Genomic DNA, 60,016 nt, shown 5'->3' on the forward strand with positions numbered 1-60,016 from the left:
ATGATAGAATAGGATGGGAAGAAATAAGATTCAGACAAACAAGGTATGAAAAAACATGCTTTGAAAGAAAATAGTTCCAGAGTCAAGTTGCCAGCATGACAGCAATCTATGCAAATACTAGAAAGGAGGCACTACCAGTAAGATTAAACAATGATTTAGATATAATTTGTAAGGTTATCATCTTTTACCTGAGGTCTGAATTGAGCATGTGAGGTACTCACAATTTGAGTAGAATTATAAGAAAAATGTAGGAATTAAAATTTGGAGGCTACCAAAGAGTAGTGGAAATAACTCAGGAATTGGAATTAAAAAACCTGGATTTAAACAATCCCAGCTCTTCAATTTATTATGTGTGTGACCTTGGGCAAATCACTTCACCTCTCTCAATCGTAGTCAGCCCCACCCGAAAATGGGGGAAATAATATGGCGGGGGGGACCGTAAGCAGAAAGACAAGAACTACCCTGAGGATTAAATGAGGCGATATATAATAAAGCTCATTGTAAACTCTAACACGCATAAATATAAGGCATTATTAAGTATAGTTAAAACACACACATACACAGCAGCTTCAAGTAATCCCTCATCCATTGTCATCAGCACTACAAACATTGACGTGCATACTTGTGCATAAGATTCTGATTCAAACTTAGTATGTAGAAAGGCAGAAGAAACTGTTCCTCCCCTCTGGTTTATAATCGATACTCCAAATAAGACATACTATAAAAGATATATATAGATAAGTAGGTAAGTAAATAAATAGCAAAGGAAGGTAATACAGGTCACATGCTCAGTAAATGCTAGGAAAGTGGGCATTGTCACAACTCAGAGATGGGAGCAATGATTGTGGATGGAGAAAGTCTAAGGTAACTTCAGGAGGAAGGTGGGGCTTCCCTGAGGCATGTAGGGTGGCGGGGGGCACTTAGGTAAGCACAGAGGAGGAAGGAAGCATTACAGGCGCGAAGCATGGTGTAAGCAAAGGCCCTGAGATTGCCAATGGTTTTTTAGAGGGAGGAAATGGCGTGAACAGAGCGTGGCAGGAGATAAGGTTGGAATATAGGTTGTGCTGTGAAGCAGAATGACATTCAGCCAGTGTGCCCCAGTTGAGCTACACAGGTTGTCTGTAGCCAGGCCCATTCTGATTGGTTGGTACATGAACCACCAATTATTAAATACCATCACCCCTGGGGGTAAGGTTGTGTGGGCACAGAGGCCAAAGCAAGCTCAGGATAGGGAAGGCCAAATTAAGGAGTCCAGATCTTATCTTTTCAACATTAAGAGGACAATTATGGGCTTTTAAACATATGACTAAACTGCAAAAAGTGGTTATAGTGAGATTGATTCAGCAGTGAGGTAAGAATGGGTCAGGGAGAAAGAGATCATAGTGTGGAAAAATAGTTAGAGACTATGATGGTGGTAGTTCTTGGTGAAGTAATGACAATCTAGAAGTAGGTGGTTTCAGTGGGAATGGAAAAGCAGCCCTGAATGTACACAAATCGTCTAACAAAGGGCTCAGGCTTTTCTTTCTCCAAACCCATGCCTAACGCAGTGCCCAACACTGAGTAAATACTCTGTGTATTTATCAATGAAAGGAACTCTGAAAACATTGCCAGGCTTGGAAACCTTATCATGTTGTTGCTTATATAAACCAGGAGGCGTTACTGTCATTGTTTCTCTTCATGAAAATTTGCTATTTTGTTGCCTGATGTTGTGTGGTGCGTGTGTGTTGAGACGGAATAAAAAATGGGTTTCTTCACAGCCAAAAGTCTTTGAAGACCACTACCTCAAAATATTTTTTTCTAAAAGTAAATAAAAACCTTTAAAAATCAGTTTATAAAACACATAATTTCATTAAAGAAGAAAAGACAAAAACATTATGTATATATGTTTAGACAATTTTCTTTCCTCTGCAGCAAATCTACTCACCTAGCCCCTAGAGCCAGTCTCAGCCTCATCTCTGAACCTCCTAAGTATTCTCCAGACTTTCCCTTGGTTTCTCTCTAAACAAATATATATTAGCAAGTCCATGATGTGGCTCACTTGTCACCTTCATGAAGATAACTCTTAAATATAGCATTTATTCAGGGTTGCCAAGAACCAATTTTCTGTGGGAAGGCTGGCCCTATTTGTAACATTTGCTACTATTTGTGGTGTAAATACTCCAATTTTAGCCCATTGCAAGCTATCCACATGACTTTGCTAAACACAGAATCGGAAAGATATGCTCATTTGCGTACATTACACAGTATTTTTGCCATGCAAAAATGATAGAGATAAATAACCTTAAGAGCCTATGTTACAGTATAGTAAAATAGTTAGAAAATGATGAGTTTTAAATATTTCTTACCTTTAAAATATATTTAATTGTAGGCTTACATAATTTCATTTTTAATAATGTCTGTGTCTAACGACTGGCTCACAGAATTCCACTCCAGCAAACACTGCCTCAGCTCGAGCTCTCCAGCAGGCTTCGATCCCACACTCTCTACCACCTGCTGAACAGCTCTACCCAGACCTCTTCCATAAGAAACCACAAACTTAACACACCAAAATCTAAACTCACTTTCCTCTTTGAATCTCCTTAGTGCACACTTCTCTTCCCCTCTTGACTTCCCTATTTCTATTAATGGTGCCTCCAAAAGCCATCTAATCAGTTGGTAAGTCTTGAAGGTTCTGTCTGTGTAATGTCCCTCGAATCTGCCCCCTCGTTTTCATTCTCATGAGGGTTACTGTCCTCGACCAGACCAATGAACTGACCTCTTCCCCTTCACCTTCTTCTCACTCTGATCTCTCCAATGATACTTTTAGATTAATTTTCCCAATGTAGCTCTTCCATTACACACACACACACACACACACACACGCACCCCGGCCTTCAAAGCTCTCCTTGCTCCGAGCAATCTAGACAGCTCCTTGTTCCCAGTGCTTGGGACATGCCTTAGGGCTCCTGATTGTGTGCTTTTGCTCACACTTTCCTCTTCCACTGGAATGTCCTTCCTTCATCATGAAAAAACTCACAGCTTATATTCAAGACTCCATTTATATGGCAATGAAAATATGCAGGTTGCTGTCATAGGAATATATGTTTATGAGAATCAGGAGGGTGAAAACACACAGGAAATGCCAAACCAAGGAACTGTTTATTTGGCCACTATCTCATATGGAGGCTCTAGGAATCATTGCACTTCTCCCATGGTTATTACTAAAAGGTTTACTGTGAGTCAACATGAGGTTTATCTCAAACTTATGGTGTTCAATTATACATGCTCCAGCTCTCTATCTTTCATTAACTGAAACGATCAAGAATTGCCTGTATTTTCAATATTTGCTGTTTACTGTAATTATTTCCCTCTTAATGCTCTGAAAACCAAATTGTGTTGAGGGGATGGGGAAAAGGAGGTTGGAGACATAGAGTCCCTAAAACCTGGTCTGTCACCATCATTGATAAAACTCATTCATTTTTGGTACACTGATCACAGGTATTAAAGATCTACCACATGCCCAGGATTTCCCAGCAATCAGAAGCAAAAATGTGGGAATAAGTATCTTTTATACATCTTTCTTCCATCAACTCTTCCCCAATGTTTAGAGTAAAATAAAATGCTTTAAGTGTTTGCTTTCCCAAGGAGAATCATAATGACAATTAGCAAATGATTCCTTTTTCTTTCAAATTTCATATGACCTAAAGTTTAGTGGTAAAGGAAGAAGGAATAGGCCACCTGAGCCCAGTGGCCACTTGGTATGTACTTTCTTATGGACTTGAGTTCTTTTGGATTTTTGAGAGCCTGAATCCTTAGTCCAAAAGAGGTGAAAAAGAATGAAGTAGGAGAAGGTGGTTAAGAGATGGCTGGCAAAGGTAAACATGTATCGACCATCCTGCCGGCACTCTAATATCAAGACCATAAGTCAGTGGTCTGGAAACCTCTTCTGTCATAGCCATTTACGTGCTTGTCTAGAATGCAGATTCCTGGCCCTGCCTCAGACCTACTGAATCAGAGTCTCCAGGAAGACTACCTGGGACTGTGCGTTTTTTCATGGGCACACCCAGCAATTCTGATACACATGAGAGATCGAGGGTCTCTGTTTCAGTGTTGGCCAACCATGGCCTGCAGGGCTGAGATGGCCTTTGAGCTAAAAATTGTTTTTGATTTTTAAGGGATTGGTTAAAAAGGAGGAAGGACGGACGGACACTGGAGAAGGAGTAGGCAACACAGCCAACCAAGTCGAAAACACATACAGTCTGTCCCTTCACAGGAAAGTTTACTAACCTCTGCCTAATGCATTGCAAATAAAAGCCTGTGTCTAAAGTTGGCCCTATCTTAGTGCTGCCACAACTAAAATAACTGATGCAGCACTTAAAAAAAGAAAAAAACTGAGAGTAATGAAAAATATATAAAATCACCTAAAAATGTGTTTGTAATACATGTGGATAAAGGAAATATAGTTACAGTACACATTCTGCAATGTTTTTGAAAAAATATATTTTATACACATAAGAATTAATGGAAACTCCATCATAGTCTATCCTTCCATATAATTACCAGGTGACAAGGTATTCCAAGTTAGCCTTGCAAGAATTATTGCATGTATATTCTTTATTGGACTAAGCTTGTCCCCATATATATTTTTGTCACCCATATGAAGAAAAACATGAACCAATATCCCAAAATGTCTGAGGAATGAAAATATTATAAATTCTCAAAACAAAGCATAGGAAAATAATGCACAAAGGGAATAAAGGAATTTGGTATCTTTCTACTTAAAAGGAATTCAGGAATCATAGAGCAGTTTTAACTCCTAAGGATCTTGGGAAAGAGGCTATTAACTCGCTTTGGGAGGGGTTCAGATATTCTCATTGTGTCAGAGGCTCAGTGTTCGGGAATCATGCCAGTTAGAATCATAAAGTATTCCCCAAAACAGAATGCGATTCTTTTAGGGATGGTTTCTAGATGTTTGTTCTAGATATTTTTTAAATGTGTTTATTTTTGATATAGAGAAACTTTATTACAGAACCTAGAAATAAATACTGGCTTTGAAAATATATAAACCTAAAAGTGACTTGTCTTTTAGAATTGTGAACTGAAATATATCACAATATATTTCACAATATAACAAAAATAGTTTTGTTTCAGTGTTATTTTTTCTCATGAAGAAAGGAATGTTAAAACCTTACTAGCAACTAACATTTTTTGTTAAGGATTTAGACTATATTTCAATTTTTAAGAAACAAAGTTTAAACACCAAAGTCTTGAAACCTAACACACTTCACCATTTAATAAAATTATGACTCATTTCAGTAAGAAAATGCTTTTTTAGTAAGAAAAATGCTTTCTGAGCTAAGTTTGAACTGCTGGGGCACATGGGACACCCACAAACCCAGTCAGCATAAGTCTCAAACTCCTATAAGATTAAAGGAAAAATAAATTAGTGTGTACAGAGAATGAAAAAAAAAAAAATCCCCAATGGTACAAGTGTATAAACGGAAGTAAAACTAAAACTCCCCTAAAATCCCCCAATCACCAATCCTTATAAATTCAGCACTTATCTTCTCTCTTTACTTCTTAGGGAGCCCCTAGTTAAATGAACATAAACTTTGAGTGATTTTTATCTAGTGAAGCAGTCCTCAAACTACGCTAGGCTTGGGTGCCGACCGCCGTATTACAGATTGTTTAACTTTTAAAACCACGCACGCAAACATGGGGTTTTCTGAGTTCTGCTAGGGGCAGGTCATTTGGACACTGGTGGGTTTTGCAGGTGTGTAATCCAGGGAGTGCGCTCCCAGAGTTGTGCAGAGGCAGAGGCGTGCGGTGGGCGCTGTCTGGGCTGGGCACGGTGGGTGGGGCCGGGCGTGCGCCCCGGTGAGAGTGAAGGGCATGTGACTCTGCGAAGGTGGCGCGTCACCCCCAGGATCTAGGTGAGGAGTCAAAGCCGGAGTGTCCCACAAATGAGCAGTGATCACTCCAGTTCTACCCGAAATTTGGGTCCTTCGTCACTAACGAGTTAAATTAGAGATGTTCTTTATTTTAAAAAAACTTAAAAAGGACCCAATCAAACATCCTATGAAAACACATGGTCCCATCCGCTACTACGATCACCCCCGCCTAATTCCCCCATCTTCAGAGAGCTGAGTTTTAAACCCGGCCTAAAAATCCAATCCCCAACGCGGGAGTCACCCCTAACCCCAACCGCGCACCTATTGCCGCCCCCGCAGCACTGAGTCAGAGCCCAGCTCCGGCTCTGGTGCCCCGGAGCGTGCCGAGAGGGGCGAAAGTGGTGTGGCCGCCGAACGGGAGGAAGGCGGCATCCGCGCGCCGTGGCGCGGGCCCTCCCGGCCGCAGCCGAGGAGCGGGGTTTGCGCTCGAAAAGGCGCCGCCGCGGCCCCCGGTCACCCCTCCCTGGCCCCGGGCTCCCCGCCCGCGCGCTGCCCAGGCCTCGCCGCGCGCCAGGAGTAGCACCGCGGCGCGAGAACCGAAGGGGAGCGGCGGCTGGGCCAGCCAGGCAGCCGGGCCAGCCAGGCAGCCGGGCGGGCGGCAGCCTAGGCGACCGCTGAGGCGGCGGGCAGAGCGCGTGCGCACTGCAGGGGCGCCAGATTTGGCGGGAGGGGGAGTGTCCAAAGCTCTTTGTTTGATGGCATCTGTTTACAGAGTTTACACTTTAATATCAACCTGTTTCCTCCTCCTCCTTCTCCTCCTCCTCCGCGACCTCCTCCTCCTCCTCCTCCTCCTTTTTCTCCTGAGAAACTTCGGCCCGGCAGTGCGGAACGCCGCAGCGCAGCCGGGTAGGGACGCAGGCAGGCGGCGGGCAGCGGGAGGCTGCAGCCCCTTGTGGTCCCCGCAGCTCCCGGCTGAGCCCCGCGCCCGCCGCGCCATGGCCCGGAGACCCCGGCACAGGTAACGGGGAGCCCGGGAGGGCGGCCGCAGGTGGGGGCGCGCGGGGCGTCAGACTCTCGGAGAGCAGGTGGGAATGCGTTCCCGGATCTTGTGCGGGGCTGTCAGATCCTGCGAGGACCTAGAGCCTCTGCCACCGCAGCAGTAGCCGCTGGAAAGACTGATGAATGAAAAAGTCTGTGCAGGAAATATATCAGGACGTCGGGAAGCACGCCCTGCGGCTCGTTTTGCAAGTTGCACGGGGATACATTTCTCTCTCAGAGAGAAAAAGCAGCGCGTTACAGCCGGGGTGCAGAATGGTGCCCACCAGCCCCTGAAAACTGAGTGGGTCCCTGGCTTGATGCCGCGGGTGCCTGCGAGGGATTCGCAGCGTAATTGCTGGGTGCATTACTATTTGTTTGGACTTGGAAATGCAGAGCATATGGCAGATACAGGGAAAATGCCGGATTGTTTAGTAGCTGCAGGTAGTTATTTAGGTTTCATTCATTCTTTATGGAGTCGAAGATGAGCGTCAGCTGACAGACGGCTGGAAAAAAAAAGATTTTAGGGGAGGAAAAGAGTCACTATGTTTGCAACATTGTTTTAAACTCTGGTTTTGAAGGTTGTAATCATTATTCTCCGGGAGGCTATTTCTAATACAAACATTGCACAGGCGCCCGCGCCACACATGTCACCGCACTTGGGATGGGTGGATGAAGTCCCCTTACTTTTTAGGCGGACGGAGGGGAAGGGGAACAGAGAGGAAGGGAAACGCTTGTCCGAACTGTCAGTTGCTGGCGCTCGCGCTTCCAAACCCATCTCTGGACTTCCCCGGCCGGACGCGCCCGGGCTCCCTAAGAGCTGCGGGGTCTGGGGGCTAGCTCCGCGGCGGACACGGTTGCCACTCAACGGAAAGGGACGGAGGCGGGCAGCACCCAAGGCCGCTGCCTCGCAACCGAGACGCAGTCCCCGTGGCCTCTTCCCATGGCTAGAGGTCCGCGCGCGGCGCGCACACGTGGACGCGGCTGAGGTCACGGCTCCTGCCCGCACTCTGCTCGCACCACCTCCGGTCGCCGGAGCAGAGGAGGGGTGATCGGACCGACCCTAGCGAAGAGGTTCTGGGATAAAGTCCCTGGGGACACAGCAAACCCAGCCTCTTTTCTCCTGGGTTGTTGAATTATATCGTACTTATTGTTTTTGAACCGGCGATTGCTGGCACCCGTGCAGCCCTGGGAAGTTGCAATGAGCGTGGGTGCGGGCCCTGCAGCAGCACCCTCGGACCCCATCTGGCGGAGCGGGGCGCAGCGCCGAAGCCTGTCTGCGCGCCAGGGAGAGGCGAATTGGGGGGCCCTGGGTCCCTACGCCTCGCCCTGGGTCCAGCAGAACAGGGCGCGGGTGCTGCTCCTTAAGTGGTTTCACCTTCGCTTTTGGGACTTAACAGTAGAGAGCCGAGGTCGTCTCTTTTTTTCTGAGAGCAGAAACTGGGAGGAGGTGGAGGAGAGCTGAGAAGGGTAGCGGAGAAGAGGCGCGGTGGAGACTCCGCGCCGGAGCGGTAGCCTGTCCCCGCGGGGCGGGGCCTCTCTTTTCCCTGAGGCTCCCAGGTAGCGAAGCGGGGGAGGAGGCCTGGAGGGGCGGGAACCTTGAACCTGCCTCAGGGGGAAGAGAAACCCGGCTGCGAGCCCGGAGCCGTTTCTTGCAGGGCTAGCGTCAACTCGGCAGGGATTATTAACCAGGTCAGCGAAATGAGTCTGAACCCCTTTTCTAGAATCACAGAATCGGCCACAAGGCACTTCCTCCCGCTCCCCTCCCTCTTCCCAACCCCCAACACCTCTTGTCTTTTTCGTTTCTTTGCACGGTTTGTTTCCTTGACAGAATGTAACATTCATAGTTGTACTTGTAACCACACCGGGTCTAGCAGGTGGGGGAGTCGAGTGCATCAAGCCTGAAATCAGCCTTTGAAAGTTCTCTGACTGTTGGGTCTGAGATCTTGTCAGAGCAGATAAAGGAAAAGTTATTTCAGGCCCTTAGTAGAAATTAATCATGCTGCTTAGGCGACCGGGGACAACTTAGAGCAAGGAAATTGCACGCAAATCTCAAAGGCAAGACCCCTTGCCCAGCCCGAGGACGGTCCCAGGCGCGGTGTGAGCAGCCCTTGGCTCCCTCTGCGCCCGTCCCGGCCTCTTCGGGACCAAGACCTGCAGAAGTCCCATCACGTTTCCCCTCAAGACTCTGATTTTGCACATCTCTGCCGCTGTGCTTAAGTCTTAAGAGGCACGGGAGACATGGAATCCTTATTTATTAGCCCTGGAAAGCACCTTAGAAATAGAACCCCAGCCCTTTTTGTGTACGCGAGGAACTGAGGTCCTGAGAGAGAGGAAGTGATTTGTCCGAGTCACGCAGCTAGGTGGAGGCAAAGCGAGGACCGGCATCTTCGCCTCCAGAGCCCTAGTCCTGCTCGGGGCTGCCTCTTCTCTCGCCGCTGATGTTGGCTGCCCCCTATGGGCGGCTGAATATGTTGGTTGTTCCCGGGTTGTGAGCTGTTTCCAAGAGAGAGGAGAGTTCCGAAAATGTGATCTCCAGGTCCCGCCAAACCTAAAAAGTTAAATCGAGTTGAATCCATGGCTCCACTTTCAGTTTATTTTGATTTTCTTGGTCTCCCGGATATTTCACAAGGATGCCCCTTCATTTCGGGGATTTCCAAGGAGTTCCCTGGGAACCTTTCAAAAGATGCTGACCTACAGCTCTGGGCTTCTAACAATCTGTTCACTTAGGATGCTTGTGTTTTTTTTATTAAAGGGAAACTATTGTAATAATTGACCAGAAGTTAAGAGCCTCTTGTTGACACTGCAGAACAGGATTAGTCTCTTGTTTGAAGGGATTGATACTAAATGAAAGAAATGGTTATAGATTATAAATACAGTTTAATGGCCTTTTCTTGTGATGGCATTTTACATTTGGGTCACATCCTAGTTGTCACCATGCATCTTGGACCTTCAGATTATTGCCCAAAATAATAGTTTTGAATTATAAGAACTTCAAATTCAGGATTTTTGGTAAGCACTTTTGCTTGACTTAAAAAGGGTGGATAAGGTAATTTGCAAGTTAGTTTGGAAAGACAAATCTGATATGAATATAAACTCCCTTTTTAAAAATAATAAGTTGCATTATGGTATTGCTTTATAGTATTATTGTATTGGTCTCAGTTTCATGGATTTCTCAATATTACAATGATACATTTTAGTGAGATTTCTAAGTATAATTTTCATGTCTTAATTTTATAAGTACTAGTAAGTTGGGACTGTAAAATTACAGTATATAATTCAGTATATGATTAATAAACATTAAGTATATAGTAACTTCAAAAGTCATCCAAAATCAAAGTTTTGGTCAACTAGGTAAAAGAAAAGTCTCTTTTGAAGACAGTAATGGGTTCTTTTTAAACCCATCTGGGGGACTATCTCAGTTTTGAATTAGGTATATTTTAAGATATTTCAAATACCATTTCATAAGAGGTAGGAAAGAACAAAAGAGTAAATAAGATTCTGACTACCAAGTGGCCTCATTATTCACTTAGTTACTCTGGAAACTGAGTATTGTAAACATGAACACAAGCTGGATCAATCTAGCCTGTAGTTTTGGACTGTATGATATTAATGTTATTTACAAAGCAGATCACTTGATTGTTTTTATCCTTCCTCAGATTTTTAAATCCTTTCCTCTTAGATTCTCTTAATCTTCTAATCTTTAAGGGATGACTATAATTATATTGTGGAGTATATTACTTCCTGATTTTTTTCCTCTTATAAAACACCAGTCCCACTGGAACAATATAGTCAAGTTGCTTATTATATTTGAGAAATATTATTTAAGTGATGTGGCATATCTTGATCTTGAGTGTATACTTATAAAAAGGACATGTGCTCTCATTCCTTTTATTGTCCTTAACATTAAGTTTTAAACTTAAACCTTCATTGGTTGGAGGGTTGCCAAATGTGTAACTTGTCACTGGTCTAACAGTAACAGCAGGTTTAAACATGCAGAGCAATAAGAAAGTGCCAGGTCCTTTGCTGTATCTGTGGAGACCAATAACAGCAGAACCAGTTTACAATACTAGAGCAACAGAATGCAGAAAACAATCTTGTTGTGCAAGTGTTCAAAGTTTTATCGTCATAACCTTTGAAAAGGTTGCTGAGGAGTTTTTTGTGTAAGTTTTGCAGTCCAGTAGTTTAAATCTTCTTGTTTCAGTCCATATCTGCCCTTTGTTTTAAAAATTTCTGCAGCATATACAGTAGTGACGAGGATGATGAAGACATTGAGATGTGTGACCATGACTACGATGGGCTGCTTCCCAAGTCCGGAAAGCGTCACTTGGGGAAAACTAGGTGGACCAGGGAAGAGGTAACTAATCATGTCAATAAAACATGAGAAGAAACTAGAATGTATCCATTTGTGGATGACTATGGAATGTATCCATACTCATACTTACCTCTCACCACTCCCCCATATGTACACTATACCATGAATTTCCAACCCTTTTGTAGTTAAGCGTCCTCTCCTTCTTACTTTATCTGTGTTGCCCACTACTATTCTCTTCTTGTCCTGTTGCTCCACAGCTTCTTACTACTCCTTCATTACCTGCAAAGATACTTCTCCTGTGAAGCCATCCCTCGCTTCCCATACAGGTTAGGTGCATCCTCCAGTCCTTGGATACATGTTCTTACTATTGTTGCTGTAACATATATGCCTCTGCCAGTAGACAACAAGTCTACTGAAGGCAGAACTACACATTTGTTCACTTTTACGTTCCCTGAACCCAAAACTGCTTGACACAAAATGGACTATTAACAAATGTTCCCTGAATAAGCAGATGAATTGCTATTTCCAAAAACAAAACAAACAAAAGAATAAAGCAAAACTCTCATAGAACTTGTCATGTTATAAAGGATTCTTTTAACATTCTTTCCTTTAAATTTTTTTATCTTTATTTTTAGAGAGAGGAGAAGAGAGGGAGGAAGAAAGGGGAAAAAACTTCGATCTGTTGCCCCTCACACTGCCCTAACAGGGGACCTCGCCCATAACCCAGGCATGTGCCCTGAGAGGGACTCGAACCAGTGACCTTTCGATTTGCAGACCAGAACTCAGTCCACTGAACCACACCAACCAGGGCTCATTTAACATTCTTGATATATAATATATAGTATTTCACAGAGCCATATACATGAAGGTCTGTTCTAAAAGCAATAAATAATAAAAGAAGATACATCTGCTTCTTACCTTTTTCTGATAGCTTATCGAAAGCTTAATCTTTATAGGAATGAGTGTTTAAGGAGAAAAATTATTAACATATGTGGAAAGTTGCTTTTTCTTTAACGTTTCAAAAATTTTGCAACTTATCTTAAACAGATTTTGTGTCAGATTTAATGGCATTGACTCTTCTTCAGTTTCATTCCACCCTACTTCACTTAAACCAGAGCTCCCCTTGACAGGCAGGCAGGAGGATTCCTATGGAGGATTCCTATGGTCCATCAACCAGAGAGGTCCATAGATAATGCATATTTTACCTTTGGAGAGTTTGGCCCAGATGGTCCTTAGAGATAGAGAGTTCTGTTGTTAACACTAGTTTCCTAACTCCCACATCTGTGCCACACCAAGGACCCACAATGTGTGTGAAGTTACCTTTGCAGAAAGCGAGGGTCCTCTTTCAATTGATAAAACATGTTTAGAAAGAGTGAACTGAAAGATCCCCCCCCCGATATTTAGTGTCTTCTGTGTTCTAATAAGTTTGCTCTAGTAAGTTCTGTGTTCTAATAAATTTGAATTATGAATACCTTGATTCAAAAACTAAATGATTTTCTTACATCATACATGCCTTCAAGTTTAATTTAGAAAAGTGATCTTTTATTTTCTTATATGAAAGATGTTGAACTAACTAAATGTTAGAATAGTGGTTGAACTATTTCTTACTCAAGATCCTATCTATTGCCATAGTTAAATGTCTTCAATATGACATTGGAGTTCACTTTTTTTCCCACAGAGTAAAACTTTTAACAGTTACCATATAGTAAACATTCAATGGGCCAGGCATTATGCTAAATGTTTTGCATAGTTACTGAATGTTACCCCTAAATAACCCTGTTGACATCATCATTCCTACATAGAGATGACAATACTAAGGCCTAGAAAAGCAAATTTATATACCCAAGCTTATCCAACTACTATAATCAATAACTGAGTCAAGATTCAGACTCTGGTCTTTCTAACTTTAAAATAACCTATGCTCTAAACCAGTATATTATGTTAATTATTAGTGTAATTGTATATTTTGAGAGGGTTTTTTTTCTGAATTAGTTTATTAGATTGATTTCCCTTTACTCAAGTAGAGTTGTACTGTAAATGATTGATATCCTAGGATTGCCTTTAAATGTCTTAGGATGAAAAACTAAAGAAGCTGGTGGAACAGAATGGAACAGATGACTGGAAAGTTATTGCCAATTATCTCCCGGTAAGTCAGTAATTTTTTCTTTTTGTAAAAGGAAATTTTACAAAGATTTTTAAGTAAGGGTAAGGTATTTTGGGAGCATATATTAAGACATTACATACTTGCTTATATATAAGAAGTAGACAGAGTAGTAGAAATTCCTTACCCATAACTTGTAGTGTATATTGTAATACATATAATTAGGGTATTTAAATATTATTATTAAAGCATTTTATAACATTTTAAATTTTTGCTTCTTATTGTATCTTTTTCTTTGTTAGGATAATATAAATAATCACTTTCGTGATTTGTTACAGGGTAGATGACTAACCTTGTGACATTTCCCCCCAAGTCAGCTTCTTTTAAGTTTCCTATCTTTTTTAATAGCCATACTTCTGATACCGCGGTTTAAAATCCCAGAGACCTTCCAGACTCGCCTCACTCCCCGCCCTGCACCTAGGCATTTCTGGAATCCTTCCCTCAGCAGTGCCTTCTTTTCATTCTCCTCGCTGTTCCAGCCCCCTCCCCTCTTCCCTGGATGATTACAATGGCTTCCAAACTGGCTTGCCTGCTTAGAGCTTTCCACTTTTTTATCCCTTAGAGAGGAAGCTTCCTAAAATGCAGCTGTGCCCTGTCTTTTCAAAACCAACACCAATGACCTTGTCTCGCAAATCAAGGGCTCTGCCTGGCCCTGGCCTGCAGGTCCTCCCATGGGGCCCCAGCGTACAGCTCCAGGGCTGTTTCTGACTTCCTCTCCGTTACCACATTTAGTTGAGCTCATGGCTGCTTTCCCTCTGGGCTTTTGTTCTGGGCGATGCCACCACCTAGAATGTTTTGCATAGTCACTTCATGTCCTTCAAAGTCTGTATCAAGAACTTTCCCAGACTCCTCCTAGGGAAGCATTCCTTTTTCCACTCAAATATCATTTTGGTTTAGTTTCTTCTTGCCTATGAATCAAATTCTGCCTTCTTGTATTTGTCTTTTCCTTCTTATAAGATTACAAGCTCCTACAAGGTAGGACCTATCTTTTTTCATCTTTGTTCTAAAATATTAACAGTTGTGGCCTTAAATGGAAGCACATCTCTTAGTTTGAATGGGAGTCGTTTGAGTGGGTTTCCGTAAAAGCTTGACCTTAATATGGAATCTCTAACAAGGCTTAATCTTAGACCTAGATACTTCCACATGCAAAAAACTCAGGTTAAAGTTAGGTTAAATTCACAGCCGTATATGCAATGTGATGGTCCTTTTGTTCATACGGCAGGACTGTTGCCCTCAGGAGGCAGAACTTCTCACTTAAGATGCAACTTTGATATATTATTCATAGGCGCTTTAGCTGTAAGTAATGAGGGATAGATGAGCTCTCCAAACATATTCTAGCATGCTCTGGAACACATTCACTGTATGTTATCTGTGCATGATACCTATTATAACAAAGTCTTCACGTGCACTTATCCCATCATATCTTATGACAACGCATACTCTTTTTTGTCTAGAATCGAACAGATGTGCAGTGCCAGCACCGATGGCAGAAAGTACTAAACCCTGAGCTCATCAAGGGTCCATGGACCAAAGAAGAAGATCAGAGGGTAAGTTCCTTCCTCATTGGCATGTGAGTCACAATCGTGAATATTCCCCAAATGCCCTTGTCGAATGTTTCCTAACTTGAAGAAACAGGTACAGTGTGCAAACAGGAAGCAGAGGACTCTATTCCTATCTTGTCAATGAATGAAAGCAGAGTTTTAGAAATTTTCTAAAGATCTTGTAAAAGAATGATTACACTGACTCATTACATAACATTAAAACATAGGTTATTTTTGTGTGTTTATCTGAAGGTGATAGAGCTTGTACAGAAATACGGTCCGAAACGTTGGTCTGTTATTGCCAAGCACTTAAAGGGGAGAATTGGAAAACAATGTAGGGAGAGGTGGCATAACCACTTGAATCCAGAAGTTAAGAAAACCTCCTGGACAGAAGAGGAAGACAGAATTATTTACCAGGCACACAAGAGACTGGGGAACAGATGGGCAGAAATCGCAAAGCTACTGCCTGGACGGTAATAATATGTCAAAAAATATATTGATTGGGAAGTATAAGGGAATGGGTGTTGAACAGATTGTTTTAAATGTATGGTGAGTGAATTATATTCCATCAATCGTTAAGCGTTTCATTAGTTAAACCAGAGCCATAGCTTTTAGAATCAGAGATCTTAGAGTTTATCTGGTTGAGTGCTTCCAGAGTCCGCCCAACAGTGAGCCTTGGGCCAACTCATTGAACCTTCCTCAGCCTCAGTTTCCTCATTTTTTTTAATGAGTAATAACATAGTTCACAGGGCCACTATTAATATCAAGTAACATAAACGTCAAAGCACTTTGTAAACTACAAAACTCTAAACATATAGAAGGAAGCTGAGAGAGACAGTTTGTCTGTGGCCTGGGTTCATATAGCTGGTTAAGTGAAACAGAGGACCTCGGCCATCATTTCCCTGATACTAGCATTTCATTATACCACTTGGCTTAATTTTTCTTTTATTTTTGAGGAAGAAATAGTGTATTTATTCGATTAACATACTGCTCCCAAATTTTTAAGTAATGTCAGAGTTATGCTTGCTGTCTAGTGAACAAGGCACAAAAATGACCTCATTATGAGGGACATGTATGGAAGCTCATTTTTGTCCACCTTCCCTATTTAAACAACCACAACACACTTTTTTGTAAAAGCTTACATAAAAAATATGTAAGTCAAAATGTTTTAAATATTTTTGTTCTTGAGCTTTATAATCCAAAAGTGGAGGAAGGGTCATTTCAAAGAAGGCCATGGTTCTGACTGGTAGTATTCTCTTGTGATGGTCCAAAGCATTTCCTCCCTGGCGATTCCGTATAAGCTTAGGGAATCCAAGAGATTGATAAAAGGGAGCCTTTTCTCCCATATGGTCTGAGAGGATATGCTGTTGATTCATCTAAAAAATTAAGGGGCGACTGAACTTCCTCTTTCTTTAGCATACATTCCCAACCCCCATCGAAATAGTAAAAAGGAGGCTTAAAACGGTTTTTTTGAATTGAGAAACTGTTTCCCTGAGAATTGAAAGACTTTAGTAAAAAATGCTTTGCAGTTTGAAAATATATTGGAAGTTAGCATCTTTCTCTTCTGGATCTGGTTTTCCGTTCTCACCTCTGTCTGGTTAACAGAACGATTTGAGGTGGTTTTCAAAAGGTGGGAGTTCTTCTCACTCAAAATTTCTAGCTAGTGCTATTGGAGATAAAGAGAGGACAGTGAGGTGGCAGCAGCATCATTATCCTCCACCTGACTTTACTGAGTGCCTGTTGTGCTGTATGTGCCGGCCCCGCTAGGCCAAACTCAAGGGAGTCATTTTCTAGGACAGCTGGGACTTGAAGTTGTATTGGAGTCCTGTACCACAGTCAGAACCAACATGAAGTGTTGTATTGAAAATATCCTCACCAAAGAAAGAAAATGGTTAAAGGATTTCAATATTTATAGAAAACTGCAACTGCATATTATGTAATTAAGAGACATGAATGGATTTTTAATTAGGGAATAGGGGAGGCATGATTTTAGAATGCAGAAACAACTGAAATGCTTAAAAAAAAAAAGAAAGACACTATGGACCAAAGGGAAGGTCTCTCTTAGAAACAGTTTTCTGTCAATTAACTCTAATCTGAATTGAAATTTTTGTTCGTGAAATTTGTATGTGATATATTTCTGTGCAGAACTGATAATGCAATCAAGAACCACTGGAATTCTACCATGCGTCGGAAGGTTGAACAGGAAGGTTATCTGCAGGAGTCTTCCAAAGCCAGCCAGCCAACTGTGGCCACAAGTTTCCAGAAGAACAGTCATTTGATGGGTTTTGCTCATGCTCCACCTTCAGCTCAACTCTCTCCAACCAGTCAGCCCTCGGTGAACAACGACTATTCATATTACCACCTTTCTGAAGCACAAAATGTAAGCCACTCCTGAGAATTTTGTTTAACGAGACAGATGGTTATTTTAGCTCCAGGTAATAACACCCCGCGGTTTCATGCTTTTCAGAGAGCTTTTATAAACAGGGGTGGATACTGTTCTTCCTGATATGTTTCTGGAAACAAGGGTAGTAAGTGATTTGTCCAGTGTTACACAACTCTGTAGGCAGTGCAGACTAGAATCCAAGTTGCTTGATTCTGACTTGGCTTCTAATCTAATTTGATGTTAGTTTTTGAATGTAAACTTACTTAAGGTCCTGCTGAAGAAGAATGAGGGGTTGGGAGTGCAGGCGCCGTCAAATTTTTTTCTCTCCCAAAGTGAAAGTGAGTGTAATATTACATTTGAAGAGGAGATAGTTCAACACTGAAATTCAACAGATAATTTTAAGTTCCGTTCTGGCAGTAATCAAAAAGAAATGTCTTGATTTATTCATGTTGTGTTTACTGTCTTACTCCAAGTCTGGGGCAGTTTTGTGGCACTATTCTCTGGTTTCCCCTTTTGTCCCCCTTGGACCAGTGTGATTCCTTCTTCATTTCCCGATATTTGTATACTTAGGGAAAGAATTGTTCTTAGTGGGTGGAAGGAGAAGAATAAAGAAGAAAAAAATTGAGAACTCTAATCTTAAAATTAATAATAAGAAAAGGTGAAATCTACCCAAGAATATAGAGCTCCTATGCAAATTCTATGCAAAATATGTTTGTAAAGAGTTTTGAGATATATTTGACTACAGGCTTTCCAAAAGATCTCAGGTGAATGAACTATCATAAGTGTTCTGTGCTACTTCCTAAAATTCACATTATTCCCAGAGAAAAAAGTGTTATTTATGTATAGCTAATGCCATCCGTTTTTCCCACCAAAACTCCTTCCATGCATTTATGAATGTATTTTAGATTCATTTTTCATTGTGTTTTTCTCTAGTTAAAGAATACTTCCTGCCAGGGTTGATAAGCACTTCAAATTTCTTTCACTATGCTGCTTTAGCTCTTCAGCTGTTATTAAACGCCTGGCTAAAATTTCAAATTAGAGGTTTTTGTTGGGTTTTTTTTTTTAATGTGAATCTGATCAGTGAAGTTTTTTATTTTTTCTTAGTCCTTGAGCAAATCCTCAGGAAGCCAAGTCCCCTGAAGCATATGTAACCATGAATGACTCGTCCTTTGTTTTGCCTTTCTGTCTAGGTCTCCGGTCATGTCCCATATCCTGTCGCGTTACATGTCAATATAGTCAATGTTCCTCAGCCAGCTGCTGCAGCCATTCAGGTAGGATCATTTTAAGGTCATTTCATAAAGAAACTCGGCTGTTTAAGGTGCCGTTTTTGAGACATGCTTTATTTCTTCTAAACATTTATTGTCACCTGACCAACTGAAATAAAAAGAGAAGGGGTGGGTAGGGAGGAGGTTGGAGCTCCAGCCAGCCACCTACCACTCTACTTCTGATCAAGTTTGCTCAGGGATTCTCAGACTCTCTGATGTGATAAACAACCCATCAGTCCGCATCCACTTTAGCCTCAGATCTCACATCGCCTCCTTACATGGAGAACAGCATTCACAAAGGTTTCTACAGTGGCCACATTCAGTTGGCTCTGGTTTCATGCCAGGCTCTATTACTGTGTTCCTTCATGACTGCGGGGACAGCCATTGTGTTTACAGCTTCTAATCAGGCTCTTGTCTTTTTTTCTCTCTTAACTTTCCATTTCAGAGACACTATAATGATGAAGACCCTGAGAAAGAAAAGCGAATAAAGGAACTAGAGTTGCTCCTAATGTCGACTGAGAATGAACTCAAAGGGCAGCAGGCGCTTCCAGTAAGAATGTCACTGGGTGCTTAAATGGGGGGATAGCAGTTTTATTCCAGTGTTGTTCTGTGTCTTTTCCCTTCTCTTCTACATAATACGTAATCAAGACTCTGTGTATCTATTAACCATGCTTAAACATGGGAAGTTGCTTGTGCCAAAACAGAGTTGGTATCAGGATGTTGACTAAATTGGAAGTGGTCTTTTATGTTACAATAGAAACTCAATAACTATTAGTGATTATCCTCATTGATTTTTTTTCTTTAGAAGGAATATAATCAATTCAAAGACTATCAGATATAAAAAGAATGAAAATATGCATTTTTTACAAAGCATTGTATCTGTATGATGCCTATTCATTTCATTTTTTCTTTATTATTTTTCTTAACCTGGATTTTAATACTTTATAATTTCAAACATGATTTGATGCATGCTTAGTGTCTACCTCTGAAAAAGATACACACACTCTCTCCATCAATAACTTAGCCACTCTCTTTTGTTTGCACACGTGAAAGCCGTGCAGACCATGACTGGATTTTGACATCTTTTTTAGTGATTGGGCAGCAAACTGGGAAAGCAGCTTGTACTTCATAGTATAGGTAGTTAACCAGCCGAGAGAATAAAAGAGATGTGATACAGAGTAAATGTTTTTTGGTTAAATACTAAAATGATTCTGTGGTCATGCTAAAATATGCTAAAATGCATATTTTAGCTTGACCACTTCTTAACTTGAATGTTTTGCAATTTCTCCTGTTGCGTGGTCATGCTGAAAGGAGACTTCTGTTACTTCGCTCTTCTGCTTTCCTAACCACGTTGATTTGGCAGCCCTTCATTGCCTCAGCGCAATCCTTTGCATTAGAAAGGGATAGCAGCAACAAGAATACATCCAGATAAAAGCAACTCAAACCCTTGCATTTTCCAGCCTTTAGGGAGGTTAGAAAGAGAATAGGAGAAATCTTAATTCACAGCAAATATTTTCGATCCTATTGGAAATTACGTAAAAGTAGATTTTTAACTCCATGCGAGGGTTGTGCTTTATATAACACAGTCCCTTTATTTGCATTTTTAACAAAGGGAGGACAATTAAGGTAATTGTGTGGATGATAGACTATACAACTATTAAAAAGCAGGGTCTTGCATTGATAAAAGGAAACATCTTGACAACTGTTTTATAGGCGCAAGTTCTGGATGATGCAACTACTTTTATCTTTCCTCCAACAGCATCTGATACCTTGTGCAACTTCATTGCTAAGTTCCTTCTCCCTTTCTTCTCCCCGCTCTTTCTTTATTCCCCCGCCCCCTCCTTAGACACAGAACCACACATGCAGCTACCCCGGGTGGCACAGCACCACCATTGCCGACCACACCAGACCTCATGGAGACAGTGCACCTGTTTCCTGTTTGGAAGAACACCACTCCACTCCCTCTCTGCCTGTGGATCCTGGCTCCTTACCTGAAGAAAGCGCCTCTCCAGCGAGGTGCATGATCGTCCACCAAGGAGCCATTCTGGATAATGTTAAGAACCTCTTAGAATTTGCAGAAACACTTCAGTTTATAGATTCTGTAAGTAGAATTGTTAAGGCAAGTTAATGTTTTTAGAAGGGGAATGAGGAAACACATTTCTCAAATCATTGCCATTTTCTATAGCAACTATCATGTTGTTAGCATATATTAATGTAAAGGTGAAAGTATGGTTTTAGTCTTTGTGTGTAAGTTTTTTCAAAGGTCTGATTTCATACGCTACCCAGATAAAAGGTAGTTTTTCACACATTTCCTTCAAAATGCATATTTTTTAAAATAGTGAAGTTAATGACCTACAATAGAGCTTGGGTTGTGGGAATGATGTTTTGAGGTATTTTTTTATCTTTTAATTTCTTTACTTCTTTGTGTTTCTCTAGAATTGTGCTTTGCTTTTGGATAGCACATTAACAGTTATATTTACTCAGAGCTTAAAGAAATCTTTCAATATGTTTGACGTGACAATAAGTTCACTGGTGGTGCATGGCTTTCTCCACAAAAAATTGCTTATTGATTGCTGGTCCCAACTGGTTCACTGAGACAAACCACCTTTAGGGAAACGGACTCGAGTCCAGCCCCTCAAAAGCAGACACTCAATCCATTTCCTTTGTTTCCTAGTTGGTCAAAAAGCTTTTATTGCATACCCATCAGACAGGGATGAACACTGCTAAATGTGCCATCTAGAAAAGGCTTTCTTTTTCTTTGGATTGCACACCAATGCTAGAGTAGCCGGAGGTCCCTGCGTCGCTCAGGCAGGACCGGCCTTGGGACAGCATGGCAGGCCTACCATGCAGGGTATCAGAACAATTGTTAATCCTGGAGCTGTTGCCCAGGAAATCAAACAAGGGGGCCAGGCAGGCATTTTCTTTGCATTCAGCATCTCTTTCTCACTGCTGTGTCTCGGGTGATGGCACCATCATGCACACTCAGTGCTGTGTTTCGGGTGATGGCACACATCGTGCACACACTGTCTCAGAGTTCTGTGCCTCCCACATTGTTTCAGGATTCTTCATCATGGTGTGACCTCAGCAGTTTTGAACTCTCTGAAGAAGCAGATTTTTCACCTAGCCAACAGCACACAGACAAAGCCCTACAGCTCCAGCAAAGAGAGGGCAATGTGAATAGACCTGCAAGAGAGCCTAGCAAACGCAAGTTGAGTGAGGGTTCACTTGGCCCGCTCAAGCCAGTACCTCCTGCGAGGCACAGCACAGTTCCACTGGTCATCCTTCGAACAAGGAGGGGCCACGCCAGCCCCTTAGCCACTGGTGACTCTAGGTCTTTCATACTTGCTGATGTCAGTAGTTCAACTCCCAGTCGGTCCCCTGTCAAAAGCCTGCCTTTCTCCCCGTCACAGGTAGAGCACAGTTTCTGCACAGCTGTTACTAATTTTCAACAGACAACTGAGCCTTAACAATCTAGAAACTAATCCTTTGGAACAAATGACTAATTGCTGTTGCCCTCACTGATTTCATTCCATCGTTGAATCTAGCTGTTGCTAAGTCATACTTCCTCCCAAAATTTAGGCTCTCTGTAGGCTGACTGATGATTTTTTCACAATTCTCTCTTTTGGGTGATATGAAAGATGGTTAGTTGCATGAGATGTGCTTTGTTTCCTTCATCACTAGCATTTAACATTTCTATCTCTTTCTTTTTTTTCCCCTCCTTTTAAAAACTTTAACAGGTTTCTGCCTCTTTATTCACTTGTCATGTGGTTCACTGACCCAGGGGAGGAGGGAAACAAACTATGGTTGGGTCACAGCTAGAAATTTTAAAGTTTCCACTCCATCTTTAAGTGGAAAAGTTTGGGAAGAGGACAAGAACAAATGCTTAATGAAAACAATTTGTTTTAATTTCATTTTCTCAACATTGGCTCTTTGGAGTTGTGCCATAATATTTTATTAGTGCATACTTGCATGGATATTATTGTTTCATACAGTACTTTTTAAAGGCATGAAAATTGTAATTCTTATGAGAAACTCATATTTCTTAATTATTAAAATAATTGAAGTTAATAGATAATTTGGCACTTTAAAACATTTCTCCAATTATGTCTTGAGTTTGTGTTAAGAACAGCTTTACGTATGAACAGATGATGCACTTACCAAAACAATCATCTCACTTTTTTGCTTATATCTTCTAAGTTGTGTTCTGGATAATATTCATTCTACAAGATTTTAATAGATGTTCCAGAAAAACATCTACATATATAGGTATATAAGTTTGGGAAACACAGCATCACACTAAGTTAAAAATTGGTTTCTTTACTGCAGGACCTCTCAGAGTTTTTAATACACTGATATACACTGTGAATTTCCAGGAGGAGATTATGATGTGTGTATTTCCCAAACTTATTTTACCTTGGAACTGTTTGAGGAACACCTATTATTTTCCAAGAACATTATTGTTCTGAGACACAGCTTATTATTCAAGAGTTCTTCCATATAATGTAAACCTTCCATAATAGTGTCTCAGATCATTTAAGAGAGAAAAACAGAGTATAAGAGAAAAACAATCATTACTTTCCAAAAAAAATCACTGTAATGCTTTTAATTTTAACAAAGAGTGCATCTCATTTCTTTAATGGCAAATGTCATTTCTTGACAACCTTTTCTTAGGATTTTGCAAGTTTCCCAGCATTGACCCTAGATTTTGTTTCTTGGAAATCACACTCCAAATCTTGGTGCTCAGTTAAAATAAAACAATATCCTGTCCAATACTACATGTCGTCAACATCTTTATTATTTTACATAATGGGTCAGTAAAACATGCTTGCTTGTTATCATGGTGTGGTTTTTAAATTGGGCTGAATAAAGAATGACTGTTGAAGTAATTTTTTTTCTTCCCATATTTAGTTCCTAAACCCTTCCAGTAATCATGAAAACTTAGACTTGGACATGCCTTCTTTAACTTCCACCCCTCTCAGTGGTCACAAATTGACTGTTACAACACCATTTCATAGAGACCAGACTGTGAAAGCTCAAAAGGAAAATACTATGTAAGTCCTTGGTTCAAGAATAAAGTTATTTATCTTCTTTACTTATATTTAATTAATGGAATATAGCCCCCAAATGTCTGTTCCATGTGTATGTATATGGTCATGTGTATCCCACATTGAATAGTTCAGCCCCGGGCCTATCACTACTACCTAGAGGTGGAAGGTGGGAGGACAAACTAGATTAACCTTTGAAGTTCACGTCAAATTTTCCTATATATGCAGAGGCAGTTTTCATATAATTTTTCCATTCAGTTTTTCTGTTTGTTCAATAAGGTCTTTCCTTCTTCATTGAAAATACCTTTTCCCTTTGATTATAAACCTCTGAATAAGAATGAGTATGGTTCTTTTCAGGTCATATCTTTTTAATCTTATTTTTTTCCTTTTGAAATTTACCTGTCAATAGGACCTCTTCTGACATCTCCAGTATTATTATATGATTAGAAGCCTAAGAATGATTAATCATTTACATTCAATAGTCTCAACCAATTCAAAGAAATGTCAGAGAAGATCAATATGAGTTGTAAGAAACCTTCAGTCTTATTATTTCTAAGTACAATAAGTACATCTTAAAAGATTAACATGTTTTCTATTGTGGGTCCTGTTTGAATAAATAGATAAAATTGATTTATAAATGGCATCAGATCTTCACAATGCTTATGAATGCTTTTAAGGACCTGGAGCAGAGCTTATGTCTTCAAAACAAGTGAAAAAAGATGAAAAATATTTTAATACTCTTAGTCTTAGGATAGTATAATACTTTGGTATATTTGAAAATATGTGATGTATATAATAGCTTTTTTTAACAATACATGTATGATTAATCAGCACACCCAATTTCGTAGCAACAGCAGTATATGGTATTCAGTAGAAAAATACTAAATATGTAGGTGGAGCAGTATAAGGACACATGTTCTTATTTGTTGAACCAACACTTGTTTTCTTTTTAAAGTTTTAGAACTCCAGCTATCAAAAGGTCAATCCTAGAAAGCTCTCCGAGAACCCCTACACCATTTAAACATGCACTTGCAGCTCAAGAAATTAAATATGGTCCCCTGAAGATGCTAGTAAGTGTGTGCAAAGTTTCTGGGTTTAGTTGGTATATTAGTTCAGACAGAAATTTTCCTGATGCAAACATGCCTGCTCTTCTCTTCAGCCTCAGACACCGTCTCATCTCGTAGAAGACCTACAGGATGTGATCAAACAGGAAGCTGATGAATCTGGTATTGTTACTGAGTTTCAAGAAAATGGACCACCTTTACTGAAGAAGATCAAACAAGAGGTAAATCTGAGATCCTCTGCAAGGAACAGGCTGTGAATCCTGTTCCCTTTATTCCTTGTGGGCAGCTCGATGTGTCTGGCATCGGTTCTGTGTAACAATATCGCCTTCCATACAAGATGCTGTTTGGAGGTCCTGCCAGACTGCAGGCGTGTGGCCTTCATTTGGGAAGCTGAGCCACTTCTATCTGCTTCATGTTTGAACAGCAAATATGCTAGAGAAGATAAAGGAAAGAGAAGGAAGCAGCTTTTTAACTGTACTTTTGTCACTGCCACATAGATGGACAGACAATTGATACACAGATATTTAACTTTCAAGATGTCATGGAGAATTGAAAATTAAAATAATATTATCTTTAATTCATAATATAAAAGCAAGGGAATCTAACTTTCAAGGATCAAAATTTTACCTTGGTGGCAAGAAATGTTTCTTACAGGTTAGACACAGTGCCACTTGAATTTATTTGCATATAAGGATAAGTGTTAAAGAGACTGGCCAGACATATATTCATTTTTATTCCAGCCTAACTGAGATATCATTGACAAATAAAGTTGTAAAATATTGAAAGGGTACACGTGATGATTTGATATATGTATACATTATGAAAGGATTCTCCCAAGTTGAGTTAGTTAACATATCTATCACCTCATCTATTTTCCCTTTTGTGGTGAGAACATTTAAATACTACTCTCTTAGATTTCAAATATACAATACAGTGCCATCAACTATAGTTACCATGTTAAACATTAGCTCCTTAAACCTTACCTTACAGAAATTTACTCTTGAGTGTAAAACGTTTCATGGGAAATTCTAGTTCTAGAAACAACAAAGCACTTCCTGTTTGCTTTCAGGTGGAATCTCCAACTGATAAAGCAGGAAACTTCTTCTGCTCAAACCACTGGGAAGGGGAGAGTCTGAACACTCAGCTGTTCCCACAGGCATCGCCTGTGGCAGATGTACCCGTAAGTACACACCCATGTTAGGAGATGTTGGTGCCTCACAGAATTCTGTGTGGCATGTGGGCTTCTGTGGTTTCAGCACCCACAGGGGCGTCCAACCTTAGGGTGTCTCTGGGCCATGCTGTAAGAAGAAGAGTTGTCTTGGGCCACACATTAAATACACAAAACACTAACAAAAACTAAATGAGCCAAAAAAAAAGGTTTTAAGTAAATTTACAATTTTGTGCTGGGCCGCATAAGGCCTGTGGGCCGTGGGTCGGACACCCCTGCTCAAGATATTCTCTCACATGATTCTTTTCTTATGATGATTCATGTTGAATATAAAGTTGAGGTTTTGTTTATGTGTTGGAAATAGATTCTGTTGCAGATTTTGTGATTATTTCCTCAGGCTTTGAAAGTCCTTGCCTCTTAAAAAATCTGCTGTGTTAATATATGTATTTTCCATGAAAACAGAATGTTAATTTTTATATTTTCTTTTAATTTACTTATTTGTCTTCTAAATGTAGTATTTCCTCCTTGTCAAGTTGTCACTTGGTTGGTTCTGTGCTGCATGGTGCTAACCACAGTGTCTATAGTAGATGCTCTTTATTGCACCCTGTAGTGGATTGCTCTGGTCACCACCACTTTTTGATAGACTTTATTTTTTATAGTAGTTTTGGGTTCACAGCAGAGCTGAGCGCCAGGCACGGAGATTTTCCCGTGTACACACTCCCCACTCGTGCACAGCCTCCCTTGTTATCAGCATCCCTCTGCCACTAATTTGCAGCTCCAAAATCCTTTTCTACCAATATGTAACATACGTAGTCCTCCTCACCAGGGATTAGCAAATCTTTCATTTTTAAAAGCATATATCTAATAATTCATTTAGCAGATGGTTTCTGAGTACCTATCTCCTGCCTGGCTTTCCCCCGTATTTCTGTTTGCTGCACTGAGATCGGGGGTAGTGCATAGGTGAGTTCTCCTTTTAGCTCAGTGAGGAGAGAATTTCTGGCAGACACCTGCATTTTTGTCCCACTAATGTGTTTCACGTCAGAGCAATCTACTCTCTACAGTGTCAGACTCGTGTCAGCTCTCATACTATCCAACCCCATTTAAATTTCAAACTATTCTCTTTCCCTTTAGAATATTCTTACCAGTTCCGTTTTAATGACTCCAGTATCAGAAGATGAAGACAATGTTCTCAAAGCATTTACAGTACCTAAAAACAGGTCCCTGGCGAGTCCCTTGCAGGTAATTACTATTCCAACATTGGTTTCTTACAAGTCATTCACTGAAAAACTGTCATTTTTGTTTCAATTTTTTAAAAAGATTTTGGACATAGAGGAGTGGTACTCTTAAACAAGTCTGGATATCTGAAAAACTCCTTAAATTCTTTGTTGCCACTCATATGAAACACACTGGAAATTTTTATTGTAGCAGGTTCCCAATGCATGATGACTTGAAGCATTTCTCACTGTGTCTGAGACTAAGATCATGTGTTACAGTGTCAGTATCGCCTTCTGCTTTTAAATATTCTATAAAAAGTTCATTGGCATAGTTTACTTTTTGTCCCCCAAAGTTTTTTATGCCCCATAAAAACTCAGACATTGTTTAGATTTTAAATGAATGTGAAATGAGCTAACTAAAAAATAATTACAATGTATTTGACTATCAGAGTAAGAAAGTCAAGTGTCCATGTCATGTGGTCAACGTGTTGTTGACCATCTGCTGCTGGGTTTTAATATCAAAAGAGATTTCCCTTGTAATGCTGAAGTCAGTGTATGTTGATGAAGTATAACAAATGCCAAATTAAGCCTGCACCAAATGTAAATAAGAATGCAAATTTTCTCCCCTAAATTATTTAAAGCAGTTTCCAAACATTAAATAGCCCAATACCCCACCACCTGCAGAGTGTCCCCTTCCATTGCTCTGAGCTGCACTAAGAGGAACTTCACAAACCCTAGCGCAGATAAAGAACCTAGATTGAGGAGCAGACAGGCATGTTCAGACTGTGAGTTCAGTGCACTGTAATAGCATGTGTGCTTTCAGAGCTTGCCCTTTCTTGAAAGGGGTTTCCTATCTTTGTGGTACGCCTTCTCTCGCCAAATTGTTAGTATCTTAGAACTTCCCCTTTTTAAGTATTTGTGATATTTAGCATGATATTTTAAGTGATACAAATAATGCAATGCAAGTGATAAAGCTGGAAGAGCTGCAGGCACATTTTGATGCTTCGGTCAATCAGATTGTTTTCCTTGTGGCCTCTATGTGATCCAGCTGCTTTGGTGAAAGATGACCGTTAACTGGAGTATGGGTAGGGAAAGTCAGTGCTTGTGGGGAATCTGCAGTGGTTCCTGGGTCAGGCAGGCCTTGGTGGGCCCCATGTGCAGAAGATTCAGAATATCACAAAGAATTGGGAGATGACAAAGGGAACGAACTCGACCAAGGCATAAAATGGACACAAAAGACAAGTTAAAAGGACGTCAAGGCAAAGGCAGCTTTTTCAGAAGTTTACCTAGTGCTGATCCTGGAGCCAGGGAAACGTCTTTTTGTTTTCCTTTCCTTCCTCTTTCCTAAATTAGTTGGCCCTTGGTTTCCACAGCATGGAATTTGACTAGGTGTATTCTTAAGCTAGATTAAGTTTCATGTATATTTTGTAACTTAGCCTGGGACTCAAATTACATTTACAATAGTATATAAAAAGGGCATTCTATATTTCAAAGAGCAAATGTGTAAATATCTGGAGACATTTATCATTAAAACCTTAGTTATTTTTCTAAAATCAAATCCTAAAATTTTTGGCATGATCAAATAGTGTTTAGCCAAAACCATAGAGCTGAATGAATATGGTAGTGATAAAAAATATATAATATATACAATTGGCAAGTTGTTAGTATAGCTGACCCTTGAAAACATGGGTTTAAACTGCTCGAGTCCACTTACACACCGATTTTTTTTTCAATAAATTTATAATTGTAGGACCTTTGTATCCTCAGGTTTCGCACCCACAGATTCAGCCAACTCGGACCAGAAACAGCATTTTCAATTTGCAATTGGCTGAATTTGTGATCGCAAAGGACTGACTATATGCATTGATCTATATCATTTTATATAAAGGGCTTGAGCATCTGTGGATTTTGGTGTCCCTGGGGGTCCTGGAACAGTTCCCCATGGATACTGAGGGACGACTGAGTTTTGGGGGACTCAAAAGCTGTACACCAATTTCCATCTGTGCATGGGTCAGTGCTCCCAACCCCCACATTGTTAGAGGACCAATGGTGCTTAGAAAATATGGGTTGTCCACATTTTTGCATTAAAGTTTTTACTGCTATTGCACTTTTAACAAATCACTATTGAACTTCATTATCAATATATTTATATGTTATTTCATGAAAACATTACTTGTTTTTGAAACTTGGAATTAAGTAATAGCTCTATTTTATTAATCTATATTTCTAGCATATCACTGAGTCCTATTTGGCACTCTACAGATTCTAATATCTGTATTCTGGGATTAACCAACTATGCACATCACATAGTGAAGGTGTATTTGTCAATTCTACTAAACTGAGTAACTGAGACCCAAAAGTTAATTTTAGAGTCTCAATGCTTCTATCTGCACTATATGGTTTACTGATTTACCCTGCTCAAATATATTTTAATAATCTTTTATGATAGATAACTAATTCATTTTAAGAAATATTTATTAAATGAATGGATGTTACACACCAAGTGTCTCCTTTGTTTTGTGTCATGGAGATCTAGCCCTGATACCATAGAAATATGTGATTCCCAAAATGTTTCAAACTTTTATGATAAATATTGGAAAATGCATGAAATAATTTTAAATATTTAAACATATACTGCCTATATTTCCTATAATTCTAGTTCAACAATATTTATATAGGTTTTTATGCAGTTTGGTCATTTTGTTTGTTTAAAACAGTGCTTTATCATGTTTTCCATTAATAATTTGACCTAATTACACAGATTTCTCGTGGATGGTATTATTGAACATGTTGTGCCTTTGTTAAATGACATGGCTATTTGACCTGAGCGTTTCATATAACATATTACTTCTGTAATCTGTACCTATAACAAATCAAACATTAAGTGAGATTTTTAGCCACACAATCTAAATATTTTTATCACAGTGCTTTTAATTAAAACAACTAAATGTGCTTCCTAAATGTTTTAAAATTCTGATACTTCTAAAATATTTGCCACTTGTAATAGTGCAGTTGATTACCTATCCATCTAATTGTCTGAATAACTTCCCTTCGGTAAAAGAGCAGTTTATTGAAGACAACGGCAACCGTAGCCTTGTGTTTCAATCATCCCTGGCTTAACTGTGGCAATAACACTGCAGACAGCACAACCCCTGTCTCTGAGGCCCAGATACTGGGCTTTTATGGTTCAGCTTCGAGTTCATATATAAGTACACATGCTCATACAAAAATATGTGTAAATTACATTTAATATTTTAAAATTAGAAATGCAAGAAGCTATGACTTTTACATTTCATTATGATAAATCTCAAACATACATAGAAGTATAGAGAATATGCTATGACTTAGATTTGACAATTATTAACATTTTGCCATATTTATTTCATCAAATTTTTATGAAGCATTCTAAAATTCCAGACAATATAGCATTTTACTTTTGTGTATCTCTAAAAGTAAGGACATTTTACTATATATATACCCTAATACTGTTCTCACACATTATTATTAACAATATTTCCTTAATATTTTAATTCTTGGGCTATATTTAAATTTCCCCATTAATCTAGAAAAGACTCTCTATTATTTGATCAAAATTGAAACTGTCTCACACATTGCATTTGGTTTTTAAGTCTCTTAACTCTCTCATTAAACCAATGCTGTCCAATAGAACCTATGCAGTGATGGAAATGTTCCAGGTGCTGCAGTCCACTATTATGGCCAATAGTCACATGTGGTCATTGAGCACTTGAAGTGTACCTAGAGCTATTGAGGAACAGAATTTTCCATTTTATTTCATTTAAATGGATTTAATTAAATAGCCTCTTTTCTTTCCTTCCTTCTTGGAAACCAACCATTTCCCCATGGTGCTCTGACCATTTTATGTAGGTAGAGACCAAAATCAGGGTGCTAAATATGCCCATTTGTTATGTGGGTTGCCATTGAAAAGCAATACATTTTAATAAACCAGAACTCTCAATAGATCCCCTAATATATGAACTATAATGCCTCAGTAGAGGCTATTGTTAGCCATTGTGCACAAATAATGTTACGTTTGTTTTTTTAATTATGCTTAATTTTTGTCTAAAAGTAATTTGTGCTGGCTGCATAATCTTCATACGACTTGGGTTTTTTGTTTTTAAGGTGATTTAACATTAATTGTAAAAGCAGACAAGATTCATAACATAAATGTTCTGAGACCTTTTTGATATGTGTGTCTTTTTTGTAGCTCAGAACATTTGAGATTTTCAGGTTGGACCATTGTTCCACATTGTATGGGGTAGGATGGAGTCGAGAAGCTCAAAATTGACCACAAGTGAGGACAAAAACTTTCAGCCAAGAAACTTTGCACTCTTCAAAAGTTACCCTAAGCACTGGCTGGGTGGCTCAGCTGGTTGGAGTGTCGTCCCATACACCAAAAGGCTGTGGGTTTGATTCCTGGTCAGGGCACATACCTAGGTTGCAGATTCGATCCCGGTCAGTGCATGTATGAGAGGCAACCGATCGTTGTTTCCTTCTCACATCGATGTTTCTCTCTCTCTTTCTTCCTACCTCTCTCTCTCTAAAAATCAATGAAAACATATCTTCTGTGTGGATTAAAGAAAAAACCGCTACCCTGAGAGCCCGAGGCGCGCGCGCGCACACACACACACACACACACACACGCACGCGCACACGGGCACACAAGCGCGCACACGAGCTCCCTCCTCAGCAAGGAGAAAAGAGGTGCCTGATTTTCTCAGTATGCTTTCAATTTGCTTTACATTTTGAAATAAATGCATTTTACCACCAAACATTTTTTAAGGTCGACATTTTCATTAGTAGATCCGAAACTACTTAAGTTATAAGCCTTCTGAACTTCTGTATTTTTCTCTTAAATTATAATTTCCTTTTATTCCTATTTAAAACCCAAATGTAAAAGATGTGTTCATATGCTTTCTACTCACTCACTTTCCTCTTTTTGGTAACCACAGAATGACAGCCTTAAATTTTAATTTCCTGACTTGGCTTGTCATAGCCTTACTTTTTTAAAAAGTAAGTTTAAGTAAATTTCTCAAGCCATTATTGTTTAAACACATTTGCACAACATCAGTGAATTTTAAAATATTATCGCAAGCAATTGAAACTCACTTTTTCTTTTTCAGTTCCATGTGTTTTGGATTGCTCCTATTTTTATAGGAATTACTTATTAATTTTTTTAAAAAATAGGACAAACCTTTTTGCTTGATCAACATTGCTGAGGAGTGTAATAAATTAGCGTGCAGGCAATAAGAACCAGGGTTCTACTCTAGACACCACGATTTTCTAATTGCATGTCTTTAATTTACTTCTTCAGGCCAAAATGCTCTTGTCTATAAATTGGGACCATAGTCTATGCTACATTCATCGTACATTCAAGGTTGCTATGAAGTCCAAATGGATATAATGATGCTTTCAGAATGCAGCCCACGTGCCGGTGTACATTGGTGGTATCTGTCACTAGGCAAAGGCCTTGTGCTGCCTTGTTCTTGAAGCACAGGCAAGGGGGCCTCACCAACGGCCAGTCTCCTTGCCCTGTGGTGTCTTATTTCCTCTAGCACACTCTTTCTCATTCCCTGTTCCACTCTTGCAGAACTGTGTCAGTGGGTCACCAAAAGAGATAGCTGATTCAACTGATTCCTGAAATAAAGGTAGTCAGATATCTTTGGTGTTACGGAGATGAAACAACTGATTTACTGGTTTTTCTCTATTTTTCTGCTACTTGTGTTGGTATGTCAACAGATATGGAAACAGTATGTCTACGGGTGACACAGAGCCTTCCAGGCAGTTCTCAGTACAGTGTGCTCTTGGTGACCTGTCCTCCCCTCCCCCCATATGTATATATGCATTTGGTTCTCTCTTTGGGCCACTTGTTTCAACTCATCCTGGCAAAAATTTACATAGCTGTCAGCAGTGTATCGGCAACCTGCTTTTAATATATGTTATAAATTACTCAAGTTTGGTGGGTTGAGGGGAGGTCAAAAAGGGTAAAGAGGGGATAAGTAGTGATGGAAGGAGATTTGGCTTTGGGTGGTGGACACATAATACAATATACAAATGATGTATCATAGAGTTGTATACTTAAAACCTACAGAATTTTATTAACCAATGTTACCCTAATAGATTCAACAAAAATGTTTAAAAATAAATTAATTAAGCAAGTTTACTGGGTATGGTTTTTGAGCTGACCTGAGAAAGGCTGAATGAATGGAAAGATATGTCAGGCTCTCCAATTCATTGTGCCCCGACCTGGACATTACAAGATGTGGTCTTTTGGTCTGGTCTAGTTTGGTTTGGTTTGGTAAACACTATGATGTTGAATCTTCCCCTGGCCAGCAAAGACAGACTTACTTCAGAGCAATTTGGCACTTGTCCTAATCTTAATAGTCTGGAACTAATAGGTGACTAAGGAAAGAACTATTCTTCTAAAAAATTTGTGACACCCTAGGTTATGTGATTTACACTGACAAAAAGTCTATAAACATGTAAGGGAAGAGACCCCTAGAGAGACCTAGGACAAACTCCAAATTTAGGCAAAGTCCCTTCATGTTAGCCATTGTTAGCTTAGGCTTGGATGGGAAGTAGAGGTACTGGTGGACTGGGCAACTTCCTATCGCTGCCTGGGCCTTCTGCCCCCTAACTTCAGGGTTCTTTTCTATGAAAAGTTAACAGCCCTGGAGTTGAGGACATTTAATGATTTTGTGCATTTATGCATTGGGTGGCATTTATGCATGAGAAAGTTTGGTAAACATTAACCTTACCGTAATGACAGTTTATGTCAGGTTCATCCCTGACTTTCAAGATACAAGATTTCTATGTTAGCTCTTATAACTGATAGGTTTTTAAAAGACAGCCCTTTGGGAAGGAATTCTGACTTTTAGAATTTTAGTCTGGAATATTTTTTTCAGATGGGTTAAATAGAATAATCAAGTCATTCTTATTCTTACTCTTTTGGACATTATTCATATCTGTTTATTATTTAAAAAACAAAACAAGAAAAAAACATAATACCATCTCACAAGCTGCTTTGTTGCTACAAAATCATTTTTTGATGATTTATGCAAATTTCTTATTAGACCTGTGAATTATAGAGCACATCCTTTGCAAGGCTTTCAATATCAGCAGCTGTTGTGTGAAGTTGCTATATGAATATAATAATAATAGTAGTTGTTCAGCATTATGAAAAAAACTATTCATATTCTAAGTGAAAAATATGAAGATAATCTGACAGAAAACCACCTGCGGACCTGGTCCTGTCTCCTTTTATTTCTTCTGTTTTCTACAAAGGATCTGAGTATTTATTTAAAGTGCTTTAGCAGGATATCCCAGTTAAAGCTCTGACAGTTTATTTACAGTTCACTTCTGCCCGGGGGCAATTAAAGGCAGATTACAGGATAAGTAAGGTGACTCCCAGGCAAGAGGAGGAGGATGTGCAGTAGGATTATTAATGTTGAAATGAATCTGGGTAGAGTGACATGTCTGCAATAGTACTATGTGTTCATAATTTCACAAGAATTCATGTGCACAAATCTGGAATTCTTATCAATTCTTTATTGTAAATGAAACTAAAATTTAAAGAGAAGGAGTACAGAGGATGCACAAAGATCTACATGACAGTATTAAAAAGTATTCTTCCAGCACAAAGACATCTAATCCTTGTTTGTCAAACTATTCTGTCTGCTTGAAAAATTGGCCCAGGGCCGTAGGGCTTCAGGGTAAGGGAAGAGACGGAAATAGCAGAAGAGGGGGCAGCTGCCATTTGGGCTGTCGGATTTGAGTATTTCTTTTCTTCCCCAAGTACCTGGCCTTCTGCTCTGGCTTTCACGCCAAAGCATGGCTATGCGTCCACTCTGACCAGTGTTACTCATTCATTGTTGTAAGCAGTGCTTGCTTTGTACTTTGCCAGTACAAAGCAAAGGAGGCACCCACATGCTTGTTTGTTGGCTTTTTGTTCAGCCCACAGTGACCCCTGTACACGGTGGCTACTGTGTCCTGGCGTTTGTCTGCACTGGGAGGTTCAGCTCTTTCACTTATCTTGCCCCTCCTAGTCCCTGAGTTTCAGGGCTTATGTGCCCATGAAATGCTCTGCTTTCCAGAATTCAAATATGTTAGTCAATTTGATTGATTTCTTGGTGAGTTCCATTTGACTTAAGAGAAGCTGACTGAAAAGTTTTCTCAAAACCCTAATTAAAAATATATGGTACCATCCGTATAGTGTTCTCGTCTTAAATATCTGGCCCTGGGGAAGAGCCACTCATGAATAGTGATGAGCCATGTGGGAGATGCAACAAGAACACAAATCCCACTTCAAGTTGAAAATATATTAACTGGTAATACTTGGTATTAGATTCTCCTGAACACATTTGGGGAATTCTGAATTGAGCACCACAATGCCAAGAATCAGAACTTGACTTTTACCAAGAGACATGGTAAAAACAAACATAACACTCTTTCAACATAGTATTTTAAGATACTTAGATTACACATTGAAAAAATTAATTCTGTATCAGTTGAAGCACCGCTAAGGAGAAAAATTCTTGGCCAGTGAGAAACAAAAACCTCCTTCCCGCTCCTCCCTTTTATCTCCGCTCTCACTTTCCTTCCCCTTTTCTCTCCAAGTGTTTGCATGGATTCTTTCAAAATATGTATTTTTGGTTTCTGTATGTATCTTCATGTAATTTTAGATTTATATATAGGATATTAGTACATTAAGATGTTTCATTTTGCTGCTTCTTTAGTCATTTGTTTTTGAAAATCCCCATTCCCTTTTCTCTGTGCTCCATTGCTTTAAGCACTGCCCAGTGCTACCTGGCAGTTGTATGCCACATGGGTGTAGTGAGTACAAACACAAGCCCAAGTTTTGAAATGACCACATTCCATTTTGTTTTTTTAAATCGGGTTGCTTGTGTCAATCTGGTGTTTCAGTGCTGTGCTGAAAAATTTTAGCAACAACACATAAGCTATCAACTAAACTAAAATATGAAATTTGTATGGACAGGTACGCACCAGCGAAACCCAGAGAAACATCCCTTATTCAGAACCATTCCATAGAATGCTATAACCACCCTGGGGAATTTTGTTTAGGAAAACATTCAGTGTGACTCAGGGGCAGAAGGCATGCCTGGTGTCATGTTTGACCTGTCATCTTTGTGAGCCACTGTTCCAGGAAAATACTGCGACAATCCACCTTGCTCTATAGTAGTTCAGGTCCCATGATGAGCCTCTGAGCCTGCAGAGTAAACATGCAACTGTGGCCAGTGCCTTTGACGTAGGTGGCGAGGTGGCATGGCCGCTCAGGCAGAAGTGGGGAAACCCCGCCTGAGCCCTGTGAAAGTTTGCAAGTTAGATACATGGCACTATACACCTTATGTCACTGAAATTTTGTTCCAGCCACTCGCTGAGGAAACCCCATCACCATACAAATACCACGTTCACTCAGAATTATCGTACCTCTTTGCTAAAAAGTCTGATAACCTCGACACCCTATCTGAGAGCTTCTTCCTGCATTCCAAGGCCTGGATGACCTGACCCCGCCCTTTCCCACTGATCAGAACTCGAAAGGAAGCAGGGTCTTACGCTCGCTAGGGCCTGGATTCACATTCTTGCTTCATCACTTAGCTGGGTGACCTTGAAGATGTTCCCTAAATCTTCTCTTCCTTTGAAATTGCCTGGTCTACAAACAGGCGCAATGTTTGCTGTGTTTGGTGTGAGAATTAAATGGGATAATAAGTGTAAAACACTTGGAAGCATGGGAGGCACGTGGCAAGCACTTGGTAAATGTTGTCATTTAATCCACTAATATCCTTCCTCTCTTTCCCTCCCAAACCCTCCCACAAACAACGTACAATTGTCAGCTTCTTGACTCTTTGTTATTCGCCACCTGAGTTATACTCCTTTCTCTGCCGTCTGTCTAAATCCCGCCTGTTCTTGCCCTGTCCCTAGAGCAGCGATTTTCAGTCCGTGTGCGGCCGCAGGCACACCGGTGTGTGCCACGAGGATTTTTAAAACATGCAACACCTGACTAATCGGGGCACTGCTCTGTTTCCTTAGATTGTCAAGTAGAAAGATGATAACACAACAATAGCCATCCGATGTCAATGAATCAAAATTATACCCATTTTTTGGTCAGGTCAGCAAGAAATAGATTTCTTGGTGTGCTGCAGAATTGTAGTAAATGAGCTTGTGTGCCATGAGACGAAAAAGGCTGAAAATCGCTGCCCCGAGCACGGCCCTGGCAGCTCCTCCAGGTGCCCTCGCCGCCTCCTCGCCGGCCGGGCGCCTTTCCCAGCGCCCGCATGACTCCGCCCCTTTCACGGGTGTTCATCGTGCCTCCGAAAGGGCCCTCAAGGCTTTCGAGTGCAGACGCCTTTTTTTTTTTTTTTTTTTTGTTATTCTTTAGTTCCATGGAAAAGAAAATCTCTGATGTCAATATCGGGAATCGTCGTGCTTTTTAAAAACTTGGTTTAGCCCCGACTGGTGTGGCTCAGTCGGTTGGCCCCGCGAAGTGCAAGGCCGCTGGTTCCGTTCCCGGTCAGGGCATATGCCTGCGTTGCGGGTTCAGAGGCAACCTGTCGATGTTTCTCTATCGCCTCAATGTTTCTTTCCCTTTCTTTCTCCCTTCCTTCCCCTCTCTCTAAAAACAAATAGATAAATAAATACCATTGGTTTCATTTTCAGTTTACAAGCACTTGTATCTAATTGTATTTTTATTTCCCTCTTTGCATTGACTGCTGGAGAGCTCAGGGCCAAGGTTGAGGTTTCCATCTAGCAGATACATTGTACTTCATGGCAAGTGTTTTGTGTACAAATCTCACCCCATCTTCATATGATTAATTTTCAGTGCATGTATCTGTGACCCTGCCTTGTCCTCGTTTTAAGCCCTGATATGTTATCTTTATTTTGTAAGCATCTTCCATCCTTTGGGGAACTAAGGAGGGCACAGAGTACATATCTTACTTTGAAGGAAAACGCAGGAAAGACAGGAGCCGTCGGTGTTCAAGACAGACCTAGATTCAAAAAGCCCCTTCACTACTTGCCCTCGCAGTAGCCTTGGGCATGTTGTCTCTACTCTCTGAACTTGCGTTTCCTGCCCAACTGAGGAGAAAATGAACCTCCCTCATGGGGTAGATGTGCTGTGCAAATGAGATCATGTGCAGTAAGTGCCAAACACAGGACCTGGATCTGGATGCTGCCGTTAAATATTAGTCCTTTCTTTTATCTTCCAGTGGGTCTTTAAAAAGTAAGCTATCCTGCCCAGCCAGTGTGGCTTAGCTGGTTGGGCAACAACCCACAAACCAAAAGGTCATGGTCCAGTTCCTGGTCAGGGCACATGCCTGGGTGGCGGGTTCAGTCCCCAGTCAGAGTGCCTTCCAGTGTGCACATAAAAAGCAACCAGTCAATGTTTCTCTCTCATATCAATATTTCTGTCCCTCTCTTTCTCCCTCCCTTCCCCCTCTCTAAAAAATAAAACAAAATAAAATATTTTAAAAGGAATGCTGGATCCCTGGTTGTTGGACAGTTAAGATTTTATCTGACAAAGGCTCCCTGATATTCACCACTCGCTCCCTGGAGGTCAAAATTCCCTCTGCTGGCTCTGCTGGGATTGGGATGCCATGTGTGGGCTAAACTTTGTGCTTTCTGTCTGACCTTGCTGTTGCCTTGTTTTTCCCTCTTTAGCCTTGTAGCGGGGCCTGGGAGGCTGCATCCTGTGGAAAGATGGAAGATCAGATGACAGCTTCCGGTCAGGCTCGGAAATATGTGAACCCCTTCTCAACCCGGACTCTGGTCATGTGAGACGCTCCCAGAGAAGCATTATGGTTTTCAGGACACTTCGGAGCGGCTTAGGATGTTCCATTCCTCTACATGAAACTTTTCATGAATGGGAGAAGAACCTATTTTTGTTGTGGTACAACAGTTGAGAGCAGCACCAAGTGCAGTTTAGGAAGATGAAATCTTATCGGATTTCACCCAACTAAAAGGATTTTAAAAAAATAACAGTCTTACCTAAATTATTAGGTAATGAATTGTAGCCAGTTGTTAATATCGTAGTAAAGATTTTTTTTAAAACATAAAGCAATTTATCTGTATTTTAGAAGATCCAGCAGTCCCATATTTTTTCATGATGAGGTTTTTGAAATTTTACAGACAAAAAAATCCTCCAATATTTCACTTTTCTCAATCACTAAACACAATGCATTACTATAAATGTTGGTTTGAATACCAGGGAGAAACTAATCAAGATTGTAAATGCTCATTTATGGTTAGTAACATTGGAGGTACATTTATTGTACTAAACCATTTCATGAGTTTTTTTGTTAGCTTGCTCTAAAAGTTACCATTGTATGAAATAGTTTTATAAGAAAATTATATTTTTATTCAGTAATTTAATTTTGTAAATGCCAAATGAAAAATATGTTTTGCTGCTACAGTCTTAGCCTGTAGACATGCTGCTAGTGTGAGGGGGCAGTAGAGCTTTGAACACAAGGAGAAGAAACTTGGTGTTAGGTAATTGACTATGCACTAGTATTTCAAACTTTTTTACTTTTTATATATAGTTTTTTTTCTTTTTGTAATACTTTGGAAAACTTATTTGGGAGACTTTTGCATTTGTTATTGGTTTTGTTGTTGTTGTTGTTGTTACTCTTGGTTTATAAGAGCATGTGTTGCACTTCTTTTTTTTTTGGGAGATCTATGTTGGTGACGTTCTATGTTTTATTGGGAGTTTACCTGCCTCTTCTTTAATTCAGGAGTGATGATGTGTTGTCCCCATGGTTTTCAAGTGCCTGGTTTAGAACTGCCACACATAACCTGTGTTTGCAGCGGGTGAAGGGAGTCTTGGTAGTCTTTTAAAAATATTTGGTGCACAGTGGTGATCCCAGACCTATCAATATGGCGACCTCAGAAATATTGATATGTACTAACTGCCTCAGAATGAAATAAAGCTATGCCCTTATTTTACTTATCTTTGACGTCTCTCTTACTTGCGATTATGGATGTTAATTATACTTTTTTAAAAATGCAGTGAACTCAGACTTCTTTCTTCTGTTCATTGGTATACCCTCTGAACTTCACATGAAGAAGCCCAGAATCATTGCTTTGGAGAAAGAAGCACAAGAGTACCAAGTTCAGTAGTGCGAGCAGTGTTCACACTGGGAATATCCAAGGAGGGTTCATTTACAAGGGTACTGATACCACACACGCGGGCAGGGACCAGGAGGACCACGGGGGTAGCGCGCGCCCATGGGTGCCATCCTGAAGAACGCTGCCTTGTGCAGGGGGAGAGTCCGAGAACATATGAGTCCATGGGAGAAGTCATGGCCTTTGGAGGCCTTACAGGGGCAGCCAAGTGTAATCCTTAACTTTCCTTCCCCTTCCCTCCCATCTCTGCCAAGGGTTCTCCTCGTTGGCAGGACCAACCAGAAGTTAGAGAGCAGCTGGATGTAAGTCTCCGAGGGCAGAGCCAAAGGACATGTATCTGCTGGAGCAAGGACAGAGCGACCCAGTCAAGTCATCCAGTCCAGCTCCCTGTTTCCAGATGAACTTCCCCTGGCTCCCATGTCTCAGCTCAGTTTTTTTCACTGTACTACAATATGCCTTTCACATGGGCTCCTTATAACTTCCTTTCATCATTTTTTCTCAACTCGGACTTGGAATTCTCCTATACATGATGCACTTGGTGTCCCTAGAGCCACAAATTTGTTTCCCCTCATTAACAGTCTTCAAAATTTTAGTATTCTTTCATTGCATTTCTGATAGATAACACACCATCCCAGCATTAGGAAGCTTTCTATATTCATGCACTCTTAAAGAATTTTCCAGGTGCTGATTCTGCCACTTACTAGCACTTTGAACTTGGACAAATCACTCACCTCTGTGCCTTTTTTCTTCATTTGTGAAATGAATTCATTCTTCCAATGAACTCTGGTTAAACAATGCACCATATAAATGTTTGTTATTAGATATGCTTTCCATAATTAAGTGATACATGTAGTCTATCAAGACAGTCTATCAGTAATTCACCTGGCTGATAACGTGCATTGCCAATTACAGAATTAAACTCAGGGGTCATATTATTACTAGTAATCTAATGGCAGGATGAACCCAGCATTATACAGAACTGAAGTAAATATGTACTTTTCCAACAAGTAGGTAAGCCAATAACTAGAAACTAAAAACCTAAACTAATGAAAAGTAGCATAAATTTAGGTTTTAGATACAAATACTCACATTCATGTAACTCCCATTTCAGAAGCATGTCTAAAACATCTATTTATCCTGATCACTTTTTAAAATCTTCCTGCTTTCTACAGCAGAGAATCCAGTAGTAAAATAAATTGAAACAATATTACTTACTACTCAAAGAAATGTGGTCCTTTTGAGTTATTATGTGTAAAGCTGTGTCCATGTGTGCAAATCTGGAGAACAGGATAGACACTGAGAAGATTTTGAATTATCTCCCAGCCACAAGTGAGGCTGATAATCCAAGATGAGAAATACATACAGTGAAGAACTTTTTTGTTTCATTAGAAATTATATGCTATTAGAACTGGAAAGGACCTTAGCCATCGTAAGGGGCTTCTAATAAGGGGCTCACCACTTTGCTTTATTGAAAGAAAATCCATTTCGGAGCCCAGCCAGCCTTGGTTCAAATTCAGACTCTGCTCTTTACTGGCTCTGTGACTTTGTATGACTTTTACTTAATCTCTATAAGCTTCTTTTTACTTATATTGGAGATAAAAGTACACCTCGAGGTTGTTGGGTATTGTGATTACATGAGATATTACATGTATTCTTGAATCCTTGTAAAATGTTGCAGTGGCTATTGATTGGACAAGTCACTGTAATGACTGGTAATCAAAGGAAAAACATGTCTATTGCCGACCAATGGAGAGGTGAACACCACTGAGGCCCATGTCCCTGATTGAGTGTTAAATTTATTCTTTGTATGAAAACTAACTTTAAACCTATGTTATATCTTCTTAAAATATTCATAATCATTCTAATATGTATTTAAATATGTGGGGAACATGGCGTATAGTTTGTCTTAAACTTGTTGGTTTCTAATTTGCAAAAAAATAAAAAATAAAACCTAGTAGATAAAATGTGATGTGCAGGTCAATTACACTGCACCTAAAATACAAGTTTTGGTGCTTATTTTACTCCTTTAACCATTGCTATTATAAAATAAAGTTTTTATTATTCACCATTTTTAGAGGGTAGAATTGAGTAAAGGAACTTGGCTAAAATGCAAACCTTTTTTAAATTAAACTTATTGTGGTGACATTGGTTAATACAATTGTGTAAGTTACAGGTGCACAGCTCTATAATACATCACCTATATATTGCGCTATGTTCACCACCCAGAGTCAAATCTCCGGTCACTGTATATTTGACTCCCTTTCCCCTTCCCACCTCCCCCACCTCTTTTCACCACACTGTTGTCTGTTTTATTTGTTCATTTGGCAAAACTGTTATCCACAATTTTACAAAGTAACTTTTTGTTGTTTACTTGTCTACAATTTTACAGAGCAACTTTAGGAACAAGCAAGAGAAAGCTGAACTGTAAGTTTCAGGGAACTTGTTAATATTTTGGTGATAAATAGGTAAGAATTCTTTCAAATCAACATTCAATGCAAATGTCCTTAATGCTAATGTAGAAATTGGAGACATTGATATTTGCCTCTGGGAACATACTTCTTTTATTCAGTTAGTATGTGTTCAGCACCCACTGTGTGCTAAGTACTATGTTTGAAGTTGGGGTAGAGCTCAGAACAATGTAGATTTTTTAAAAAATCCTTACCAACTGTGAGCTTCTGTTCTGCTGGCAGCTACAAACAAGTAAGTGGCTAATTATGGTATGGTTGTAATAGAGGTAACAGGGACCCATGGGAGCATCAGATCTAGACTTGGAGGAACAGCACAGGTTTCCCACAGGCTGGGCCTCTAGCAGGACTGACAGCTAAAGGCAAGCTAAAGGAGGGGCTTGAGTCAGAGGGAGCAGCAGGGTGAGGGTAGCCTCTGAAATTTGCAGATGGAAAACACCCAAATACAATGACTTGTCTTATTTCAAATTCATAAATGACAAATTGCAGATGGGAACTCAGGCAATCCTGCCTGAGGGTGTCATCTGGTATATTCTTTTCCCCATACTCCAGACAACAAGCTTCATACCCCTTCTTTTCTAATTCTCCATTGCATCTCCATCCAATGCCCAGCCAATAACCTTGACTCATCCACCCAGGAGATCATAGGAGTATTCACCTTCCCACACCAAAGCCATCACAGACCTACACATGTCCTGAACTCATTGCCTTCCATCTGGTTAGGGTGGATGAGCACCCCCAGCTGCAGCCACTGGCCAGCCCTTCCACTGGGCCTCTACGGAGCTATCCCCTAGTACCCTCCAGGGCCTCATTCTGCAGATACTATCTCTTTCTCCTAGATCATAATGTCTTCCTCTCTCCGGAATCATTCTTACCACATTAACAGGGTCTGCATCTCCCAGCAGTAAAATATAATCCCCACTTTATTGCATATCACCATCATACTGATCCATATATCCTCTCCTCTTCTCAGCACGACCACATGCAGGGGTGTCCAAGCTGCAGCCCACGGGCCACATGCAGCCCAGAATGACTGTGAATGCGGCCCAACACAAAATCATAAATTTATTTAAAACATTATGAGGTTTGTGTGTGTGTATGATTACACTTTGCAATGTATTTAATGTGCGGCCCAAGACAATTCTTCTGCCAATGTGGCCCAGAGATGCCAAAAGTTTGGACACCCCTGGAAGGGGTCTTCTGCGGTCATGGTGACCACATTCCCTCATTGCCTCTTCCTGCGGTCCACACCGCATGACCTTTCATCATCCCTGCTCCACCTTGCTTGCCATGTCCCTGTCACCAATAGCCTCCATGCTACCAAATCCTGTGGTCACTTCTTAGGCTTAATTTTACTTTGCCTATCGTAGGCCTTCAACAGAACTGACACTCCCACTTTCTGGAACCACTTTCAGGGCACTGCTCTCCTGGTTTTCCTCCTTTCTCTCTGGTTTCCTCTGTTTGCTACTTCTCCTGCCCTCAGACTTGAGGTGTCTATTTTCCTCTAATCACTTTTCCCAAGAGATTGCATTATTGCTGTTGCTTTAAATACCATCTCTGTCTTCTGGAATTGCAGACTCCTGTATCCTATTCCAGGTTAACATCCTTCCCACATAAGCATCTTAAATTTAGTCTAAAGAAAACAAAATATGTAATCCCTCAGTGCTTCTAATTTTCTTATTCATAGTAATTAGCCCTAATTTGTTAATTAATTTTTTTATTTCTCAAGCCAAAAATTGTGTCATCTTTGAGAGAATCAAGATGGCGGAGGAGTGAGTGGAAGTCACACCGACCTCCTCCCAGGACAAATCTGGAATTACAACTAAACTGGGGATAACTCACCTGGAAAAAACAACTGAACAATAGCGAGAGAGGAGCCTTATAACCTCAGATGGACAGAAGAATCAGCTTTAGCACAACCTAACTGCCATTTACCTGGTCTCTGGCAAAGGTGGGGACAGAGTAGGCTAGAGATGCCTGAGGAGAGACTGGACATGGAGGCTTTGGGGAGAGATCGGAAAGAGTAGCTGGTGGGATCCCGGTGCTGACTCCTCCTGCATGTGGTAACAGCCATTTGGCTCAGGCAGACCACTCCCCTGAGGAGCAACAGTGTGAGAGGACCCAATAACTCCACACCCAGGAGGGACTCTGCCCCACCCTGTGGTGTCTAAGCTGGCCTGCTGAGTGCAGAGTGACTACATTAACAGCTGAAGGAGACAGCCACAGACAGTAGATTCCTGGAAGTCTCAAACAGACTGCCTAAGGTCAGACAGGGTCAACATCTGACATCATCAGAGGCAGATCCAGAAAAAAAAACAAAACAGTGGTCTCCTACCATAGAAGTTCACACCACAAAGTCAGGAAACCAAAACAGATCAATTTAAAAAGCAGAAGCAAAAAAGAAGAGTCTCACAAATAATGGGAAGACAAACACCCCCCACTCAAAGGGAAAGGAGGAATCCCCACAAAGAGAAATAAATGAAATAGAGGCAAGTAAACTAGCAGATATTGAGTTCCAAACAACAGTTCTAAGGAAGCTTAATGAGCTAGCTCAGTGAGCTCAGAGAGAATTACCAAAAAATGACATGGAAACTATGAGGAACTTACTGCAACCTATATCAGTATGAAAAAGGACATAGAAACTGTCTATAAGAGACAAGAGGAAATGAAGAATACAATTTCTGAATTGAAGAACACAGTAGAAAGAATCAAAAGCAGACTAGATGAAGTGGAGAATCAAATCAGTGAGCTGAAGGATTAGGTAGAAAAGAGCTCCCAGAAAGAGCAAGAAAATGAAAAAAGATTCAAAAACAATGAAGAGGCATTTAGAGAAATGCAGGATAACCTGAAACATAATAATATTTGTATAGTAGGGATACTAGAAGAAAAGAAGAGGAGGTAGGGATAGAGCACCTATTTGAAAAATGAATGATGGAAAACTTCCCTAATTCGAGGAGAGAAAAAGTCACACAAATCCAGGAAGCACAGAAGGTCCCATTCAAGAGGAACCCAAGGAGGCCCACTCCAAGACACATCATCATTAAAATAGCAAATATCAAAGACAAACAGAGAATCCTAAAGGCAGCAAGTAAGAAAGAGGTAGTAACATATAAGGGAGCCCCAGTACGGCTAGCGTCAACAGAAACACTACAAGCCAGAAGGGAATGGCAAGAAGTACTCCAAGCAATGAAAAGCAAAGGCCTGCAACCAAGACTGGTCTACCCAGCAAGGCTCTCAATTAAAATGGAAGGTGAAATAAGGAGTTTCCCAGACAAAAGAAGGCTAAATGAATACACCTCCACCAAACCAGTATTGCAAGATATGCTAACGGGACTGCTTTAAGAAGATGGAAAAAAAAAAAGAGTCTAGGAATGCCCAATTCCTTTCATAGTCGCCAATACTTGATATTACCAATATTTTTAATACTTATTAATCTGATTGCATCAATGATGTGTTATTTTAATTGTTCCTTTATTATTTGTTGAAACTAAACCTGTTTTTGTTTATTTCTTGCCTATTTCTATTATTTTTAAAAAGCTTCAAATGACTTTTTGGTATTCTTTATCCATTTTTTGATTCAATGTTTGTAGAGTTTTTTCCCTTAAAAAAACAAACAATTAACCCTTTTTTAGATGAGTTGCACCTTCCTATTCTATTACTTGTCCTTCGACTTTTTTTATATGTATATTACTATATGGTCTTAAATATTTAATATAGCCATATTGTCAATATTTTACTTTATAGCTTCTGGATTTAAATATTTTACTTCAGGGTAAGAAACTATTATTTTGTATTTTCTCCTAAAACTCCTTTGATTTTACATATTGATTTTTAACTCACCTGAATATTTTTTGTATTATGTGTGAAATAGAGCTCTATATTTGTTTTATTTCAAGTAATAATGGTCCATGCACCTTACTTGTTGAATAAGCCATGTTTTGAAAACCTTGTTCAACTCATTTTACACCTTTGTGCTTTGGGATTTACATTTAAATGGAGGAAGTATTTAATTCTGTATATAGCTACAAAGCACATGGAAGTCCTGAGATCAAACACAGAATTCAAATAGCTCAAAGGCATTCGAATACTTAGAATTGTAAGGCTGTCCTGCTGGAAGATATTCTCTGAAATGCATTTGTAAGTCAATAAATCATCCTTAGCCTGTTTTGTGGTAGATGCTAAGTACAGAACTAGGATTTGTTTTCATTCAGTCACTTTTCTAAAGAATGTAAATCCACCTGCCTATTCTTTAATGGTCCCAAATATCCAGCAATGGGCACATCTCCTGCCTTTCCTTCCTTGGCCAGTGTCTGAGTCAGCGCAAGCAGCAACCAAGTGAACGGCCTGAGGACACTACAGAGATGGTCGTTGGGTGGGAGAGTAGATGCTTGGCTTTATTAGGGTCATCCCCAGTCAACTTTCTCCCTTATTTCAAATTGGTCAAAATGAAAAGACATTAGAAATGTATTCTGGTTAAATATAGTGCATTGAAGACGTGAATTAATGCCACTCCATTAGGAGACTCTACCAACGGACAATGAAGGTGAGGGAAGGGCATAAGCATATGCCAAAGAGAATAAAAATAACAGGTAAGAGATTATTTGACAAGAACCTAAATCTCTTATTCAACAAATATTTATTGAGCACTTCGCATGCAAGGCAGAATTCAAAACTATACATAATTTAATACATATAATTTTCAAATTACTGGTAGAGCAATATGGTCTTGGATACCCCGAAAGGACTAAGAAAATGGACTGCTTCAAGTAAGTTGTAGCATTTCTGACATCAGGCTGTATCTTTAACATAGTCTGATTTTTCTTTCTTTGAAAATTGTTGGCCGTGGCTGCGTAGCTCAGTTGGTTAGCGTGTCGAACCAATACACCAAGGTTGTGGGTTTAATCTCTGGTCAGGGCACATACAAGAAACAACCAATGAATGCAAAAATAAGTGTGACAACAAATCAATGTTTCTCTCCCCTTTCCTTCCTCTCTCTAAAATCAATAAATAAAATGTTTAAAAATCGTCATTAAATCCACAGAGACTTATAACTGATGATACCATAAAATAAAGGAAGAGCTTGGAATTTATAAGGAGAAATTTTAGGAAGCACTCTTAGTTTTTTTATTAGTAATGAAATCAACAAGTGTCCAGCCCTCCACAAATTTTGTCCACTTTCCCCAGTCACATCAGAGCCACATACTTAATTATGGCTCATGGGCTGGTGCATGTCTAAGCCATTTCAGGGTAGGAAGCCCTTTTTCCCTCCAGTGCCTAACCCAATGCTCCACATGTAGTAGGTGCTCAAAAAATATTTGGAAAATCCATGAAAGAATGTGAGTTTGCAGTTTACTTGGTCTCACCTCCACCTATCCATGTGACTACGGTCAACCACTTCATCTCTCTGGGTCTGTGTTTGCTCAGCTATAAAATGAGCTTGGATAAGCTCACCTATAGACTCTTTTAGCTCTAACCATCTTTGACTAAGTGAAGTCATTAACATGTGGCAAATGGGAAACAACGGTGATTTTAGAGGATTTATTTGACATGGGTCTTGCTCACAAAGGTAAAGTATCTCATAATTGTTATGAGCTGAATTATGTGCCCCTCCCTCCAAACACATGTTTTGAAGTTCTAACCTCCAGGATCTCAGAATGTGACTATATTTGGACATAGAGCCTTTAAATGGTAATTCAGTTCAAATGAGGCCATGCAGGTGGGTCTTAATCCAACATGACTGATGTCTTCTAAGAAGGTCAAGACACAGACTCACATAGAGACAATGTGAAGACACAAGAAGAAGACAGCCATCTACAAGTCAAGGAGAAGGGTTTTTAAAAAAAACTAAGTCTTCCAATACCTGCATTGCAGACTACCAGTCTTCAGAATGGTGAGAAAATGAATTTCTGTTGTTTAAACCACTCAGTCTGTGGTACTTTGTTATGGTAGCCCTGGCAAACTAATACAATATCATTTGCTAAACACCAACTGTATAAGAAGGGAAGAGGAGTTTCCATACTTTGGGGCTCCTTCCATCTCTGTCCCCAAGCCTCACAGTTGCTGCTTACCTGGGAGTCCTTCTATTCCAAGGAACTCAACAATACTGTATCACTTAAAAGCTACTCAACATATGGAAGCTCTCTGTGTCTTAGAGCTACTTCATATAACTTTACCTAACTTGACTGGCCAGCTGTTTCATCATGCAAAACTCTTAGGCATCTTACATCTATTCTCTAGCAATCTTATGGAAAATCCATACCATCAAACTGGGGTTTGCAAATTATGGATTTTGGCCAGATCTGGCCCACTGACTGTTTTAGTAAATGTGGTTTTATCAGAATACAGCCATGCCCTTTTACTTTTACCTTGTCTATGGCTGGTTTCCCACAATGACGGCAGAATTGAGTAGCTACAAGAAAGACCTTGTGGCCTGCAAAGTCTAAAATATATATTATCAGGCCCTTTGCAGAAAAAGTTTGTGACTCCTGCAGTGGAGAAAGAGTAATAAAAAATCACAATAGCAGTTCTGTTAGTGGTGAAGATCATGGATTCTGCTTTAGTTAAACAGACTAATTGAGTTTATGATTCCGCCATTTCCTTGGCCCTTTTGTTGGTTACATGCCACCATTATTTTGTTTGGGAGTTGAGAACACCTAATTGCTTAAACCATATTTAATTGCCAATATTCAGAAAATTTTCACCTGCAACTATGGCAACTTTATGTGACTCAACCTAATATTGCGGCCCCCATCAGTATGCTCAGTTTCAATCCCACTTTCCCTTCGCAGTCTTCCCACTGCCAGAGTGGTTCTCAATCTTGGTTACATATTAGGGGGCAACATACAAGGTGATGTTGATGCTGCTGGTTCAGGGTTCACACATGGAGAAATGCCGTGCTATTACCATCTTCCATGGGCACAGTGTCTAATTCATAATGCATCTTTCATGAATGTTTGCTGAACATATAAAGGGAGAATTGTGACAGGAGGTACAGCTGGTGATCCTCCATCCTAGATGCTAAGGCTATAGCAGTGAACAAGACAAACAGACTCTGTCTTCATGGTGCTTATGTTCTAGGGAGAAATACAAAACTTCAAGGGTGAGTATCAATACTGTAAAAGGGAAATAAGGAATACCATAGCAGCACATAGAAATCCCATAGGCTAATGGTCCCCAATCCTCTGAAAAAAACTTTAAATTCCGTGTTGTCAAGTCCTACCATCACAAGATCAGCTGGAATTCAAGAACAGAACACTCACTTAGGAAAATGGATAAATAGGTAGAGAGAGAGGGGGGAGAGAGAGAGAGAGAGAGAGAGAGAACAGTATATGAGTAAGAGCGCTAGTTATAGATAAAAAGAGCAAAAAGTGTTTGACCAGGAGTCAGATCAAGATTCCTCCTACTTTGGTCTTATTACTATTGTATTAGTTAGCTGGGGTTGCCATAACAAAATACCACAGAATGAGTGGCTTAACAGCAATTTCTTTTCTCACACTCTGGAAGCTGAAAGTTTGTGATCAGCATCGTCAGGTTCTAGCGAAGTTTCTCTTCCTGGCTTATAGATAGCCACACACTTACCACTGTGTTGTCACATGGCATTTCTGTGTTGTGTCCACTTGGAAAGAGCAAGAGATTTGTCTTTCTTTACCTCTTCTTACAAAGTCACCAGTCCTATCAAATTAGGACCTCACCCTTATGATTTTATTTAACCTTAATTGCCTCTTTAAAAACCTTATGTCCAAAATTCAGTCACCTTGGGGGTTAGGGCTTCAACATACACATTTTGAGGGAAATACAGTTTAGCCCATAGCAACTACTGACTATAAACATAGGCTATTAATCGACTATAAAATTATACGGTCTCCAATATATCTAGGATCCTAATGTTTCCTAAGAGGAAAGACATAAAAGTGTGAGTGAAGATTACATAGCTTCTCCCTCTCCTCCTCTCACACACATACAGAGGGCACCTTAGAATACAAGAAGGTCTCCCATTTGCAGTTCTTTGAGCTGCTTTAGACTGCAAAGACACAATCAGACCTGAATCTTGCAGAGATCTGAGGGTGTCTGGGATATCATGGCAGCTGTGATGGTCCAATCATCCCAAGAAATCTTCCATCCCCACAGCTCAGTGGCTGTTTCCTCCTGTCCACTGAGGCTCTGCAGTCCTTCCCACCACGAGGGCACCTTCCAAACCCCAACCCATCTCTCTTCCAATGATCATAGCCTTATACTATCTCCATAGCTAATTAGGATGACGTGACTCTTTCATCCTGAGCTTAGTTTCTGGATTCTTTTCTACAAGCTATTATCCAAGACCCTTATTTTTGAAGCCAAGGTCCAAGTAATCTTGTCCATAGGGAAATTCATAAAAAATGCACTACACTAACAGTAGACTTAGGTGAAGTAGAATTTTCCCTTACTTTACATACTGCAAGATGGTTGCTTAAATTCCTCCAAAATTCCCTCTTTCTATCCCTCTGAGTGCTCTCTTGGTAGGTAGTAATATTCTACAAACATCTGCTTGCCCCCAAACAGAGTGGCTGTGGTTTTAGTGGCGGGTGGCTGGGAGGAGTCACTGGGCTTCACTCACTGGAGAAACCCCAGCAGCCAGTGCCAAGCAGCCATAGGCCATCCCCCACCATATTTACAAAAACTGTCAGCAAACATTGGAATTTGTGGAGCTTCCAAACCTGGAAGTTTCAAACCTTTTGGTTCAATACTTGTATTAAGTGAGTGGAATAAAGCATGAAGTAGCACGTTCCAGGGACAGAAATCAGTGATCGGGGTACATGGTGGGCATGCATTATTGTTTTAAACCAGTAATGGAGTATTTCCAGGACCCCCTTCCCGCACCCTCCATGACACATATTGATCACTCTTCCTTCTAACATCTAGCTGTATCACTCTGCTAGGGTTGCCTTGCCTCTTCTTTCCCTCAGTGACTTTACCTTTCATTTGGGCACAGAGGCCTTTGTCAAAGTCACAAGGTGGTCTCCTGCCCTTCTACATCCATGCTTCCATGATTTCTTCCATGTTTTCTTTTATTTTTGTCATTATTGAGAAGGAAGTCTCAAAAGTAAAAAAAGAGAGAGAGAGAGTGAGAGAGAGAAGACAGAAAAAGGAAAAAAGGCCCCAAAATATGACTCAGAATTAGAGCTGCAGTAAAAGGAACATTCTCTGGGCCAGTGGGCAAGAGTCGCGTTCTTGCCAACCCTTCCTATCAGCAGGCAGGCAGCGCCTGCATTCAGACCATGCATGTCATTTTGAAACTGACTGCAGTTGGCGCTTTAATTGGCATCCTTCCTTCCAAGTTGACTTTCAGATCATCAGTGGTTTTGTATGCAGACCCTTGTGCCAAGGTGAAGTGATAAAACTTTGCTAATAATGCAATATTCTTGACAGTATTTTGTCCCGGGCTGCTGAACTGTCTGACTAAAAATTGGTAGATGGGTAGGAATAGGTAGATGGGCAGATGATATGATAGAGCAAGTATTGTATAATATTAATTATAAAAAATCTAGCAGTGAGTATATAAGCATTTGCTTTAAAACTATTTCAATAGTTCTGGATGTTCAAATAGTCACAAAATGTTGAGGGGAAAGATGAACACAATGTCGGCAGTGAGGTTAATGGTAGACCGTAAACACTTGAAAACTGAGCAGGAGGATAAGACTATAGAGGTTTTTTTGTTTGTTTGTTTTTTAAATAAATGATTTGCTATAGTTACTTGTTTTCCTACTCAATATTTCCCAAATTAAAGACAGTAATTTTGTGCAAAAGGAAACATGATGAACATTTTGAAGATCTTAAATGAAACATACTATCAAATTCCAAACCACTGATCATCTGTTAACACATGGAGAAAGCATGGCTTTGGTGTCAGATGGTAAAGAGAACCTGCTGTGCCTCTTCCAGGTCGCTAATCTCTCTGAGCCTTGGTTTTCTCAAGTGTGAAATTAGGCAGGAGGAGGAATACCCATGTTTTTAAGTTATAATTTTTAAATGCTCTGTAAAGGATAAAGTGCATTATACATCTTACTTACAAAAAGAATAACATGACTTTTTTTTGCTATCCAGATGTTTCAGACAAAACCCCTCCCCAGCCCCCACTACCCCCAGATGTGGCCACTGCTATGTGCATAGCACCACCGGACCTTTTGAAAGCCCCTGAAACTCATCATACATTTAATGGGGTTTTTTTTCACTCTTAGGGAGAAAAGAAAGAGAGAAATAAAATATTGCAACTTTTAACTGTACTTCTTAAGTATATTACACAAAATTGGTGTGTACCCATCACAGAAAGGTAATTTGCATGTTATTGAAAAAAATGAAATACGTGATGCTGGCAACATTCCTATGAGAAATCTTTGTTCCTGATCACTAAGATTGCTACTACAGAACAGAGTGGGACTTGCCCTTTTAACCAGCCTCCGAAGAGAAATGGAACTTCTCTTCTCTAACAAGGCAATCCCAAATTACTCATTGTGAGCCCACGTTCCTGCTCCTCCCAGATGGGTGTCCTGAAGTACCTGGAACCCAACTCGGCCTCTGGGTCTGGTGCATGGGAGCTGGGCTTGTTCACCTAGTGAACTCTACGGAGTTCTGGAGGAGGGCGTGGATGGGTGCAGTCTCTAGAGACCAGGGCTCAGTCACTTCTTTTGTTTTCTGTTGGTCAGAGAAAGACACAAGACCAGCCAAAAGGCACAGGGAAGGACAACAGGCCCCAACTCTTGATGGGAAGAGCTACAGAGTCACAATGAGAAGGGAGCCGAATAATTGTAGCCATATTTGCAAACAGTCTATCAAAGCAATCGCTACACCAATCACTTTTACCTGGGCAGATGCTACTAACAAGTGTCAGCACATCTTCCTCTTTAAAGCAGATGTGCAGCTGTGGACCAAATCCTGCTTCAGGATTGCCCATCAGAAGGTAAGCAGCCTGCAACAAAGACAGTTTATGGAAAACCAATGTGATGGTACCTGAATATTTTGTAATAAAACTTGGAACCGATAATAATATAGCAACAGATAATCTGTTGGCTACCTTTGAGTGTCTTAATGCCATGAAATTGATGTCTTGATGTCATGGTTTATTTTTAAATATCACAATTAGATCTAACTAATTCAGGTGTGGCTCCCTGGATTGAGTGCTGGCCTGTAAACCAAAGGGTCGCTGGTTTGATTCCCACTCGGGGCACATGCCTGGGTTGCAGACCCGGTCCCCAGTAGGGGGCCTGTGATAGGCAACCACACATAGATCTAACTCATTCACCCTGAATTAGACCTGTGAGTACCTTTTCCAATTTGCCAGCACACTGACATGCACATTAGAGCGGGAGTTCCAACAGCATCTTGACAAATGGCTTGCCTTCCATTGAGACTGTGAAAGGCCCGGGATGCCTGTACTCCACGGGAATCGCCTCGTGAGCTGCACTCCCGTGCCGCCGTCTGGATCCCTTCGCCGGAACTAATCGTTCTCCCCTCTGACTTCACAAAGAATTTTATTCTTCTCTCTCTTTTGACACTTACAAATTTCTCCATTACCTTTACGAATGTAGCTCATCTTCCCCACAAGAGTTTTGTGGCAGATCTCTTTTGCATGGGTCTTTATATCTCCCATAGCATTTTGTAAAATGCCTCGCAGATATTGGAGCATAGCAGGGCTACTACGTATCTGCGCTGCAATTCACAGCCAGTGTCCATTCAGTAGCCATGCTGTGCCATTGGTAAATGCACACACACACACAACAGTGACAACACAAATTCAGTCAATTCATAAAGAATCAGTGGATATTGAACTCATCATTATAGGGGTATATAGACTACAAAAGGCCCTCCTATTGCAGCATACCTAGATCTTATATAAATCTCAACAAATATTCTTTTAAAATACGTTTTAGTCTAACAAGAAAGCAGGATGAATCTCTAAGCCCCCAATCCCCCAACTCAAAGAAGACAGGATAAGATGATGAAGTATAGAGACAAAATCTAAATGGTAAGCAGCAAGTAACTCCAAAAGCTGAAGTTGCCCCAGGAGAAAATATTCACGCCATCTCTGGACTATGGAGGCTTCCGTGTTAATGCAAGACCCTTCGAGGAGACTAAAGTTCTTCTAAGTTGGTTTCTGTGGTAGGCAGAATTCCAAAGATTCCCCTTCCCCCAGGGTTTCTGTACCCTGGTTACTCAATCAAATGCTAACCTCGGTGCTGCTGTGGAAGGATTTTTCAGATATAAGTTCCAAGTCAGTGGATCTTAATAGGGAGTCTATTGGTGGGCTTGACCCCAACAGATTAGCCTTTAAAAGCAGAGAATTTTCTTCAGAAACTAAAAGTGGGAAGTCAAAGAGATTCAAAGTGTGAAGGGGACTCCCACTGTTGTCTTTAAAGATGTAGGAGGGCCTCATACAAGACCATAGAGAATTCTCTAGAAGCTGAGTTGTCCCCACCTGACAGCCAGCAAGAAAATGAGGCCCGTAGCTCTAATCAGCCTCACGGAACTGAATTCTGCCAACAGCCTGGATGAACTTGGAGAACCTCCAGAAAAGAGCTCAGTCCTGGCAACACCTTGATTTCAGCCTGTGAGGCGCTGAGCAGAGAACCCATCCAGGCCGCCCTGGACCGCTGGCCACATAGCTGTGAACTCATGATAAATGGGCACTGTTTGAAGTTGCTAAATTTGTGGTAATTTGTCATGCAGCAGCATATGACTATGTAGTTAAAAGGTGTGAAGTTTAGAGAGGGGAGGGACTATCAGCAGTCTGTTCTTGAGAACTGCTCATAAGGAAAACTGTCATCAGGTGAAACTGAGTGTGAGCTAAGGCACAGCATTCAAGTTTAGTGGGTGCCTGTCAAATGAGATTACATAATTAACTGGAAGATGCTACAAATGCCATGATCAAATGTGGAGGTCTGGCTTTCTTTTCTTTTCTCTTTTTTGTAAAATCAAGGGATATATAAGCTTATATTTTAGAAAGATAGCCCTTCATAAAGCAGAAGATAACACAATCAGAGGGAGGTAAATCTTCCCAGAAAAGTTCCCCACGGGAAGGTAGAGCTCCAGCCAGCTGTAGACTACACTGCCATCCTAGAATGCCGATTTGGCCAGGCACGAAGAACTTCGTCCCCTCCTGCCTCTGTCCCCTACGTGGCACTGTGGAAACCCTGCCTTCTTGCATGCTTCTCAAGGGCAAGGAACTAATGCAAAACAACCCCAGCATGTTCTCAAATGTTTACTGTGAGAGGGAGGGATGTGAAGGTGAGTGTCCCAAGAGCGGCCTCAGCAGGCCCAGCTGCGTGTGGCCTGAGGGCCACACACACAGCGCTTCCTCCCTGACAGGGGGGTGCGTCAGAGGGCTGGAGGAGAGCCTGAGGCACCTCTGAGCACAAGTGTGGGACTGAAAGAAGGAATGTGGGTCCTATACATGGCATTGCCACTGTGGGCCTAGCGGTGTTGGGCCACTTAGTCCTTCTGATATAATATACTGTGTGTAGGCCTGGCTGGGTAGCTCAGTTGGTTAGAGAATTGTCTTAATACACTAAGGTTGTGGGTTCAATCCCCAGCCAGGGCACATGCAAGAAAGAACCAACGAATGCGTCAATAAATGGAACAACAAAGTATTTCTCTCCCTTCCTCACTTTCTCTCGCTCACGTCCTACCTCTCTCTCTAAAATCAACAAATAAACATTTTTAAAAAACCATACTGTGTGTACGGTGGAGACAAGGCTGCTGTAGGGTACAGAGCGGAGAGAAGACTGCAGCCCTCCTAATTCTCCTGAAAGAAATGTCTTTGTATTTTGTTTTTGTTTGTTTGTTTTTTCATTTAGACACATGAGAGAACTGACAAAAGTCCATAAAACCAGGTAGGTGAATTGAGGACCATAAACCACAAGTCTATGGATCTTGTACCAGTGTAAACATTTTTTTTCCCTATTCAAAGAAAAGCTACAGTCACTAAGGTATGGCTCAATGGAAGGCGACAGTTCAACGATACCATCTCTCCCTGTCCTGCCCACTCGTTTCCATGAGCTTTCAGCTCATGTGAACATTTTTATACCTTTGAATATGAACTCTGTTTGGCATCTACATTTTTTTTACTTTAATATTTATTAACTTGATTAGTTGTGATTTCTATATTGGTAACTGTTTGGTTGGGGGAAAATCCAAAACAAAAGTCCTAGTTACTGCTTTGCTCAAAAATGTTTAAGAGGTTACCCAGGAAGGCAAGCACTGTTACGAGAAAGAGTAAAAGCAAACCGGTAGGTGCTTACGCTTCATACAGTCAGATGTGCCTATACGGCTCTCACATAGGTGGGGCCGAACCATAAAGAATGCATGAATGTGAACCCTGGAAATCACATGTAAAGTTTTGAGTAACTGTGCTGTTTTCCTTAGAGAGCATCTTTAGCATTCAGAGCTCTTCAGTCTCCATGATATCTGTTGGGATTTTCATGCACGTGAATGACAGGGACCCAGTTGAACCACCTGAATCACACCTTCTATCTCAACCACACGTTGGACGGGTCCTGAAATGCCTCAAGGGCAGCTGGAAGCCGGACTGTGACACATCAGGGTTGTCTTGGCTGCCTTCTGTGGGTACGCTTCCTTCTCTCCAACCACCAGCAGTGGCAGACGCACCCTGACCAGCTTTCTACCTCCTGGCTCCAGGTATGAAAATCTCAGGTGGAGGCGCTGACCAAGCTGAAGTCAAGGCTGGCTTGGGTCAGGCTCCCTAGGAACAGGCCCAGGGAAGGAAGAGGCTGCGTGTTGAAGTCGTTCACAATGAAAGTGCCCTCAGAAGAAAGGGAAGAGGGGAGCAGGACAGGAAAGGGGAAAGAAACCAAATCAGGATGCTATTTCAGGCAGTTTCTAGGTTCAGCCTAGTCCTGTGGGGAGCTCTGGAGGACAAATGCCTCTCCAAGTTTGTCCAGACACGAGGCAAGTGTGAGGCACTTTCAGACTCCCGCCCCAGCTAGTCCTTGGCTACAGGCCACCAGAAAAGCATGCATACCTGCCATTTTGCCGCTCACCACTTGCTTGCAGGTGCTGTGTGAAAGCCAAGGCTCTCCCGTCGCCTGGGACAGGCCTCAGAAGACAGTCACAGGTGTGAGCTCTTGGATGCAAAACATGTCAAAGCTCAGGCCCAGGTGCACAAAATAGGTACCTGAGGAGACTGGTGCAGAGAACCAGGAGTGCCTGTCACACATGGCTTTTCCAGGATCAAGAACCCTGGTCAGGGCCTTGGGATTCTAGGTATCTTCAATAAATTCAGAGAATTTCCTCTTGATCCTTAGTCACCATGGCCAAGTACATAAGGTTCCATGATGGACAGCTGCTACCAATTAGATCTCCTGGTTAGAGGGAGGGGAAGAGAAGTGTCCCTAGAGGGATGGGATAGATAAAACAGAATTGTCTCCCCTAGCCACTCCCAAACATTAAGAACAACAAAACATTTTCAACCAGAATTCTGCAGATAACTTAGAAGGTTCAAAGAATCTTGGGATGTAACATTCTGTTCTATCTGATGTTTGTTCCTTTAAATAATAATGACTCCTGGAGATGCTATATATTTTTTTTTTAAGTTACTAATGGAGAGAAAAAGCTCTGGAGAAATTGAGAAAACATTCATAAACCCAATGTATTTGAACTCATTGTAATGTTTGAGTAAAGACAGGTCTATGGGGGACTGATCTGGCATTCAGTCACTGTTGTTCTAGATTTCAAGGAATAGAATTTACCTGTTGTTGTTGAAAGTATTATATTTCCTTGAAAACAATGTTTACAGTTAGGATGGCATGTCTTTCTGATTTAAAAAAATTGAAGTTAGAAAATAGTTAAAAGTAAATATTATGACTTACAATCGATTCCAAAAAAGTACACATTTCAAAACAAAGTATTTCAGAATATCACAAAATAAATGTTTCTTCAACTTATTCAAAAATCTGTAATGAGGCAACTGAGAGGAAAGATTCATTGACAATTTGTGCACACTTCCTGCAGCATACATTAAACACTATGGAAGTCTAACAGATGCTTGAATGTCACTGAGACTTTTCACAGGGTCCTGAAAACTGCTTTCTAGTTCACAAAATGCATGGCCGGGCCCAGGATGACACCACTACCACAAAGGGAAATTCGATGGAGCCGTAGAAAAGTACTAAGAGGAAGAACGAAAGGTTTGGTTCTGCACCAATAATCATGTGAAGCCTGTTTTCTGATTTAGTCTTGATCTCCAGGGTTCTAGATTTCCTAACACCCTTTCTAGTTTTTCTAGCTTTCAAAGCTAACTCATTCCCCTGGGACCTGATTCTTGACATTTTTCTTAACTATGGATCTAGAATCCTCTTCTTGGCTATAATTTATGTTGTCCTCCTAGTTCATCTCAGGCTGCTCTGAGCAAATCTCATGAAATCCATTTCAGCTCTGGACAACCATTGCTAAAAAAGCCTACTCACCTTATCGCAATAGTGCAAGAAAGAACCTCTTAGGTTTAAAGAAATACCATCAAATCCCAACATGATATTTTAGATCTGATAATATGATTTTAAATTTCATTTCAAACAAGAATTAGGTTAAAATATCAAAGAATATCCTAGGAAAAAAAAAAACTAAGAAGGGGAGCCAGCATTGCCCTCTATTAGCAACAATAAATACATGTTTACATCTGGGAAGGACAGTTTTAACAGTAATACGAATTTAATATATCATAAGGGAGACTCATAATATGACCAGGAAGGAGATCAATAGGGGTTAATAGTTAGTGATTAGAGCAGAGAATCCATTTATACCTGTATCACATATTGTATAATACAATAAAAACATAAGTGTTTTAATTTGTACAAAAAAAGTTGAATATTTATCAAATAATAAATGCTGGGTGGCTTTATTAACCTTAGAAGTAAAAGACTGAATCACAAAACTATCAGTCAATAGATTCAGCTAAAGAGATTTTGAAAGCCTTCACATCTCCGGGGGAAAAAAATCTTTTTTAACCAAAGAAGTATACAAAAATCTGTGAAAAAATGTGTACAGCAAATATGATAAATACAGCAAATTCTTTCATACACATTGGTAAGAAAAACAAGAAAAATCCCAGTAGATAAATGAATGATTTGAACTAGAGGAAGCATAATTAGCAAACAAAAAGACTTAAAATTATGAACCTCCTTAAAAATAAAAATATTTACATTTAAAGATTTTTAATCTCATTTCTGGAAATCTGGTATAAAAAAGCCAAAATAAATAAGAAGCAGCAGGATTTATGACAGGAAGACAGAAAGGAAGGCAGGAAGTTAAGCAAGTTGGAAGGAAGAAAGGAAGAAAACAATAGGGCATTAAT

At 40.4% G+C, this 60,016-nt stretch overlaps 1 protein-coding gene across 7 annotated transcripts; it reads left to right on the forward strand.

The window, feature by feature from the left end:
* Window positions 1-6,865: 6,865 nt before the first annotated feature.
* MYB (MYB proto-oncogene, transcription factor) lies at window positions 6,866-38,869 on the forward strand. Of its 7 annotated transcripts, none has more exons than XM_054568938.1 (16): window positions 6,866-6,888; window positions 11,145-11,262; window positions 13,295-13,366; window positions 14,836-14,928; window positions 15,175-15,395; window positions 17,068-17,302; window positions 18,496-18,576; window positions 19,016-19,120; window positions 20,417-20,671; window positions 21,630-21,980; window positions 23,479-23,621; window positions 24,571-24,685; window positions 24,775-24,900; window positions 25,749-25,859; window positions 26,979-27,086; window positions 38,753-38,869. In XM_054568938.1, the coding sequence occupies exons 1-16, from the start codon at window positions 6,866-6,868 to the stop codon at window positions 38,867-38,869; spliced, it is 2,274 nt and encodes a 757-aa protein (XP_054424913.1). The 7 variants fall into 7 exon arrangements, with proteins under 7 accessions (XP_054424913.1, XP_054424915.1, XP_054424914.1 ...); XM_054568940.1 differs by having other exon boundaries at window positions 20,417-20,623; XM_054568939.1 differs by having other exon boundaries at window positions 19,016-19,111.
* The last annotated feature ends 21,147 nt before the right edge of the window (window positions 38,870-60,016 follow it).

Source organism: Pteronotus mesoamericanus, unplaced genomic scaffold (genome assembly GCF_021234165.1).
Source record: "Pteronotus mesoamericanus isolate MK-2021 breed Mesoamerican mustached bat unplaced genomic scaffold, CSHL_Meso_final contig_20, whole genome shotgun sequence".
NCBI lineage: Eukaryota > Metazoa > Chordata > Mammalia > Chiroptera > Mormoopidae > Pteronotus > Pteronotus mesoamericanus.

Bases quoted from the DNA above. Each gene is read 5' to 3' on its own strand.
- MYB (XM_054568938.1), top strand. From the start codon at position 6,866: ATGGCCCGGAGACCCCGGCACAG. The intron at 15,396-17,067 runs GTAATAATATGT...ATTTCTGTGCAG, and splicing joins GCAAAGCTACTGCCTGGACG to AACTGATAATGCAATCAAGA. The intron at 23,622-24,570 runs GTAAGTCCTTGG...TTCTTTTTAAAG, and splicing joins GCTCAAAAGGAAAATACTAT to TTTTAGAACTCCAGCTATCA.